The 72089-nt window shown below is 26.5% G+C and overlaps 3 protein-coding genes across 3 annotated transcripts; 2 read left to right on the top strand and 1 right to left on the bottom strand.

The window, feature by feature from the left end:
* Positions 1–1825: 1825 nt before the first annotated feature.
* Positions 1826–14241, top strand: LOC145841970 (replication protein A 70 kDa DNA-binding subunit-like). The gene is made up of 14 exons (XM_082949290.1): positions 1826–1888; positions 2518–2641; positions 7196–7304; positions 8033–8127; positions 8730–8946; positions 9241–9412; positions 10538–10733; positions 10995–11134; positions 11459–11607; positions 11786–11847; positions 11932–12056; positions 12350–12463; positions 13125–13319; positions 13764–14241. Exons 1-14 carry the CDS (start codon positions 1853–1855, stop codon positions 13860–13862), a joined length of 1833 nt encoding a protein of 610 aa, XP_082805416.1. The 5' UTR covers positions 1826–1852; the 3' UTR covers positions 13863–14241.
* Positions 14242–40041: 25800 nt separating this feature from the next.
* LOC145843043 (uncharacterized) lies at positions 40042–41251 on the bottom strand. The gene is made up of 6 exons (XM_082950510.1): positions 41055–41251; positions 40868–40987; positions 40588–40771; positions 40482–40526; positions 40144–40197; positions 40042–40065 (listed from the first exon to the last, which is right to left on the bottom strand). Exons 1-6 carry the CDS (start codon positions 41249–41251, stop codon positions 40042–40044), a joined length of 624 nt encoding a protein of 207 aa, XP_082806636.1.
* Positions 41252–47200: 5949 nt separating this feature from the next.
* On the top strand, positions 47201–65942 carry LOC145841899 (segment polarity protein dishevelled homolog DVL-3-like). Its single transcript, XM_082949196.1, has 17 exons — positions 47201–47311; positions 50040–50143; positions 51294–51363; positions 51507–51613; positions 51946–52007; positions 54898–55027; positions 55572–55677; positions 56479–56551; positions 58898–58985; positions 59324–59452; positions 59726–59853; positions 60091–60171; positions 60253–60387; positions 60645–60827; positions 63288–63485; positions 64022–64155; positions 64620–65942. Exons 1-17 carry the CDS (start codon positions 47246–47248, stop codon positions 64773–64775), a joined length of 1950 nt encoding a protein of 649 aa, XP_082805322.1. The 5' UTR covers positions 47201–47245; the 3' UTR covers positions 64776–65942.
* Positions 65943–72089: the final 6147 nt, after the last annotated feature.

Genomic DNA, 72089 nt, shown 5'->3' with positions numbered 1-72089 from the left:
AATTCATTGACAGCTGTAACAGTTGAATAGTCTAGGATTTAGACCCACTAGTTGACACTTGTACAAAGAAGTGATATATTTTTAAGTTTCTGTGTTGTTCAGAATTTGTGTAAGGTGACAATTCTAGTTGTAAGGAGCAAAGCTATGCTGTTTATTTTTTTATTTCAATGTTTTGTTAATTTACTGTAAAAACTTTTAATGAGGTATTTGTTAACTTTTTTTTTTGTCCATAAAAAGCTTAAAACTTACAGATGGTGAAACTTCAGTAGTTTGTATCAATCTTATACTGTATCTGAATGCCAGATCTATCCCGAACTTGCCAAAACTTGGCTCTATCCTGATTTTAATTTAAGAGTCGATTAAAATCTGGTACAGGTTGGATTTTGATCTGAAAAATTGATCTGATCTGGTTTGTTTGGACATGAATTTAGACTAAAGATCAAAACCTAGCCAAGCTTAATTTCAAATTTATCTTAGTCAAATTCAGATCTTTTATCTACCATTAGGTCCAATATAAGTAACAGTTAGAGCCATTTTTTATATTAAAGATCCAAAAAGAACCAGATTCAAATCTACTCTAAAAATCAGAATAGAAACTATTTAAAAAATAAAATTTGGTTTGTTTGGATCTCAGCAAGATCTGACTGGATCCAGCATTTAGATTTGGTAGAACACAAGCTTATATCCTTTCTTTACATTTCCAATTAGCCATTTCTTAAAATAAAAATAAATTGAATATTCAACTAGCTAAAAAAATAATAATTATGACATTATAGATTTGCCATAACATTTTTGTAATTTTTGTTAGCATGGTTGCCTTAAAACCTGGTAAAATCTGGAATTTGACAATTTAAACTAAAAAAACTTGAATTTAAGAAATTTTGTAAAATAAACCTGGAGTTTTGAACAAAAATCACTAAAAAATTCTGGAATTTTTAACAATTTTAACATGTGTAGTAGTAAAATTTTGATTAAACTTAAAATATCTATTATAAAAATAAAATTGTTTTGTCATCATCAAAATAATAATTTCATGATTATGAAAAAATCAAATTTTAGCATATTTAATGATTATTTTAAAAGTAAGCACTTAAAGATTAAACATAAAACTGAACATATTTTTAATTTTTTTTAAATGCTAAAAATTTCTACTATAAAGTACTTTATTGTTTGATAATAATTATTCTGAGAATATTAAAACGTATTTCTTTAAAAACTTTCATAAAAAAATACTTGATTTTACAATATTTTGTTTGCTTCTTTCATAAGGATGCTATCAAACTATCAAAATTTATCTGGTATATCTGAATATTTAATCAATATTTTTCAAATTGATAATTAGCAACTAGTAACTTTAAAAAATATGCTAACTAAAACCTAGTTGTAAAAAACTCTTTAAACCTCTATAAATCAGAGTATTTGATCTTCATAACTTTTTATATATTTTATGTACCAATCAATTGCTAATAACAAAACTTTTTTCATTTAAATGGTTTATTGAGCAATGCTTTAAAAATTTAACTAATTTCCTTGTCAAAACAAAATAAATACTCACAAAAACTAATTAATCAAACACAATACGAGTAAACTAAATAAGCAATCAATAGTTTACTCGTATTGTGTTTGATTAATTAGTTTTTGTGAGTATTTATTTTGTTTTGACAAGGAAATTAGTTAAATTTTGAAAGCATTGCTCAATAAACCGTTTAAATGAAAAAAAGTTTTGTTATTAGCAATTAATTGGTACATAAAATCATGTAAACACCTTTCGCTATACTCTGTTTTTATATATTGTTATTCAGATTAAATAAAGCTTTTAAAATACAGGTAAAGTAATAAATAAATTAGTATAATGTCATTTACGCCACTTTCTCATAGAGCTGTTCATGTAAGTTTTTATTTCTAGTCTGTTTTGTACAAACTAAGTGAACAATTTGCTTTATTAACAACAATAAAAATTATATCTTAAGAGTAACTATTAAGCATAAGTTCATTTACTTTCATTTAAACATTTTAAGTTTTGTTATATCTTTTAATTATTGAAAATACTTCTGCTTGATAAAATAATTACATAAATAAAATTAGTCTATTAAAGTTACTATATTTAAGAATAGATGTGGGAAATTTTTCTTGCTGGTGGTCTAGATTTACCTGGAAATGTTTAAAAAAGTTTTGGTTATCAAAAATTACTTACATAGTGTATTTAAACTCAAACAGTATAAATGTTATAAAATACTCCTTAAAACACAATTGTAGTGACGTAATTATCTCTTTAAGCACTTCTGTGTAGTAAAATAAATTTGGAGACAAATTTCAAAATGCTTTTGTTAATAAAGTGCAATTTTTGTTTTGAATAAGTTTTTCAAGCCAAGAGTTATGTTGCAAGTCATATGTTTTCCACTTCTATTCTAGACTGTGAAAAAAATGTAGTATGTTTAAAAAGAGTTTCTTGCAATCAACAATTAAGTGTTATTTAAAATTTAAAATTAATTAAATATTTCCAAATAAATTATTTAGGAGCTGACAAACGGCAAAAAGCCAAACAGCCCTGTTCTTCAAGTCATAGCTATAAAAAAGATAAAAAATGATGGAAAAGAGCGACACAGACTTCTTTTGTCAGACGGAGAACAAAGTTTTGGAAGTTAGTTTCTTTGGTTTTTAGTTATTTTTATTTAATGAAATAATCAAGTTACAAACATCAATCATACACAGATGGTTTAAGTGATGTACTGGAAGTTTGATGATAGAATTCAGCAAAAAGCTGTTGTTTTTAACCTTTATTAAAGTTAGATTGAAAGCTTTATATAGTTTCAGATGTTAGATTATGTATTTTAGAATAAGTCTAATTTAAGGGTTTAACTTAAAGTCAGGAAAATTTTGGTGAAAAGTCAGGAAATTTTTCTCAGCTTTATCAGTGGCAACCATGAATAATTGAGGAATAAGTGATCAAAGTTAAAGAATTTTTAGATTCCTAACGGAAGGTACAAACTAAAAATGCAATAAAATAAATAAACTTTAAATTTATAATCTTCTGCATTTATAAAGCAACCTTTATAAAACTTTTTCAGTCTAATATTTTTAAAGTTGAGTAATTGTTTTAGAAAATATTATTTTTTTTTCATGAAAGTTAACTTTAAAAAAGATAGTATTTTTTTTCTAGTCCTTGCATTTTTCTTAGAAAAAACTTTTTTAAATGTTGCATTGGTCACTTCCTTTTATTTGAATTAAATTTTTTAAGTTTCTGATAATAATAGTCATGAAAATATTGTGTTATTTGTTTTTAAAAGAAACTTGTAAAAAAATGACTATATCTTGTAAGATAACTTCGATTTTAACGTTTTATAATAAAATACCTTCAGTTCATAATTAAGCTTTAATTTAAGAGCCAATGTTAATATTCATACAAAAAAAAACTTGGACCCTTATATTCCCTTATTCAATAACAAAAAGTTAATGATATATTTTTCAAGTGCAACAAAATATTTTGTAGTTTGTAGTTTCCATCAAAAACTATAGGTTAAAAATGTTTTTTTTTTACATATAGCATAACTTTTTTTTTTCTAAAAAGTACTAATATAACATACAGTATGTTCAATGATATTCTAAATTTCAGTAAAATGTAGAATTTACACTATGCTTAGTATAAGCTTTCCAATAAGCTGGTAGGTGAACATATATAATGTTTAAAGTCTGTTAAGTTATTTATAAAAAATCTATAGTATGCTTGTATTTATTTTGCAGTAAAATGAATCAATAACTATTAAGAATATAAATTTAGGGCTAGTATTTAATGTTTGTTAATTTTTTGTTATAAATTGTTACAGAAAATTATTTTTTAACCTTAAAAAGCACTACTACTTAGCTTTTACTTATAGGATAAAATTTTATGATATAAGTTTTATGAAGGATTTTAACTACGAGTTAAAATTGAGTTAAAGAAATAAAACGATGTAAACTTAAAAAGAATATGTCTTGATTCAGAAATAATATTAAATTCCTATATTTAAGTGAGTATTTGAATATTTCAAGTATTGTTATATAAAAGTGACAAAAAATACATTACAAGCTTTCTAGTCACCAAACATTTTCAGATGTAAAAAAAAATTTTTTTAATAGTATGAAATATTGCACGTCAAAAAAGCCATGTCAAGTATTTAAACTATACAAACACACACTTACAGTACTACACAGTATTTGTTGTAGAATGTTTAGAATGTAGTAGAATTTTTACAGTAGAATGCAATGAAAATAGGGCCTAAAACAAAGGTGTGTAAAATGCGTCCTCCGGACCAAGTTAAATTTTTATTTGAATTAGTTCAGCCTTAACTTGGCACAGACAACAAAGATTGGAGAGAGTTTTAGTCTAAAATTTCAAAGTTTTAAGTATGAACCCTGAAAGTAAATTTAAATTTACACAGTTAAAATAATTTTATTAAAAAAAATCATTAATCAGATTGCATTTCTTTTGTTTTGGAAGCATAATAGTAATCTAAGGTTATCCTGAACAAAATTAAATATAAAAAATTAACTAGTTTGTTATTTGTTATTACTATTACAACTCTTTTTGTTATTGTTATTATCAATGTTATTATTTTTATTATTATTACATTTTTACTGTTAACCATGAATATTTTACATTACATAAAAAATCTGTTTAAAAAAAAACTTTTTTAAAGTTTGGTAAGTTATTCAGTTTTAAACATTGAACGACCTGTGAAGATTATAATGATAAAATACAATCAATGAGCTACATAACTTTACACTTTCTAAAAACACCTTTGATAATAAGCTTAATTTTACTTAAATAAAGCAATCTTTAATTGCATATTTTATGTTTAACTTCCTTTTATTAAAATATAAATTAGTATTCTTTAAAGCACCTTTAAATTTAGAAAGCTTATTCTGTAAAATATAATTTTTAAATAAGTTCAAGACATAGTAAAAGTGTTTTTTTAAATGTTATCAAATAAATAATCATTCAAAGGATGCATATTTAAGATCTAGAAGTTCTTTTACAAAGTAAAGTTTATAGTACTTTCATTAGTATTACTCTCATCCTCAATAAACTTCAAGTAAAAACCAACTTAATTTTTAAAACTAAAACATGATTTTGCAAAATACTACTAAACCAATTGTAATACTCAAATCAAGTTTCAATAAAGAAATAGACCCAGGCTTACTTCTAATTCAATGAAAAAAAAACTTCATTTGAGGGTTAAAATAAGAAAAAATAGTAATGTGAGATAAAAAATTAGTTTTCCAACTGATTGCAAAGATATCAAGACTAAAAAGTTTTTTTCAATATTATTAGCTTTTTATATAGTCTAGTAACACCATATGTAGATTTTTATGATATAAAGTCTCTTTTGAAATAATAGTTTTAAAAAGAGTAAATTTATATTACTTTAAAATTTATAATATCAGGGTTCGTGCGCGTCAGGCTAAATCAGGCTAAATCAGTTTTTTTGAAAAAAGTTGAAAAACGTCAGGCTAAATCAGTTTTTGTGTTTAAAAATTTGAGAATCTCAGTTTTTGTCAGTTCAAATGCATGAAATTTTTTTAATTATGATCAAATTGAGATGTGAATTTATTTCTAAATGAAGATTTAGTTATTAAAGACAAAATCAGTCAGTATTTGTAAAAATAAGTGCTTAAAACCTTTTGTTGAATCTCTAAAATAATTTTAAGAATCTTCATTATTTTGTTTTTAGTAGATTATATACGTCATAATTATAAAAATTCATAAAAAAGTACAGTTTAAACATTACAGTTTAGTTCAACAACTTGACTGTTTGTTTGAATTTGTTTACATGAGCTTTGTTTTTCAGAGCTTATTTGGTTAAACTGTTTTAATTTCTAATATAAAGGCTTTATACCAAATACTTTATAGATTAATACTCTTAGCAGTTTGTTCATATATTTTATTTTCTGTTTATTCAAAGTTATTAGAGATATTCACAAGAATAAAAAATTACTTGTGTAATATCATGGTTATTTTAATTAGTTATTTTAAAAATTAAGATGCTTTAATGATAACATAAAGTTTTTGAGAGATGTGTTTAATTACATTTTGTTTTTCTTTTACAGACTTATTCACATTTCTGTTTTAATTAATAAAAGCTCTTGGTCCAGTCATGTAACTTATAATTGACGAATTCAAGTACTAATTGACACGAACCTTGTATATGGGTGATAAGTGGTGGATGTAACTTAGCCCCAAAATTTAATAAAGGTATGAATTCATTGAAGCAGAAATTATAATGAACAGTTAAAAATATTCAAGTTGCTGGGTAAGGGATTGATAGATGTTGAAAAATAATTCATTTATATTTTTATTTTCTTTAAAAGTAGTTTTGTGAATACTTTTATTGTGTTAATTTGCTAATTAAGACCCCCCAATACCCAAAATGCCTTCTGAAAGTGATTTTTTCTACTTTGAAAAAATGTCAGGCTAAATAGGTCCCTGTCAGGCTAAATGAAAAGGAATTTCGCGCACGAACCCTGAATATATATTTATTTTAAAAGTGTGATTTTTATTATCAACTGAAAGTGTTTAAAATGTAAAAAATTAAAAAGATAATTTATTTTATTTTTGATTATTTAGATTAGTTGCCTTTCAAAGATTATAATTAAAATGTGACAAACAAGCAAAACATTATTATAATAGTTGTCTTTTAAAGATAAATACCAATTTAATAGTTTGTTTGTATTAATATATAGAGTACTTGAAATCTTATAGTATTATAAATCAATAAAACTACTTGTACAGGGTTGCCAAAAATTCTTGAAACCTGGAAAAACCTGGAATTTGACAATTTAGGCTAAAAAACCTAAAATTTGAGAAATTAAAAAAAAAAAACCTGAAAAAACCTGCAACTTTTAATAATTTTAACATGTGTAGTAAAATTTTGATTTGACTTAAGAAATCTATCATATATATATAAAATTGTTGTTGTCATCAAAGTTTTTTTAATAGAAAAGAAAATTTAAAATAGCTTTAGAGTATCTTTTCAATACTACTTAACACAATTTCTTACTTTAAGATTTACTTTAAACTAAAAATAGACCCAAAAATATTTTTAAAAATCTTGCGAAAAATTTGAAAACCTGGAGAAAATTCGCCAAAAACATTCAGCAACCCTGCTTGTGGTAATAAAATATGATTTACTGTTTTAAAAAAGTTTTATTACAACAGCTACTATGCTTGCCACTCAGCTCAATCCTCTTGTCACAAATGGAGAACTCACAGATTTTACAATAATCAAAATGGAAAAATACCAGTGCACTGTAGTACACGGAGACAAGTATGTTAAGAAATATTAATTGTCTTATTTTAGCTTGAGTTTAAGTGAAACAAATGCATTCATTTTTTACAATAAAATTTCTTTAAACTTACTTATAAAGATAAGGACAAAACAAAATTTCAACTTTTTATTAAAGCTAGTAGTAGCTTTATTTTAATTTAAAACACACAAAGAACTAAACAAATTAAACAGTAGCATAAATAAAGTACTGTATATATATTATAAATATAAGTCGTCACACTTCAGGCTATTATGAAGTTTTTGATAAATCTGACCTACTCGGGCTTGTTTGGATTTTTTAAATTAAATAAAAAACACAAATTAGTTTTTTAGTTAGAATTTAATGACTGAGCAGATCCATTTAAATAAATGTTGTAATACATAAGAGATAAGAAATAAGAATAACATAAGCAGTAAAAAAACTTGTTGTTTGAAAGTTCAATAAAGTTATTATTTTTTGCTCTAAGTGAAAAAAAAAATTATAATTATATAGAAGCCTAAGATATTAAAAGTGTGTGCCAGAAGTTTTATTTTAAACTCAAGCTAGTTTTAGACCTTGTAAACTTTACTTATAATGAATAAAAAATTATACAATAAGTTCAAAAAATAAAAATAAAAATTAATTAAATTTGAAAATAAAACCTTGTAAAAAAGTGTAACATTGTATTATCAAAATCAGTGCGTAGTTTTAAAAATTAAACAACAACCCTGAAAAATACTGAAAACAGGCTCGTAGTCATTTGTATTGGTTGTGAAATTCTGCATAAGGGTACTGAAGTGGGTGGAAAAATTGGAAATCCTATTCCACATAAACAGGCTGCAGGTATTCTTCTAAATAAATTTATTTTATATAAATAAAGTATATTTAGTTTTTGTATTTACATTGTAAGTTTTTATCTTATTTTAAAGATTACAATAAAAAAAGTAATAAATTTATATTTTCAAAATACGTAAGAGAAGTATATTGATGAACCAATTTTGTTATGATTGAATCATTAAAAAAATATTTTGCCTTCAAATATGAATTTTATTGTAAGTAGTGGAAAATTTATTCAATTGTTTTAATATCCTATCAAAAAATATTTTTTACCTAACTTTCCTTAACTTAAACAATACTTTTATAACTTGGTTCATAAAAAACTTTACTTAAACGATCAAACAAAGTATAAATATGAAATGAACCTATCCAAATTCAATTTAAAACCAAAATATGTTTTCTGAAAACTTGAGCTGCAATACTTGCTCAGAACAAAATTTTACATGTATTTAATGTACTTTCGTATTGCTAACTTTTATTTTAGTCTTAATATACAATAAAAATGATAATTGTTTATTATAATTTTTTGATAAATATAGCAAAACAGTTTGAGGAATACAAAGCATTCAAACAGTATCAAGATTAAACGTTTATACATAAACCTTTAGAAGCACAAAGAAACGGCCAGCAGAGCAATGGCCAACAAAACAATGGCCACCACAGCAGTCATCAGCAGCAAGTGAACCGCCAGCCAGCCGCGATGCAGTCCACCGACAGCCCGAAACCCACCGGCAAAATGCCGTTCAAGAACAACTTGCCAGACACCCCGAACGGCACTCCGCGGAAGATTGTCCCCATTGTCGGCTTGACGCCGTACCAGAACAGGTGAAAAAATTTTTGTTGGGAAGTTTAGAAACAAGTAAAGTTTTTAAGACTGAGTAACAAGTGAAAGTAATGGGTGACATTGAGCGCTCCAGAAAGTAGTTGATGAAAAATTAAAAAGTGTTTTGTATGAGTATTTTTTCACACTGTCTCAGCTTTATTTTTATCAATTAGTAAACGCTGCCTTTAAAAAAAGCTGTAAATGCACCACGCTTTAAAGTGATTGTATTATGAAGACTGTGTTGGGTATAGCGTCCGCACTTAAGATATTTTCTTTAAAAAAGCATATATTAAAAGATGGACGATTCGCGCTCGAGTGGTGAAGAGGACGGACGTTAAGGAGTGGACGAACGCGCGCGGAACGGGCAAGCTCTTCAGCTTCACGGTGACGGACGACAGCGGAGACATCAGGATCACTGCCTTCAACGAGGAAGTCGACAAGTTCTTCAACCTGGTCGAAAATAACAAGGTTTGAAGTGTTTTCATGAGAATTTTTAATTTTCACCTAAAGCAACACGTTTTCTATGTTTTAGAAATTATAAGTATAAAAACAAACTGACATGATTTTTAATACTTTTCGTGGTTAAAAAGTCAATCTTTTGGCTTATAATGTAAAAAAAGCATGCTAGTTTAAATCTATATAAAATTTTGTTATAAAACTTATAATACTGATAAAAGGATACACATAAATCATATCAAAATTTCTATATTTAAATTTGTTATTTTATAATTTTAGATTAGAACTTAAAAGAAAATACTTATGTAAAGCATATTAAAATTTCTCACATCTGCATTTTAGAAAATAGTTAAAATCTTTCAGTATATTATAAAAGTTCAGCTGCTTTAATAATTCTGTAAGACCAACCGGAATAGCATTCATATTTCAAGTTAGCATATTTGAAAATTGAACTATATTTTTGTATTATACTATGTTATAAATATTAAGTTTAAGGTAATTTTACTTAAATTATTATGTTCTTTATAAGTTTTAATTTTTTTTTGAGTTAACGTATTTTGGTCCTTTTATTTTATGTTCTATATATATTTATAATTTGAAAAATTATCTGTCGCTTTAGAATTATTTTTCTTTTTGTCTGTCATCAGTTTAACCGGCTCGGGTTTGAAAACCAAAGTCCAACAATGCAGAACAACAATAATAATATGTTTTGAACATTGTATTAAGTAGAAATGAATGTTTGCCATGAAAAAAAAGCTTATATATTTAGTAGTGATGTAGGGCATAAAGCTACTAAAGTAATGTAGGAAGTACATTGAAAAGTGTTTGTAAAATTTTACAATACAAAGCAGTTAAAGAGAATTATTTTTATATCAAATTGTATTGTACATAATAAGTTTATATCATTTTGTTTAATGTTCGCTTTTTTGGTTTTGACACACTGTACTTTCCTGTAAATGGGAATATTTTTTCTTTAACTTTTTTTTTAAATGTACATGGTTGTTAAATGTCTATTAGCTGTTTAATTTTAAAAGTTAATTTTAATTAAATGCTGCTTTTTTTCTAGAAACTTTTATTTTCAAAGGATAAAAACAAAATGCATACATATGCCATATTAATTATGACGACATACAACAGGTGGTTTACGTGTCGGGCGGAACGCTTAAGCAGGCGAACCCGGCGTACAACACCACCCAGCACGACTACGAGATGACCCTGAGAAGGGACTCGTTTGTGAGTTTGTGCGAGGACGCCGAAAGCCAAAAGGTTCCTGAAATCAAGTACAACTTCGTGCCCATCCGGGACCTTTCGCAGAAAGTTGGAGGTTATGCTGGTGAGTTCATAAATACTTTTTCTTTATGTGTATACCAGAATCAAAAGTTATTTAGTTTTGATATACTTTTTACAAACTAAGTTTCGGAATTTAACACAGTTTTTACCTTAAACTTGATTTTAAACTAAAAGTAGACCCTAAAATGTGTTATTTAAAAATACTGTAAGAGTTTTTGAAAACCTGGAGAAAATTTGCCAATAACATTTGAAAACCCTGTACATATGTTTCGAGATAGTAACAAAGTATTCACCGTGTTCTCAGATGTCATTGGAATAGTGAAGGATGTGGAAGAAGTGCAGACGATCATGATACAGAAGCAGAACAGGGAGTCTTCCATCAGGAGGTTCCAGCTGGTCGATCAGTCCAACACCCAAGTTCGCGTCACGTTGTGGGGAAAAGATGTTTGTATATTTTCTTTTAACACTTGTTGACGTTTTTGAAGATATGCTTGTTTTAATGTATTTGTTGATGTGTTTTGATCAACGTAGTTTTTTTGTTTTATTGATTTTTTTATTATTTACGGCTAATACTAGTACATACTTTGGTTAAAATAAATAAACATCTAAATAAAGACAAGTCCTTCTCAAGAAGTTAAGAAAAATAATTAGTCTAAAATAACTAAATTTTAAATTATTAATATGTGAACAAATTTAAAGACAAATATCAAAAAATAGTACAACTCTGTTCATAACTGGAAACCGTTCAAGATAAATTTCCAAAAACAGGCGGAAACTTTCGAGGGAGAAGGAAACCCTGTTCTGGCGATTCGCAGTGCAAAAGTGTCGGATTACGGCGGCTGCACTCTCGGCACCACCGGTCAGTCCACCATCACCTTGAACCCCGACATCCAGGAATGCTTCCAACTGAAGCAGTGGTCAGTTTGAAAAATAGCTTTTTTCTTGTTATAAACGAAAAAACGCTATAGTTTTATTATATAATGGATTTTTCATTCATTTTGTGTAGTTTTAAGACAAAAATATGTGCTGATGTGATTAAAAAACTTCAAAAGAAGTCAAAGTTTTTTCACAAAGTAAGTCGTTTTTTTCAAACAGGTTTGCATCTGGCGGAAGCTCACAAGCAGCTGAAAGTTTGAGCACTGAAAACAAGGGAAGCTGTAAGTATTCTATGATTTGAGTAAAAATAAAACTAATAACTGTTATTAAATGAGGCACTAATTTTTTGTTGTTGATAATTTCAGCCAGCCAGAATTGGAAGGTGTTGTCACAGATCAGCGAGGAACGATTGGGATTCGGCGAGAAACCGGATTACATCACCAGCAAGGTCACTGTGCTCTACGTGAAAAAAGAAAACTCGCTTTATCAGGTTGGTGCATGATTTAGTTTGTTTTTGGTATAACACTATGCTAATGTTGTTAAGTAAAAGTTGTATTGTTTAACAAAGAGTAGTTTAGAACTGAATATATATTAAATTACATTTAGTTATGAAAAAAACTGATTTAATCAAGTTTGACTTTTGTTTTAATTTATTATATAATTTATTATATTTAAGTTCAGCTTTTTCCATTCGCTTAATTACGTTTTAAGATTCTCTTCTTATGATTGGTAACGATTAAGATGGTCAAGTCAAATTGTTTTTAAATAAACAATTTTGTAAAGGCTTGCCCGACTGAACAGTGCAACAAGAAGGTTGTAGATTTGGCAAATGGCCAGTTCAGGTGTGAAAAGTGCAACACCGTCACCGACGACTTCAAATACCGCATGATACTCAACGTGAGTTCACTTTGTTGATTGAAATTAGAACATGGTGACTTTTAATATTTGTTGTCAAAAATTGCAAAGAAAGATGTTTATTTTTTAAAATATGTATAAAGTTGAGTTTTAAAAACTATCATTGAAATTATGTTCCCATTTTTAAAAGTTTTTCATCAAGTATAAGCATTTTAAATAAACATGACTTTAGAATCAATTTATTCCTCCATGAGTTCTTTATGCTTTTTAATAGTACTATATATATATATATATATATATAATTTTTATATCAATTAATTAACTGATAAAAGTATTATGAGAAATAAATATATTTAAAGTGAAGTGCTATAAATAATTTTATTGATGATGTTCAACAAAAAACATTCTTGATGTCAGACTTAGTTTAATAATTGATTTTCTGCACAACATTATATTAAAATAAGTTGCTTGCTTGTGTATTACTATCGTGTAACTAAATAGTGTTATTCTTACCGTAAGCATCTTTGACTGACCTCTGATGAACCGTACATCTCATTATTAATATAATAAAAAAATATTCAATTGACTAAATATAAAAACAATCGCGTTAAAGTCTAACACCAATACAAGTGCTTTACGTAAATACATCAAGTGGAACGAAGCATGCTGAATGTTTATTTTTCACACTGAACAAATGAAACAGATAAACATCGCGGACGAGTACGACAACCAGTGGGTGACGTGCTTCCAGGAGCAGGGCGAGCTGATGCTGGGGATCAGCTCGAACGAGCTGGGCAAGCTGAAGGAGAATGACGAGCAGGGGTACGAGGGAGCGCTGAGGAAGATCTACTTCAAGAGCTACTTCATGAAGATGCGGGTGAAGAACGACCGGTTCAACGTTGGTTTCAAGTTTTATTTGAAAATATATAGAATTTTTGAGCTTTAAATAGTTTTAATCTGCTTAAATAATATATTTTTACTGTGAAAGTGTTATTAATTTTTACTGGTAGAAAACAATTGTCTCAATACAACAGAATCTTGACTGTATTTAACTGATCATTTAATTTTAGGTGGTGAAAGATTTAATTGTTCGGGGTTTTATATGTGCTTGAGTTTTACTTACAAAAAAATAAGCACTCAATAAAGCATTAAAATCTTAAACCTATTATAGCTATCAATATTGTATGCCATTCAAAAATACGTTTGTGCCCCTGAAAGTTTTGTTTTTTTTAAACAAAGTTGCTCTGCAACAAATACACTGAGTTAATCTTAAAAAAGTGTATACTTTCTTAAGTTAGTTAAAAAGACAAAATAAAGTTCTCAGAAAATAAATATTTAAAAGGACGAAGACCGCACCAGGGTGAATGTGGTCAATTTGAGTCCGGTGAATTTCACTGAATACAACAAGAAACTTTTGAGTGATCTCAAGCAGCTACTGTAGATGTACATCGCTATTTCTGAAAATTTGGTTGCTTGTAACGGTCACTTTCTTTTTTAATCTCTATAGCTTTAGTTTTGTTATTTTCCACATACAAATTATTGAAAAAATCTGTTTAAGAAATTATGCCTGATAAGTATTTGACCAAAATTTTATATAAAAGTTATTTCAAAAAATCCTGTTTGCTACCTTTAAGCAGATTCGTTTTGTACTTTTTCATTTTGTATGATTTTAGAATTAGGATCTCTTTTGTTTTATAATAAATACTTTCGTTTTTGTTTGTTTTATTAGATTTAGTTTTACTATAATGGGTTGAAACTTTGTATTTTAAACTATTTCACAATTTTTATTACATTTGATTAATTATCAAAAATGACATAAAAAATTTCGGTGTAAATTGTTTAGATTAAAAAAAAATATATGGCGAAACTTTTAAAGGAAAGGTAGTAATATTTATTTTTAAAGTAAAATAACAACTGTTTCAAAACTTTCTTATAAGCATCTATGATTGTCTATTATAAAAAATATCCGAAGAACTTATAAATGTTGTATACAATAAACGTTACTTAAAATTTTTTACTAAACAGTTAAAATTATTTATATTCAGGTGGTTGCTGCTACCTTTTAATTTCAGATTAGTTAATTTACATAATTTTCATTATAAAGTTTTAAAGGGTTTTCCATTTAAATTATAAAATGTTTGTTCATACTTAATTAACTATACTTAATAATATTGTTATTAAATTTCAAACATGTTGGTGCTATAAATAGTAAATTACGGTATGTGGCCGGCCATTTTTGCTAAGATTCGGATCTTGATTTTTAAAAATAATCCTCATCTAATTAGTTTTAAATTAGCACGAACAAATTTCTTTTTGTAATAATAAATTTTTTGTATTTCAGAAAAATAATGACAGTAGTATCTTCAAAGTTTTTAAGCCGTCAATTCACAGTATTAGATATTTTATGAAATATTAATTGACCTTTGCTATACAGCAGATCTCGGCAAACTTGAGACCAAACGGGCCCCAAGCAAAATTTTCTGGTCTTATTAGCTAGAAAAGCTAATGCAGAATGATTATTTAGTTTTTTTTTATACAAGCTCACAAATAAGCAGTTTTTGCTGTTAGTAGATTGTTCTTCCTTTTTTATTAGATTATATGCCCTTTCATATAAACTTTTAAAGTAAAATCTTTCATATAAACTGATGATCTACCATACTCACTATCCGGTTATCTCTTTTTTCCACTACCATACTAATTAAGAATGGATCTGATTTCGGCAGGTTCTCAACTTTAAAAATAGAATCTGCAGGTTACTGATTTTGGCATATGTCATCCAAAAGAAGACCGGGATTCAACTATTTAAAACCGGCAAGTTTTTTATAAGACCTTCATTCTATAAAAAAGCAACCACAGTAATTTTAAGCCTAAATTTAACCCTAAAAATTTATCGAGGGTAAAACAAACTCACTTTGTTACTACTTATGAAAGTTGTAATTGGTGTATATATATACTTACATAAATTCGTTTATGTTTTCTTTTTGCTATGAAATGAAATAAACGATGAAAAATTAAGATATACTTTTTCTTTGCTCTTTATTGACATACCACAAATATTCCATAAAAATATATATAAATAATAAATAAATATAAATAAATGAATTTGATAATTTAAATACAACAAATCTAGAATTTTGAACAAAACTCGTTAAAAGACCTGAAATTTTACAACTTTAAAAATAATGTAACTTAATCATATACATAAAGTTTATTATATACAGTGTTTTGTTTTTCTTCTAACAAAGCTTATTTGTATAAGGCTTACTTATCCGGACAGTTAGAGTCGATAAAAATATTCTAAAAAAATTAAATATTTAACACAAAAATTTTTGTTTCGTATAAAGGTTTAAGCTTTCATGCTGTAAGATAATTTTAATGGCATTGCATAATATACAGCAGTTAGAAAATTTTATGGAAAAAATCACTTTTTGCACTTATCCGGATATGTTTACAGAAAACTATTGCCCAACATGTCCCAATAAGTGTACAAGCAGTGTATTAACATTATAGCATCTTTTCATTCCATCTAACACAGTTTTTTAATTTAACTTTATACTTAAAATTCAAAAAAGCTTGTACGTTCAAAAACCTAAACGAACTTCAAAAAAACTTTTGGCAACCGTGATACTAAACATAAGATGTATCCATAAAAGCCTGTTGATTTATTAATTTGTATTAACTTTTCTTTTTATAGGGTAGTCAAAAAAATCTAGAACTTGACAACTTAGGCAAAAAAAAAATAGAATATGAGAAATCAAAATAATCCGGAATTCTAAACAACTGTAACTACATTTAAATTAATGTAATTTGTATTCAAATGTAGTCAAGATAAACTACAAATTATACATAGATAATTAGTGTATACAACACATTTTTCTTGTTTAATACAAATCATCACAGTATCTTATAAAAATTACTATTAAAGGCCGTTATTAAGTTAAATTTTATACGAAAATGGACAAAACCTTATGCTTTAAAAAAACCTGTAAGAAGTTTAGAAATAATCCAAAGAACTTTTGGCAACCTGTATCTTTCCTTATATCACTAAATTCATTTTTTTTATTGGTAGGGACACCTTTGCACTAAGGGTCACTTTTACACGAAAGCACTTTTGCAGGGGTGAAAAAAAATTTTGTGTTCATTTTACTAATTTATTATTTTACTATCACTGTTACCCCTAACTTTTATCCTTACTCAGTAAGTTTTTATAACTTGTTACTTTATTTATTTTTATTTTGCTATCACTGTTATTACCTATTACTCTTATATTTTTTTATAGTTTATTTTTAGTATCAATGTTACCCCTAACCCTTAATCTTGGTCGGTAATTTTTTTTATTAATTAGTTTATTTATAAATTTTTGTTGTTATAACTTTTTTTACTGTCATACAAAAATTACCCTTCGTGCAAAAGTGTCTTGGTACAAAAGTTACCCTCGTGAAAAAGTGACCCTTCGTGTAAAGGTGTCTTCGTGCATATTTGACCGTCTTTTTTTATATGTAGTAATATAAGTAAGTGATTTAATTCTATTACTAAATAAAACAGTTTTAGTTCACTAACTTTATTAAGTAGCCCATATTTGTTGTTGTTTCTGAAAGTTATAAAAAATAAGTCAGTTAAAATAAAAAATACACAATCTTAAAACAATTCCAAACAACTATTTTTTAAATTATGTCTTCTAATAACTATTTTTTTTCTGAAACTGTGATAGAGTTTTCAAAAAAGGAGAATATGTAAGATGTGAAAAAAATTATTTACTAAATTTAAACAGATAACTTTATACTGCATCAACTAAAATTTAAAACTATTCGGAGTTTTTACGAACGTTGTACAATTTTATCTTTGTACTTGCTCTACAAACTATGTTTCAATACTACTGAAACAAAAAAAACTTTAAAAACTTATGTTTATAATTCAACAATAGCTCACTAAAAATAGTATATGTGTTTCAAAATAATTTGGATGTCTCAGATGATATTATAACATTTATTGTATTTACATTAGTTATACTTAAGTTATGGTGTTTTAGTTTGCTTCAAATTTAACAATAGAAAGTTATCAACTTAAATATCTTTGAGGAGACAAATTAAATTTCATTTGCACAAATTAAAATAAACAATACAATGTTAACTCTTATATCTAATAAAAGAGTAAAACATTGCATTGTTTTTGATAATCTATGAAAATTAATCTAATACTTAGATTACTATATAAAAACTAATTATAAGCTCATCTATATAACCAAAAAACTAAAATTAGGATGAAAAAAACTGTAAATAATTGTAAATTTTATTGCTACGCCACCACGTGTTAGTCCGATAAAAACTTGTGCCTACAGTTGGGACATGTGTCGTGGCCGGCGAACCATTTTTCGGTGCAGTCTTGACAGAAGGCGTGCCGACCCGGACAGTTGAGGCGAAACATTTTATTTCCCGCCTCAACGTCTTCTTGACACACTGAGCACTGTTCGCCGACCATAGACGCGTCCGCCGTGAACTTCTCGAACTTCTCCAAAATTGTGATGGCTCTCAACATTTTGCTGCAGATTCTGATGTGCTCCCTTAAGAACGCTCGTTCAAAGATCTCGTAGTCGACGCGCAGCTTTTTTCTCAGCTGCTCCAGCTTCGTCTTCAGCATCCCGATTTTCCTCGCGTCCTCTTCGCGCTTGTTCGGTTGTCGGAGCAAAATTGAACACTGCTTCTCGACCGCTTCGATGTCTTCCGCGAACTTCTTCTTCTTCGCCTGAGCGGTGCGGTAGATCTCCCTCACCAGCTCCGCGTCTTCGATCTTCCCGCTGTCCAGTCTGCCCTGCAATCGGTCGAGGTCGTTATGGAGGTTGCGCCTCAGTATGTTGGTGTAAATCTGGTTTTAAAAAAATATTTTTTAGCTGAACAATTTGAACGTGGTTTGAAGGATAAGGTATATATGTAAAAAACACTTTTTTTGTATTTCCAACATGCTTTTCTTACGCTGGTATCAGCTTTTCATTTAATTTAAGTTTTAATTAATTAAAGTTAAGATTTGAAATCTGTTTTAACTTAAAATGAAATATACAAGTTTAAATGAAGGTTTAAGCTTTGTCGATTAAATTCTAAAAAAAAATTAGTTAAACAGTTCAGTAAATAACAAATCGCTTATCAATATAAAACCATTTAGATACATTTTAACGTCTTGTCCAGGACTAAGGAAAGATAAGTTTAATTTAATTTTCAAAAAAAAAATTAACAAAAGAATATTAATAGTTTATTATAAAAACTAACCAGACAATTTTCAATTTTTTGTTGAAGTAATTTTTTAGGAATTTGTTTTGTATTATTATCCATTTTTATTACTAATAATAACTTCTAGTTTTAAGAATGGTAACAATTAATAAACTCTTATACTACTCAACAAAAGTTTTTTTATATAACTTTCAAAACATTTGATTAGCACTTTCTAAAATTAATTTAATAAATAAATTAATAAGTTAAATTATTCAATTCTTAACTAGTAAGTCTTGTTAGATTTCTATTTTAAATAAAAAAGCATAACTCTTTAGACTGTCCTCATTAAAGTTTTTTAACAAACTGTGATGAGAGTATGAGACAAACTTGAAAAATGTTTACATACAAAATGCAGATGCTATTTATACCAATAAATGCGTTTTTAGCATTTTACACAGTAAGTTACTGTCAATTATTTTAAAAAAACTTTAATGTTTTTAATAAAATAATATTTTTTAATATTATTTATTTATAAACAATATAAGTTTTTAAGCTTTTATTTGATGTATATAAAAGCTTAGTGGTTTAAAGTTCGTAAGTAATTTAGAATATTTAGATCAAAAACTTTTTAGAAATAGGTTTTTACTACCAAAAAACAACTAGTTTAATGATCTTAGACTAAATTTATTTTAACAATCAAGCTATGTAACAGTACTTAGAAATTCTTTAAATTAAAAGTCTTTAGAATAGGGTTCTGCAGGCATTTAGTAGTCGGGGGCCAAATTTACAAAGTAAACTAATACTAATATTTGCGCCCTGCAGCTTTACTTTAAGTTTTTACTCTTCATAACAGATACAAAATATATAGCATGAGTTTAGAATTTTCCGTGAAATATACTTATAATTTTTTTTGTTTGCTATTTAGTTTGATTCACAAAATATCTAGTGTAGATTGAAAATTTTTTTTTCCATGGCAAAATTTTATATTCGCAGGCCATGAACTTGATACATTAAACGCTTATCATAAAAGGTTTAGAATAAAAAAGCCAAGCGTTTTACATAAATGATTTAACTTGTACATAAATTTTCATGGATTAAATAAAAAAATATATTACTAATGTAAAAATAAAATTAACTACTAGTGCAAAAATGTCTCCGTTCAATTTTATTTCGTGCAAAAGTGTCTACGTGCAAAAGTATATTCGTGCAATTTTGTGCACTCGTGCAGTTTAGACAGCTACCCATCAAATGCAACTTGATATCCTGTTGCATTTCCGCTTTTGAATGAGGATCTTCACTCTACTTCTCCTCTGCCTTTTTGTTGGAAGATAAACACAACCCTTCATAAACAATAAAATAATACTTATATCAAAAAGTAACTTTTCAAAAAATATTTAATGTTCGTTAGATGATAAAATAATAAAACAAGTTTTCTATTCTTAATATTCAGAACAACAATTACAGTTTTTACCAAAACTTCAACTATTCACTTTAATTTCAAAAATAATAATAAACATGTATTTCAACCTACAAAAAAGATTGCAGCATTCGAAAAACGGATAAATAATAAAAACACAAAAAATAACTCATGCCTTATCCCCTATGATACAAATTCCTAAAAATTTTAGCTTTAACTGGCCTTTGATGTCTTAGTTGATGACAAATACTGTCTTTTTTATTATGCTATCAAGATTTAAGAGTTTTTCATAAATTTAATATGACTCCCTTTGACTTAAATTAGGCACCACTTTTTGTGACTTATTCGTACTCATACATTGTTAATACTGTTGTGGGTTATTTAGACTTATATTTTTTCAGTTCTGTAGTGATTTTGTAAACTTAAAATTTTTCAGTTTTATTTGATTTGCAGGGTTGCCACATATCAAGCTGAGAAAAATTTCTTGACTTTTCCTGACTGTTTACTAAAATCTTCCTGATTTTTCTAAATCAAACTCTTAATTAAAACTCATTCTAAAATACATGATCTAACACTTGAAACTATATAAAGCTTTCAATCTGATTTTAATATACATTAGAATAGTATTTTTTTTTGCTGAATTCAATCATCAAACTTACATTACATCGCTTGAACTATCTTTGTATGATTGATGTATTTGCAATAAATAGCTCTATCAGCAAAATACTTGTATTATTACCTTATAAACACAGCTTGTCTGAAAAAAGACACAATTTTTAACATTTCCCAACATAAATGTATCTAAATAAACGAAATGACATATCTGAAACTTTTACAATTAAGACCTTAAATAATTAACGAACTTTCACAACCAAAACCTTAAAACAATAAAGAAATTTTACAATAAAAAAAACTTTAAAACGATAAAGAACTTAATCGAACATTTTTTTATATATGTACTAAAATTTATTTTCTCCGTCTCTTTATTAGCACTTCAACCTCTTCATCTAATGAATATGTATTTTCCTTCATCTGGTGTGCATACCTCTTCATTTTCTTGGCAGTAAAACAATTTGTCTCATTTAATTTAAAATGTTTTCATCTCCTGCCCCTACACTTGTTGAAGAGAATATTTTCTCTAAATCTAGCCACTAGCTTCATTTCTTTTCAGGATTGCCACTCTTTTTTTTTTAAGTTTTTCAGGTTATCTAAATTTATTCCAGGTTTTTAAAAGTACAACTTTTTGGGTCTATTTTTAGTTTAAAGCTAAGTTTAAGGTAATTAACTGTGTTTAACAGTATAAAAACAATAAAAAGATGGTATACTATTAAAATCCACCCGCGTTCAAAATCCCCCCATTTTTTTTATTAATTTATTATATATATTTGCATTTTTTTTTTCTTTTTTTAATTTTTTACTATCACTGTTACCCCTAACCTTTACCCTCGATCGGTGGTTCTTGAATTTGACTGGGTTAATTTTGAACGCGGGTGGATTTTGATTGTGGGTAGATTCTGATTGTGGGTTAATTTTGAAAGTGTCCCGAAAAGATACTGCAAAGCTACTTTGAAAATGTTTTATTAAAAAAATAATTTGATAATGACAAATTTTTTTTATTTATATGATAGATTTTTTGAATCAAATTGAAATTTTACTACTGAACATGTGAAAATTGTTAAAATTCTAGTTTTTTTTAATAATTTTTGTTCAAAATTCCAGGTTTCTCAAGTTTTTTTTTTATTTTCTCAAATTTCAGGTTTTTCTAGATCTTAAATTGTCTAATTCAAGGTTTCCAGGTAAAGTAGCAACACTGTTTTTACCAGATGAAGGCATTGGACATTAAATAATTTTGTAAATTTCTAGGAAAATTTTGTAATTTTAGTCTGACTTTTAAGAATTTTTTATTAATTATTTACCATTTGAAGCTTTGGAAAAAAGGAACTTTGTAAATTTAAAGTGACAAAATTTGACAATATTTATACGTTGTCAAATTTCCTGACTTATTTTCAAAAACCCCAATTTTTTCCTGACTTTTATATTTTTTAGTTTTTCCTGTCTTTTCCTGACTTTTCTTGACCTTTTGGAAACCCTGGACTTGTTGTCTAGAATTTGGTAGTTATACTTTGATTTCATGGACTTAAAATTTGTCAGTTCTATTTTGATTTTGTGGGCTTAAAGTATTTCAATTCTATTTTGAATTTGTAGACTTAAAATTTGTCACCAACTTTCAGTGACTTATTTTGACTTAATTCTGTTAACACCCGTTTGATCTATTATTTTATCTTCCTATAATACTTTATTCAACATGACCCTCTATCGTCTGACAATTTTAATAACTCCCTATTTATCTGGTTATGGTTAAACTTTAAAGGCTTTAAAATGGAGCAAAAGACAATATTAAGTATTGCTTCTTAAAAATTAAATGCAAGATTGTTTGTTAAGTTTATCTAAATCTGCTGTTAATAAATAAGCACAATGAAATGAAAAAACAAACATTTAAGAATGTGAGATAAAAATGTGACAAATACTACCTTAAGAATAAAATGTACTACATTGTTTAAATTTAATTGAGTAAAATACTTGCTTGTTTTTAATTGTTACCTAAAATACTGGTGATTCTTTAAGTGGATGACGCTATACAACCTAGAAGGAATTGTTGCATGGTTATAATGGACTTCAAACCTATACTATAAACAATAATAAATAATAATATTATTAACTTAACTAATACTGATACTAAATAATACTCAAGACTACTCTGTATAAAAATATGCATGACATAAATTAACATATTGTAAAAAAAAAATTGCAAACACTAACAAACATATAAGAATCATCTTTAAAAATTACATTTAATGGACTAAAAATCTTATTAAAATAACTCAAATCTAAAAGGAATATACTTTAAAATGTATTAATTAAATTGAGAATTATCTACTTGGAATTTAAATCAAAAAACTGCTCACTGTAATAACATTGTTTAAAAAATAACTTTACATTAAAAAAAACACAAATGTCTATTTGAACAACATGTTAGCAGCAACAAGGTGGTCTAGAATGATCCCTTATCCAACTGATGAGTGTTTATGTATACATATGTATATTTGGCTGTAGTATGTAAATGAAAATTTGCATCAGTAAAACACGTGACCTTGCGAGCTTTCTCTTAAACGCTTGGATGAACATTAACTTTAACTCAAAACTTTCCATTATATTCAAACAGTAATCAAATGCAATTTGATATCCTATAACAAAATGCTATATAAACTTTTTAAAGTATATCTTAGATTATGTCTAAACAGCTTCAATTTAAAACACATCAGTGTTTAAAGAAATGGGCAGAAAAGATCTCTTGCTCGCATGTGTTTTAAGAAAAAGATATAAACCAGTCATCTTGTAAAGTTTACATTATTTAAAAAAAATTTTATAGAGTCGTACTAAAATAAATTTTTTAAGTTAAAATAATGTTTTAAACTTTAAATGTTAAAATTTTTTAATAAACCATTTTAAAATACCTTATTAAGTAATAAAATTAAAACGCTATTTTTGAATTTTTTTTATCACTATAACTTTTACCTCATCCTTTTGCATAAAAGTTAACATTATAAGTTCTTTCTTGTATTAAAGTAAATTTTTATCAACAAAGAATACTAATGAAAATTCTAAAAGAAGTTATTTAATAGTTAAGTTTGGTCTATAACTAAACTAATAATTTGCCGCATAACTGTCTTAAAAAAGTACTGTAAATACAGACCAAAACTTAAACTAAATAAAATTGAAAACAATTTTTGAATAAATAAAACAAATATTTTCTTAAAATTTTCCTTAAGTTTACATATTGCATTAATGAATTTCCTGATTTAACCTTTAAACTAATTAAAAATTCCACTTAATTGTTTTTTAAATATCAGAACAACAAAAGAAACAGAACAACTTAGACATATAAAATTAAAAAAAAAACTTCAATTTCAGTTGTTAAAAACTTAATGGAAAAAAGAAAGAAAGTTAACAGATAAAATATTTCGAATAACATAATGACTCTTATGAATTAGCATAAGATGAAGTTTTCACTTTTTGAAAAATAAATCTACTTAGATATAACTCAAAAACAAAAAGTTAATAAAGAAAAGTTAGAATGTGAAACTTTTCAATATTATCTTTTTAGAGCGTTTTGTTTTATCAGAGTATCAGATTCCTAAAAACAAAAACGGTATACTATCAAAATCCACCCAATTTTTTAAATAATTTTCTTTATATATTAATTTATTTAATATATTTTTTGCTTTTTTCTACTTATTTTATTTTTATTTTTTACTATCACTGTTAACCCTAACCTTAACCATCGATCGGTTAGCAGTTCTCGAATTTGACTGGATGGATTTTGAACGTGTCCCGACAAAAACATGAACTTAATTACGATTGTTACAGTTTACAATATGGCTTTTTAACAATAAATACATTTAAAGATTTATTGTATTGTTTTTAAGCAAAGTAATATTTTTGAAAACAGTTAATCAAGAGTTTAAATATGCTTTACAATCTTTACACTATTTTAATTGAAATAATGTTTACAAAAAAATTTTTATGCATTTTAACATTTTTTTTTTGACTTGATAGTTATCGTAATAATTAGACAACTATAAAACTTTATTTTAAGCATTGTATATTTGAAATGAGAAAACTAAGACTTACAAAGTTAACTTTATAGTTTCAAATAGTTATACCTTTTGTAAACTCAATAGGTGTGTCTAGACTTTTTTGAAAAGAGCACCAAAATTTCTATAAACAGTTACAGAGTGTTTTCCGTAGAAATCATTAATAAAACTTTTTAGAAATAAAGTTAATATCTATTATAGCACATATACCTTATACATAAAGTTAAAATTGAATAACCCCTTCAAAAAATTCAGTAATATAAAATTATAAACGATAATTTATCACTTTTTCGTTAACACACAATCGAAGTATAGGTTTGTAAAAAAATAATCTAACGAAAAAACTTTGTATAATGCTTATATATTTCCAAACTTTATTATAAAAGTTTTCTTTGATCTATAAATTTTAAGGAACATTTCTATTTATAAAAAATAATTATACTAAATAACTCAAATAAGTAAGAACTATTTTTTACCTAAGCTTCTATTAGCTATAATACTATTTATTGACCAAAAGAATTGCTCCAAAAAATTGTTCATAGAACCTGGTGTACGAAAAAGCCTTATAGTTATCTAGCCATAATACACCATTTGGATACAGTTTAAAGTGAGTTCTTTTGTTGATGTGACGGAAATCTCCCAATATTTGCTGAGTCAGCATACAAAATTATAAAAAAATTATGTTTTAATTAGTTTTCAATATGTTTGGGTAAGGTGGGATAGGGTTAAGGGTATAAATATTTAAAAAAAAAAAAAAAAAAAAAAATTAATTGATAATTTAGCAAATATTATGGGAAACACCTTTGTTTTAAAATCTGACACGTTTAATGTCTTGTTTAGAGCTGTTAAACTATATAAAAGTTTATTAACGAGTTATACTTTCCAAAAGTGTCTTTTAGCATCTTCTTATTTTTGTTCTAGTTTTCTGCTTTATTAGTTTATGAAACTAATTTAGCTTCATTTATGTAAAAACATATACTCTAATCTTCTCTATTTAATCAAACAACTACAAGTCTTTTAATTATAACAGGTTTATCTATCAACGAAACTATTTTTTATCGTTTTTAAACTTTAAAACACAAAATTAAAGGTTTTAATGTCAATTTATTAGTTTTGATGTTGGGTTAAACAAATTTATTATATAATAGTACTAGTAAAGGATTTTAAGAAGTTGTTAAATTTAGATTACGTAAAAAAGTTAGATATTAAATTATAGTGCTAGACTATTATCTAATAGTATCAAACTCTTACATAGTAACAAAGTACTTACTGTGTTCTAAGATGTTATTGGAATTGCGAAATATGTGATAGAACTGACAAAGTATAAGTCTAAGTAGTTCATAAGAGTGTTGACAATGTATAAGTACGAATAAGTCACAAAAAGTAGTGACCAGTTTTAAGTCAAAGGGAGTCATATTAAGTTTTTTTAAGAATCTTAAATCCAAATAGCATAATATAAAAAGACAATATTTATTGTTAACTAAGACAACTAATAGTCTAGCGTAGGACAACAAACTTCCAATAGAAATAAACAACAAAAATTAAATTCTAATTAAAGCTTTCTGAATATTTAATCTTATTTTAAACAAAATAAACTTAATTTCAATAAAAAACAAATTTCTTGAGATTAGTTTGTTTTTAAAACAAATCCTTATTTTGAAATAATAATAAACAAATGTACCAATACATGTTGGGTTAGAAATGAACGGGTTAGATATGATCGGGTTAGAAATGATCTTGTTAGAAATGGTCGGGTTGGAAGTGGTTGGGTTAGAAATGATTGGTTTTGAAGTGATCGGGTTAGAAGTGATCGGGTTAAAAGTGGTCGGGTTAAAACAATCGAGTTAAAAGTAATCGGGTTAAGAGTGATGGGGTTAGAAATTATCGGGTTAGAAGTGAACGGGTTAAAAGTGATCGGGTTAGAAATGATAGTAAACCAAATTTTTAGATATGCATGATAGTTTTAAAATATCTTGCTAAAGATAGTTACGCTATAAAGATGTAAATGTAAAAATCAGTTTAAAGGTTTAAATTAGAATTAAATTATACTTAACTGATTTTAAGTTATTTTCAAGATATTTTTTTAATTTGAAGACTTTTAAGACTGTAGAAATTTTAACTGAAACTAAATGGAAAGCACTTTACAAAAAACCACAATATGAATACTACAAACACGCTATTTACACAGTTTTAAAATGTATAAATATCGTTGTTTACAAATTTTTGGCTCGCGAGTTCTAATGAACAATGATTCTAGAACTGAGATATGATAAGAGTTATCGCTCTAGATAGACTTTCGAATCTACTATCCAGGTAATTCAAAGCACAACTAAGATTATTGAGGAGGTGTTCATAGATAATTGATTGTTCACCTTTTGGGTTACAGTCGCCATTAAAATAAAAGTTTTTAGTTTTTTTTTAACATGCTGCTCTCGCCTGACGAGGAAACGGTGAGATTTTCGACCTACACAGTCATTTCCGCAATGACATTTGAATTTGTAAACTACATAACTTAAATAGTAGGTAGGTGTTGCATCTTTCACAATTCCGTTAAGCGGGCGGTCAGTATTGTACACAACATGTAGCGAAACGCTATCAAACGATTATATAGCTAATGAAGCTTGATTAGCCAACTTAATTGAGTTCTCATCCATATAAGGAAGGCGGAGGTAGACTTGTAAAGGATGTGGGCCGAAGGATGTGGAACTCAGATCAAAATGAAACGCTTACCCTCCGATTGTTTTTAAACTGTTATGTTACGAGTAGAAAAGACAAATAGATTCTAAAAAAGTAAATCTAAAAGTATTTTAGAAATGTAAAGAGCTTTTTATCAATATTTACCTTACTGTTTTTATTGTTTAGAAATTCAAAGTACTTTTAGGGTGTTTTATTCCTTCCATTTGAATAAATTAAGTCTTGAATAAATATTGTTTAATAGAAAATAAAACTAAACAAAAATTTTGCATAATCATTGATGTTTTATATCTTTTTAGTTTTTAAATACTGAAGTGATAAAGAATTGTTATAATTCGTTAACAATTTTTTAAATATGTTGTATCATATTAAAGTTTAACCTTACATTTTAATGTACTTCAAAGAAAGGTTCATTTTTACTTGTTCTTGTGTGAGGAATATAAAAATAATTCTATCTCTCAAAGCTAAAAATTAAAAACTAACAACTAATTATTAAGAATCAGTACTTCTTTAATTAAAATAAACAAAATAATACTGTTTCGAAGTGAACACACAGTAAGTCTTTATAAATGTTTTAATTTTTTTTTATACAGTACAGTAACCTCTCGCATATTTACGCACTCGTGACGTTACGTACTTTGGTTTAGTAACGCATTTTAGAATTCTACAAAAACTCAAAATATAAAAATTTAATCTTTTTTAAACATTGCACAAATTAGGTTTATTGTATATTTTTTATTTAAAATATGTTTTTGAATGCTAACTCACCTATATATAACTGACCACTAACCTCACATATATCTTTAAGGTCAAATAAAAAAAGTTGTAGTAACATTTATTAGACATTTTTTTATTTTTTATATATTTTTTGTTCAAAAGAAGAAATTTATTACAGCATCAAATGCATATTTTTGTAAAAGGCTACATAAACAAATTTTGTTATAGACACTACACCATTTCTTAATTGTAAACAAATGCTTAATTATAAATAGAATTTGCGAAGTAGAATAGAATATAAATGTTTAATATCAAACAAGTCACATATAAATAAAGATAAAGATAAAATATACTTAACATTAAAAGCTGTAAAATTTTTCTACAATTAACATTATTTTATATAAATTTAAATCCTTTTTTAGTACATGTATAGTTTTATCTTTTGTTTTCATATTTATAAACAAAGTAAACAAATTGTTAAAAGTATTAATCCTCAGTCTGCTTTTAACTATACGCAATACCAAAAAACAGCCATTAAAATAAATATATATATTTGGTACCCCGCGTATCTTTACGATCTCTCGTATCTTTACGCATTTTTTTGTGGACACAATTTGCATAAATAAGCGAGAAGTTACTGTACTCAAGACTAGTTAGAAATTTTTAATATGGCTAAACTACAACGGTACTTGGTTTCAGAAACTTGATAATTTTTAACGACAAAAAACAAAATGTTATAACGTTCCAGTTTATGTTAAAGTAACATTAGTCAAACATTATTCGACTAAATTGATTTAATATAGTTAATAAATTATACATTACAATACTATCATTTCAATTGAAAATTTTATTTCTGACATATCATACAAAACTAAGATAAATTTTAGATTTTAAATTAGTTGTTTTAATTAGAATGTTTGAGCATTTTTATTATATAACTTTAATGATGCTAAAAAGTTCTTCAAACTATAATGGTTGGTTTTAAAACTAAAGAAGTATAATGATTTAGTGATTAAATAGAATACAATAATATATATATATATAAAATTGGCTGAAATAAAATATATAATGATTGAGTGTTATCACAATTAAAATGAAATAGAAACCAAGTAAAAATCAAACATAAAATATATTATGAATAAAACTTATAGATGAATCAAACATATTATTAGTTCAATAGATTTAACAGTTACATAAGATAATGAAAATAGTTAGTTACTGATCTTAAAAAATATATTAAATTCCAAACAAAACCTATAGAATGTAAACTAAATATTTCATTTGTTGTAAAAAAAGATATAAAGTTTCAATACATAACAGTATGGTACACCAAGCTTAAATTAAAATTGGTCTACTGAAACTAAATTGGTACATTTTTTCATAATAAAGAAAGTTAAATTTTTGAATAAATTTTTAAGTTAAAAAAACGTATCAATTTAACTTAGTAAATATATCAGCAGTTAAAACAAGTGTATCGAAAATGGACGGGGATAGAAAATTCAAAAGCTTGGAAGGAAAGAAACCGAAGTATCCAGCAGGGACGCCGAAAAATGGTGAGCAGTTATATATGACGGAGAGCACCGCTGTAGATTCATTAAAAAAAGAAATGTGGCTGCGATTGTCACCTTCAGAGAAGGCTAAATATAATGAACGGGCCGAAGCTCTTAACTCTGGTGGAAACAGCGAAAATGCTACTAACAACTCGAACGCTGTTAAAAAGAAGCAAACTGGAAAGCAACCAGAATCTTCTAGTAAAAATAAAGCTAATGAAATATCAGAAACTCCTAAAAACAAGAAAATTAATCAAGAAGAGGGCCAAAGTGTTGAGGCTGACAAAAACAATGAGGCTTATCAGAATGATAAGAAAAATCAAAGTTATGGGAATACTCCAAATGATACTGAGGAAATTTGTGATACATGTTCACTAGAAACTACTACCGAATCGCAAGGTAGTCAGAACACACCTTCTAAAAGCAAGCAAGCTAACAAAGTCTCTAAAACTCCTGATAGCAAGAGTCCTGATCAAAATACTTTTGATTTAAATGATGGACGAAAAAATGAGGAATTTAAAGAAGTTAAAGGGGTACAAAGCATTAGGGGTGATAAAAATAATGAGCACAAACTAAATACTAACGTTCTACGAACTACTGAAGGTAATCCCAGTAATAAGGCTCAAATTAATGAGGATGAACGAAATACCGATGTAACACTAACTACTAATGTAAATATAAAGCCTGCACTTGTAAAACGTAGAAAGCTTTTAGTGGGTCAAAATACTGTAGTAGACCAAAATCTTGTAGATAAACAAATTCCTCGGGTTATAATTTCTCCAGCTGATCAAAATGCTGTTGTCCAATTTCTTGCTCTTGATCAAAATCCTGTTGTTGACCAAAATCCTGTGGATGATCAAAATCCTGTTGTTGACCAAAATCCTGCGGATGATCAAAATTCTGTTGTTAACCAAAATCCTGTGGAAGAACGAAATCTTATTGTTGACCAAAATCCTGTGGATGATTTTATTGAAGAATATGTTCTTGATTCTACTGACGAAGATTCAGAAGATGGTGCTTCTATACCATCTAAGTAATATACACTTGTCAACTAAAAGTCAAACAGAAAACTTCGGTTACTGAGTTCTGATTTCTTTTTTACTGTTTAGGTTTATTGAAAACTTTATTAAGTTTGATTTTGTTGTTTATCGATTTATCAATTTTATTCATTGAATATTGTTTTGTAGTTGATTATGTATTAACACTTATATAAGTTTATTGAGTTCGCTTTCCGAATTAAACGATCAAAGTTAAGACTGGTTTTAGTATAATAATGGTACAAAAGTTTTAGAATAAATACTATTTACTAAAAATAATAAGATGTAGCGTTTTTATATGTTAAATATTTATTAGCCAAATAGTTAAAAACTAACTGATGTAAGTAAATTTTTCAAACTCAAATTATTTTAAAACAAGGTAATTATAGAAAAACATTTTTTCTTAAGTAAATATATTGATTGAAACAATCCAATCGGAAATATAAAAGTAAACGGATATTTGAAACTAACATATAATTTGAAAATATTCGGAACCAGCCCGATCTTAGTTTGAAAAATAGGGCTGATTTGGATCCAACAATGTTCTTGACTCAACGAAAATATTCGGATTTGCATTCGCCCAAATCTAAAATTTCTGGACTAGGTAAATCATTGGACGATTTTACTTAAGTTAGTATTTTATAAGTATATATATAGCTCTTAAGCGTCTTACTAGTAGAAAAAAAAATTTAAGTTATTATATTACAGATTATTGTTGCAATGTGACGGTGTTTCGCCTATCATTTGCTAAGTCCGCAAAATAGAAATTTATAATTATTTTATGTTTAGTTAATAAAAGTTTATGTTTTTATAAATTTATAGTAAGTTTTGGTTAGGTGGGCAAAGAATATATAAAGCCTTTTAAAATTTTGCTGACTTGGTAAATAATAGGGGAAACACCGTCACATTACAATCGGATCGTATTAATATTATATAATATATTATAAAGTTTCACTATTAATAATTTTTTCAATAATCTCTCAAATAGATAAGTGAAAATATAATACTCGTTTCAGCTTCTAGATCTTAAAGTAGTGGTCTGCACAGGGTGCTTGAAGAAATTCTCAGGCGTATTTCAGAAGAGCTTTAAAAATGACAGTAGTTATTACGGAAAACTTCTGAAAATTACATAAGATTTAGTAGGATCCTAACTTTGTAGTTCTTGTAAATAAATAATTAAAATACGTTTTTTTATTGCTGATTTTTTTTCTTCGCTTTAGGGTTTAAACGAAATATTTTATAACAGTTAAAAGAATATAAGGTTTTTCTTCGCCCTTTGTATTATGAGCGTTTGAAGATCCTGGGCAAGACGTTTAAAGGTATACAAGTGATGTACGACTCGATAACCGAAATGTTTTTTCTTGCACCAGGTCTTAGGACCAAGTATTTTGAGAGCTCTTTTTTTTTGTCGTTTAATAACCAACATGTAAATTTAAATTACATGACTTAATGATATGATTAGGTGTAAAACTTATGTATTTTATAACACTGGTCTTCACAGTGTGCTATTTTAAAGTTAGTTTACTATGTACAGGAAATTTAGTAAGGACAAGAAAATACTTTTTAAATGGCGTTGTTTTTTTTTTCTAATAAAAAAGCTAATTATATCATTAACTAAAAGTTCTTTTCACGGGTTTTTCTATCATCACTCATAAAACATGAAACATTTAGTGTATTTTTACACTTTCCTCACTAATTTACCATGCACAAGTAATATAAACGTCGAAGACTACTATTTTAATTTATTTTTTTCAAACCAAAAAATTAAATTCTTACAATTACAAAGATAAGTGTAGGTGTATCAAAAACTGTATAATAGTTTTATATGTAATACAAAAATGCTTTTATTAAGGTCGAAAGCTATGTATGTAAATAACTTTTGCGGCAATAGTTTAAATAAAGTAATTTAAGTATATATTTGAACACTTATTTTATTTTTTTTTATAATTTCTGGTACAAAGTAAAACGAAAACCTATTCAAGCTCTTATTATCACATAAACTGATAAAAGAAAACAATCTTTGTTAAAAAAATCTCAAGCTCAACAATACGCTACAACGTAATAAAGCGTTAAATCCTAAAAATCCAAAAAAGCATAGCCCATTAAAAACTATTTACTACGCAAAAACTGCATTAACTTAACTTACGGCGTTTCACTACTCCTCTATATGATAAGCATCTTAACGGAGTCAGTAAAAAACTAATAAACATGAAAAAAACATGTAAAATTGTTTTTTTAAGTATTAAATATGTATACTAAAAATAACTATTCAAAAATATAAATTTAAGCGTTTGTTAATTTCTAAAAAACATATATTTGTAAGTAAAAAAAAACTTTGTTATTTACTTCTTGTTGTCTATTTTAATTAATTATAAACATTGTTTTAGTAATTTAAACTATGTTGCTGTTAATAGTGATGTTCATATAAACTCAATTGAGTTTAATAAAATAAGTTTATGTTTGCCTTAACCGATTTTTAGATAAAACTTTTTATAAATTTACCAATATATAACTATAAATTTCCTATTTAATGTATGAACAACTAATTTTGCATGCTATTTTTGATGTACGTTAATCTTTTTACAGGTATTTTTATATTTTATAAGCTTCAAACGTTGTAAATCAAAAAAATATTTGCGTACAAAAGCTGTTGTTAAGTTTAACAGATAAAAAGTTTTATTTATTAGTATACTACAAAACAAAATATACGTAACCGCCAAGTCCTTTTAATGTTTATATATTTAACTTCGAAAACCTTTGCTCTGAATCAATATTACAAATGTTACAATATAAATAATGACGTTTTTTAGGTTTAAAGCAAAATAAACAAACTTATTTGAGAAGGTTGACGGGTTAAATATGCACGAACAAACTTTTGCACGAGAGTGAAAAAAAAATTAAGTAAAACTAAAAAAACACTAAAAAAAAACTACTGACCAAGCGTTGTGATAGTAAAAAAAAGTTACAATAGAATATTGATAAAAAATACCGACCAAGGAGACAGTTAGAGTAGAGTAACAATGGTAGTAAAAAAGGAAGATATTTTATGATAATAAGAAAAATAAAGTTACTGACTAAGGGTTAGGGGTGATATTAATAGTAAAAATTGAAATAAAACAAATTGAAAAAATATTTTAGTTATTAAAAAAATAAATACAAAAAAGTATTTCAATCCCTGTAAATTTTTTTTTTGTCTAAAAGTTTCCCTCCGTGCATAATTGATGCTTACCATTTAAGAAGACATCTTAATCTAGACATTATATGTTTTTACTAATTACCTTATTTAAAAATACAAAACAGTAAAAAAAAGCCTTAATGAGTAACTTATTGATAAAGTGTATTTTTAATTTAAATTTATCGTCATTTAAAGTTTCTTGAATGTAAAACTACTTTTATATTAATAAAAAAACTTTAACTTAGTTTGATATACGACTCGATAACCGTAAGCGCTTTTTTATGGTTCAATAAACAGTACTAAATATGATAATATTTTTATAAAATTATAGTTATACATTTTTACGAATAAATAGGATGATATACATTATACAGTATTAGCGCACATAGGTTTTGATTAAGTATTTGATTATTTATATCTGAAAACTGAGCTATAACGTAGTTATGTTGGTAGAATAAATTGAAGACGCGGATCAACAAATTTTTAATATTTATTTTTTCATTATTCTGCCCTTATGGTTGCCAAATAAAAAAGCTAAGAAGTTTTTTGACTACAACTAGTTCGAAAATTCATTCTTCTGAAAATAGAAAACTTTTTTAGTTTTGCATGCCAGTAAGTTTAACTTAAAAAAATATATCTGTTTTTGATTTTTAGTTATAAAAGTTAAACTTTCATGAATAAATTCTTAACAATATTTCCACCACAAACAATAGAAACAAAATCAAACAGTTCATTAGGCTAGAAGAAACTTAGTTGTATAAATTTTAAATTAGTTTGCATTTATTTTAATTGTATTTACAAATTTCAGTATATTTTACGTCTGTAAAAAATAATTTTAAGTCCTGGTAAGCTTTAATGTCAAAATTCGTTTTGAATTTGCATTTACAAATTAAAAGAATTTAACAATAATAAACAATTGTAACAATCATTTAAGCATCATGTTAAAATTTCCATATTATCCCAACTATATATTTATCAATGGAAGCTGTTTAATTAGAAAATAAAAACATATATTATCAATGTGTCAAACATTTCTCATATAACTTTCATTATTATTTTATGTCTATATGTGTGGACTACTGGGTTTTGATCTTGCAATGTTCATTTCATAGAGTATATTATATTTTATTTCAAACTTAAATATTTTTTTAAATGTTTATATAATTACTTTTTTTTTATTGTTTTAAAATTAGCTTAAAGCATTATTTACAAGTAAATGGTGCGCAGCTCAATGACCAAAAGGTTTTTCTTCACACCAATCCATTGACCAGAGTTGTGCTTGTACATTTTTCTTTCTATACATTATATTTTTGTTTGTTTTACCACATAAATTTAATAAGTGCGTTTGTTTGTTTTATAGTATAAAAGTAAAATTTTGTTTAGAAATTTCATTTTGAGGTATGGGTTTCAATTATCATCTATTGAGGAAAGTACTATATAATTTTCAAACTTAAAAATAGATACGAGGCTGAAGTTTGATAGACATTTAAATAAAGGATTTTTAACACATTCAAATTTTTTACTTACAGTCATTACGGCACTTTAAAACCTTCGTACTTACATTAGAACAATGAAACTCTAGAACCTTGTTCCATGTGCGTAGAACTACGTCATCAAAAAAAATTAACTTTCTACTACAAAAAATAAAAAAGTTATGTGATGCCGAAAAATATCGAATTTATTAACAAAAAAATAGAAGAAGCTTAGTAAACATCGTTTAAAACCGCTCATACTTACATTAGAACAATGAAACTCTAGAACCTTGTTCCATGTGCGTAGAACTACGTCATCAAAAAAAAATTAACTTTCTACTACAAAAAATAAAATAGTTATGTGATGCCGAAAAATATCGAATTTATTAACAAAAAAATAGAAGAAGCTTAGTAAACATCGTTTAAAACCGCTCATACTTACATTAGAACAATGAAACTCTAGAACCTTGTTCCATGTGCGTAGAACTACGTCATCAAAAAAAAATTAACTTTCTACTATAAAAAATAAAAAAGTTATGTGATGCCGAAAAATATCGAATTTATTAACAAAAAAATAGAAGAAGCTTAGTAAACATCGTTTAAAACCGCTCATACTTACATTAGAACAATGAAACTCTAGAACCTTGTTCCATGTGCGTAGAACTACGTCATCAAAAAAAAATTAACTTTCTACTACAAAAAATAAAATAGTTATGGTACGCCGGAAAATATCGAATTTATTAACAAAAAAATAGAAGAAGCTTAGTAAACATCGTTTAAAACCGCTCATACTTACATTAGAACAATGAAACTCTAGAACCTTGTTCCATGTGCGTAGAACTACGTCATCAAAAAAAAATTAACTTTCTACTATAAAAAATAAAAAAGTTATGTGATGCCGAAAAATATCGAATTTATTAACAAAAAAATAGAAGAAGCTTAGTAAACATCGTTTAAAACCGCTCATACTTACATTAGAACAATGAAACTCTAGAACCTTGTTCCATGTGCGTAGAACTACGTCATCAAAAAAAAATTAACTTTCTACTATAAAAAATAAAATAGTTATGGTACGCCGAAAAATATCGAATTTATTAACAAAAAAATAGAAAAATAGAAGAAGCTTAGTAAACATCGTTTAAAACCGCTCATACTTACATTAGAACAATGAAACTCTAGAACCTTGTTCCATGTGCGTAGAACTACGTCATCAAAAAAAAATTAACTTTCTACTATAAAAAATAAAATAGTTATGGTACGCCGAAAAATATCGAATTTATTAACAAAAAAATAGAAGAAGCTTAGTAAACATCGTTTAAAACCGCTCATACTTACATTAGAACAATGAAACTCTAGAACCTTGTTCCATGTGCGTAGAACTACGTCATCAAAAAAAAAATTAACTTTCTACTACAAAAAATAAAATAGTTATGGTACGCCGAAAAATATCGAATTTATTAACAAAAAAATAGAAGAAGCTTAGTAAACATCGTTTAAAACCGCTCATACTTACATTAGAACAATGAAACTCTAGAACCTTGTTCCATGTGCGTAGAACTACGTCATCAAAAAAAAATTCAATCTATTTATTTTAATACACATACAACAAAGTAAATAAATATTATTTTATTAACGTACACGAATAAAGAACTGTATGATTACGCTAAAGAAGCATTGGTACAAAACCAACTTTGAAGATTTGGTCAATAACGTTTTTAACAACTTTTAGTTTTAATTTAACTTTGGAAAAAAAGAAAATATATATATGTGATAAATATTAACGCATAATGAACTTAAAAAATACTAATATTAATGCACACGAACAAAGAACTGTATGATTACGCTGAAGCAGCATTAGTACAAAATTATATATTTGAATATTTTGCATCAAGTTGTTTAACAACATCTCTTTAAAATTAACTTTGAAAAAAGTAAGAAAATGTATATATTTATGCAATAAATATTAACGCATAATGAACTTAAAAAATACTAAAATTAATGCACACGAACAAAGAACTGTATGTTTACGCTGAAGCAGCATTAGTACAAAATTATATGTTTGAAGAGTTTTTTAATAATTTTTTTAACAACTTTTAGTATCAAATTAACTTTGAAAAAAAGTTAGAACATATATGTATGCAATAAATATTAAAGCATAATGAACTTAAAAAACACTAAAATTAATGCACACGAACAAAGAACTGTATGATTACGCTGAAGCAGCATTAGTACAAAATTATATGTTTGAAGAGTTTTTTAATAACTTTTTTAACAACTTTTAGTATCAAATTAACTTTGAAAAAAAGTTAGAACATATATGTATGCAATAAATATTAAAGCATAATGAACTTAAAAAACACTAAAATTAATGCACACGAACAAAGAACTGTATGATTACGCTGAAGAAGCATTAGTACAAAATTATATATTTGAATATTTTGCATCAAGTTGTTTAACAACATCTCTTTAAAATTAACTTTGAAAAAAAGTAAGAAGATGTTTGTATGTATGCAACAAATATTAAGGCATAATGAACTTAAAAAATACTAAAATTAATGCACACGAACAAAGAACTGTAAGGTTACGCTGAAGAAGCATTAGTATAAAAATATATGTTTTAAATAATGTTTTTAACAACTTTCTGTATAAAATTAACTTTAAAATGAAATAAGAAAATATATATTTGCATTATGTTTTAATGCAAAATAAACCAAAACAAAAACAATAGGTTTTGCAACAAGATTTGAAATAACCATGTGCAACGGTGCATAAAATTAAACTTGTAAAAAAAAAACAATTAATCTATCTGTTAACAACATGAAGAATCGTCATGAAGACTTTGAACTTATTCGCACAAATCGCAGTAGTAGGTTTTATTCTTTAAAATATCAAATTCTGCTCTTGTTTTTTGTAGACAACATTCATGAAACCAAATGCTGCAAATGTCACATCGAATCTTTAAAAAATAAATATTATAAGTACAAGTGTTGTCACTGAGATTGATATAGAAGTATAAATTCAGTTTATTTCTTTTAAAAAAAATGTTATCTTTTCTTACCCATCGCACTGGACCAGGATAACCAATTAATTGTCTTGAACTCACATAATGGCGAAAGCAAACGTTACAAAAATTGACATCAACAACTGAAATAATATTTATTATTATTTAGAAAACAAACTTTATACAAATACAATATTGTCTGTTAAGTCATTTTTTTAACTTACATCCTTCATGGAGAAGTCGCACACCTATTTCTGTTCGCTTTTGTACTATATTTTTCTTACTTTTAGTTGTTAGAGTAATCGTATCTGGTAAATTTGGGTAATGCTGTATGATTTGTTCTCCAGCCTACATGTTTAAACTCTTACTTATTTTTTGGGTATAACTTAAACTAAGCGAATTTAATAAAAATAAAACAGTTTATTTATACCTCAATGAAATGTACCCCACAGTTTACACCATCAATTTGTGGATTATGCCTAATGCTTACAACCTTAAAATTCATAACATTTTTGGTTGACATGTTTAATCTAGCTCTCTCTTGTCTGAAAAAATTAAATAAAATTAATCTTTATAAGTTCAAAATAAAAATTAATTGTCACGATGAAATACTTACATAATGTGTTCTTTAAATGTTTCTCCATCAAGCATCTCTCCAGCTTCGTCTTTCTGAGGGTCGAACACATATATGTTTCGTTGTATTATAAACTGTTAACATAAACACTAAATTTATTATGTTATAATCAAAAAATATCTTTTGTACTTTTTTTCATAACGTAAATCCTATAATGTAATTAAATTATTCATGTTTTGTTTTCTATATCGTTCACAAAAACTAAAAAAATAAATTAGATTTGTTTAGATAACAGCTCAAAATTACTCAAACCTATTAATGAGTTAAATTAATTGCTAACATATTCAAATTTACTATACTTGACAACACTTAAATATTAAATATGTATAACAACTATTGTATAAATCAAAATACAAAACGACAATAGAATTAATATTAATAATAAAGACAACTACTGCTTAAAAACACTGTTTCATGATATAAATCTTAATATCTTCATGAATGTTTAACTAATTTAAAAATGAAAATGTCAAAAACTAACTATTCCGATCCAATGATTTCCATATACATGTGCGAAACTGATGATGTCTTTGTTTGAAATCTAAAATTTTTCGAGATTAATATTTGTTTCAATTGAGTTAAATAAATACAAGGCGTAAGAACTTACAGCTTGTAGAAAACATTTTTCAACTTTCTTTCCCTCAAATAAAGCGGAAGTTTTTAAATTACAGACAAACTTTAATTTCTTTGCCTTGATTGTATTTAATAACAATAAGAAGTATCCACGAATTATCTGTTAAAAAGTTAAATTTGTTTATTTCATTTTAATTTTTTGAGATTTAAACGAAACTGAATATTAAAGTTTTATGGTAAATAGTTTTTAATAATATTCACTAACATTAACATTGAGCCACGAACTCCTTCCTCCGTTTTCTAGGTTGAGAGATTTCATGTTTGAGATAGTAATACTTTGAATATCTCCGGTATAAGCTCTGACCGTAGTTACCGCTCTTCGTAAATCATAATTCTTATCAGACTTCCAAATTTTTTTCAACTGTCGTTTTGTTTATATTATGTTATAAGTTTTAGATAGACAACTTAAAATACTAATAATATTTAGTAACCCTACCTGTTTATCTTTGTCTGTTGCTGTGTTCAGTACCCACTAAAAAAAAAGTGTGTTAATGTTGAATTAATTGGTACTTCAATAGAATAATTTAAACTTACTTTTGGCTTTACATTACGATTCCTCCTTCTAGTTTTTGCTTCATTATCATCGACCTAAAGGTATTGTTTTCTATTTAGAAACCATGGTATATAATTTATTATTATTACTATTTTATGTTAATCAAAGCATATTTCCAAAAAAAAAAAGGTACCGGCTAACCTTATTTTTAACGTTTTCTTTTCTGTTGTCCATATTCTAAAAACAATACAACACAATAGTTAAAAAACTACTTTAAATTTAAACTTAAGTTTGATTATTTACCACAAAATAATTATGTCATCAAAAATTTTTTAACAAAAAACTGTTTAACTACATATATAAAAATGTTCAAATTAACCTGACATTCGTTATTTACGTTTGGTATTGAACGAGGTTGTGGCACCTAAAAAAATGAATGTTGTCAGTATAAAAATTTTTAAGTTTTCTTTTATTTTTTATCTTACTTTAGGAGTTATTTTCTCTAGGTCTGCCGCTGCAAAATATTTAGAAGTTGATTTTGATCCTAAATTAAAATTCTTCTGCTTCCTGTCTTTCCACACCTCTTCCACCGATAGAGTTCCGTCATACTCTGGACTTATTTTCAGCGAAGACTCTTGAAACTTGTGATTTACTTCATGATTTCTGTACCTATATCATATGATTGGTAAAAAACATTAATTCCATATATATCCTTATATTTGTTAATTATTTATAAAATCTGTTAGCAGTTTTACGTTTAACTACCTGCCACGCAAGGATTTATATACTCTAATTACAAAGTCATCAATTAAGAGGTGTGTATTCCTTTTGAGAATTTGATGCTTTAGAATACGGAACCAGTTCTCCGCATGTGCATTAGTGTCCCTAAATACAATTTATTTTAATTTTTGTAAAAGTTATAAATATGTACTAAATATGTAACAGTATTAACCGTGTGGTTTGACTACTCCCACCATCACTGATCGCTAGACCACTCCACAAAGGAGCAAGTGGCATGCAAAATTTTAGCAACGACTTTGTAAACAAAGGCAAATGATAAGGGTTCTTAGCACCATCCGTGCATCTTTCATTATACATAACTTCGTACAGTTGTGTGAACTCTATACCGAATGGTGATCGTTTAGCCATAGTGTTACAGACATTTTTATCTTTATCTCCTAATATTAATGAAAAACAACTGTCGTCTTCACCATCCAAATATTTTTCATTCGTGATTTTACTATTTAGTAAATGATAAGCCTCCTTAAAAAAAATAAAGGATGAAATTGATAATAACTGATTGAACTAATAAAAAATTATAACGTTTAATACCAAGTTTATGAAGTAAATAAAAACTTACTTCTTCTTCTATTCCAAAACATGGCGATAAAGTTAACTTGCACAAAAATTTGAAAAGTTCCGTTAACTCCTTTAATGTTACAGAATTGATCATTCGGGCAAAAACGAACGCGTAAAAATTCTTAATTTTTTTCTCTGTGGTCAAAGTCCCTAGTTTAGTTGTAATAGTTTTCATTAAATGGGAAGCACATATATGAATTAGGACTTTGTCCTTCGGTTGGAATCAAAATCAAATTCGGAATCAAAATTCCAGGTTTTTCCATTTTTTTTTCAAAATTTCGCAAATTCCAGGTTTATCCAGGTTATTTTAGCCTAAATTGTCGAATTCCGAGTTATTCCAGGTTTTTCCAGGTTTCCAGGTAAAGTGACAACCCTGATAAGATAAGAATTTCTGTCCTCAAATAAATATAAACAAATTTAATCTATTAAAAGTAAAATTTTTTATTTATGAACATTATTCTGGTACTTTTGAACTTACAGAATATCCACTCTTTAAGTCAAATAAATGCCCTATTGACCTAAAGCTGCCCTGAATGACCTTAAAATGCCCTGAGATTTTTCATATTGATAGAAGAAATAAAAAAACTTTTCATCACCGGCAATTGTTAAATTTTTAAATTAAACTGATTCTAAAATTAATATTAAACTATGCCAAAAGCTAATACAAAATCTATAAAAAACTAAACTTAGATCTTTTAAAATTCCAAAAAATAGCTTGGAACTGTATTAAAATATAATAATTGCCCTGAGTTTGCAAAAAAAATATACAATATACACTAAGTTTCCTGAGACTTCCTTACTTTTCATAATATTTTCTGACATATAAAAAATTCTTGAGTTTCCGAGTACTCTGAGTGTGCAACAGTACTTCAAAATTAATCAATTAAAAAAAATTAAATTTAAAATTAATTAATAGTTATCATAAGATCTTTATCAATTCAATGTTTGAAAATCAATATTTTCTGTAACAGGGTATCAAGTTGAACTTGATTACTGGTTAGATTTGACGAAATATTTGAGTTACAATCCATGTTCATCCAAGCGTTAACGAGAAAGCTCGCAAGGTCAAGTTTTTTACTGATGCAAGTTAACATAAGGAGAAAATAAAGTGAAGGCAAGAAATTATTGGTGTAATGTTGCAAAATTTAAGACGCTGCTGTATAAACGCTGCGGTTTTAAAGAGTGTTTACTAAGCTTCTTCTATTTTTTTGTTAATAAATTCGATATTTTTCGGCATCACATAACTTTTTTATTTTTTATAGTAGAAAGTTAATTTTTTTTTGATGACGTAGTTCTACGCACATGGAACAAGGTTCTGAGTTTCATTGTTCTAATGTAAGTATGAGCGGTTTTAAACGATGTTTACTAAGCTTCTTCTATTTTTTTGTTAATAAATTCGATATTTTTCGGCATCACATAACTTTTTTATTTTTTATAGTAGAAAGTTAATTTTTTTTTGATGACGTAGTTCTACGCACATGGAACAAGGTTCTAGAGTTTCATTGTTCTAATGTAAGTATGAGCGGTTTTAAACGATGTTTACTAAGCTTCTTCTATTTTTTGTTAATAAATTCGATATTTTTCGGCGTACCATAACTATTTTATTTTTTATAGTAGAAAGTTAATTTATTTTTGATGACGTAGTTCTACGCACATGGAACAAGGTTCTAGAGTTTCATTGTTCTAATGTAAGTATGAGCGGTTTTAAACGATGTTTACTAAGCTTCTTCTATTTTTTTGTTAATAAATTCGATATTTTCCGGCGTACCATAACTATTTTATTTTTTGTAGTAGAAAGTTAATTTTTTTTTGATGACGTAGTTCTACGCACATGGAACAAGGTTCTAGAGTTTCATTGTTCTAATGTAAGTATGAGCGGTTTTAAACGATGTTTACTAAGCTTCTTCTATTTTTTTGTTAATAAATTCGATATTTTTCGGCGTACCATAACTATTTTATTTTTTATAGTAGAAAGTTAATTTTTTTTTGATGACGTAGTTCTACGCACATGGAACAAGGTTCTACAGTTTCATTGTTCTAATGTAAGTATGAGCGGTTTTAAACGATGTTTACTAAGCTTCTTCTATTTTTTTGTTAATAAATTCGATATTTTTCGGCGTACCATAACTATTTTATTTTTTATAGTAGAAAGTTAATTTTTTTTTGATGACGTAGTTCTACGCACATGGAACAAGGTTCTAGAGTTTCATTGTTCTAATGTAAGTATGAGCGGTTTTAAACGATGTTTACTAAGCTTCTTCTATTTTTTTGTTAATAAATTGGATATTTTTCGGCGTACCATAACTATTTTATTTTTTATAGTAAAAAGTTAATTTTTTTTTGATGACGTAGTTCTACGCACATGGAACAAGGTTCTAGAGTTTCATTGTTCTAATGTAAGTATGAGCGGTTTTAAACGATGTTTACTAAGCTTCTTCTATTTTTTTGTTAATAAATTCGATATTTTTCGGCGTACCATAACTATTTTATTTTTTATAGTAGAAAGTTAATTTTTTTTTGATGACGTAGTTCTACGCACATGGAACAAGGTTCTAGAGTTTCATTGTTCTAATGTAAGTATGAGCGGTTTTAAACGATGTTTACTAAGCTTCTTCTATTTTTTTGTTAATAAATTCGATATTTTTCGGCGTACCATAACTATTTTATTTTTTATAGTAGAAAGTTAATTTTTTTTTGATGACGTAGTTCTACGCACATGGAACAAGGTTCTAGAGTTTCATTGTTCTAATGTAAGTATGAGCGGTTTTAAACGATGTTTACTAAGCTTCTTCTATTTTTTTGTTAATAAATTCGATATTTTTCGGCGTACCATAACTATTTTATTTTTTGTAGTAGAAAGTTAATTTTTTTTTTGATGACGTAGTTCTACGCACATGGAACAAGGTTCTAGAGTTTCATTGTTCTAATGTAAGTATGAGCGGTTTTAAACGATGTTTACTAAGCTTGGTCAATTTTTTTAAGAATAAAATCGATATTTTTCGGCGTACCATAACTATTTTATTTTTTGTAGTAGAAAGTTAATTTTTTTTTTGATGACGTAGTTCTACGCACATGGAACAAGGTTCTAGAGTTTCATTGTTCTAATGTAAGTATGAGCGGTTTTAAACGATGTTTACTAAGCTTCTTCTATTTTTTTGTTAATAAATTGGATATTTTTCGGCGTACCATAACTATTTTATTTTTTATAGTAGAAAGTTAATTTTTTTTTGATGACGTAGTTCTACGCACATGGAACAAGGTTCTAGAGTTTCATTGTTCTAATGTAAGTATGAGCGGTTTTAAACGATGTTTACTAAGCTTCTTCTATTTTTTTGTTAATAAATTCGATATTTTTCGGCATCACATAACTTTTTTATTTTTTATAGTAGAAAGTTAATTTTTTTTTGATGACGTAGTTCTACGCACATGGAACAAGGTTCTAGAGTTTCATTGTTCTAATGTAAGTATGAGCGGTTTTAAACGATGTTTACTAAGCTTCTTCTATTTTTTTGTTAATAAATTCGATATTTTTCGGCATCACATAACTTTTTTGTTTTTTATAGTAAAAAGTTAATTTTTATTTGATGACGTAGTTCTACGCACATGGAACAAGGTTCTAGAGTTTCATTGTTCTAATGTAAGTATGAGCGGTTTTAAACGATGTTTACTAAGCTTCTTCTATTTTTTTGTTAATAAATTCGATATTTTTCGGCATCACATAACTTTTTTATTTTTTATAGTAGAAAGTTAATTTTTTTTTGATGACGTAGTTCTACGCACATGGAACAAGGTTCTAGAGTTTCATTGTTCTAATGTAAGTATGAGCGGTTTTAAACGATGTTTACTAAGCTTCTTCTATTTTTTTGTTAATAAATTCGATATTTTTCGGCGTACCATAACTATTTTATTTTTTATAGTAGAAAGTTAATTTTTTTTTGATGACGTAGTTCTACGCACATGGAACAAGGTTCTAGAGTTTCATTGTTCTAATGTAAGTATGAGCGGTTTTAAACGATGTTTACTAAGCTTCTTCTATTTTTTTGTTAATAAATTGGATATTTTTCGGCGTACCATAACTATTTTATTTTTTATAGTAGAAAGTTAATTTTTTTTTGATGACGTAGTTCTACGCACATGGAACAAGGTTCTAGAGTTTCATTGTTCTAATGTAAGTATGAGCGGTTTTAAACGATGTTTACTAAGCTTCTTCTATTTTTTTGTTAATAAATTGGATATTTTTCGGCATCACATAACTTTTTTATTTTTTATAGTAGAAAGTTAATTTTTTTTTGATGACGTAGTTCTACGCACATGGAACAAGGTTCTAGAGTTTCATTGTTCTAATGTAAGTATGAGCGGTTTTAAACGATGTTTACTAAGCTTCTTCTATTTTTTTGTTAATAAATTCGATATTTTTCGGCATCACATAACTTTTTTATTTTTTATAGTAGAAAGTTAATTTTTTTTTGATGACGTAGTTCTACGCACATGGAACAAGGTTCTAGAGTTTCATTGTTCTAATGTAAGTATGAGCGGTTTTAAACGATGTTTACTAAGCTTCTTCTATTTTTTTGTTAATAAATTCGATATTTTTCGGCATCACATAACTTTTTTATTTTTTATAGTAGAAAGTTAATTTTTTTTTGATGACGTAGTTCTACGCACATGGAACAAGGTTCTAGAGTTTCATTGTTCTAATGTAAGTACGAAGGTTTTAAAGTGCCGTAATGACTGTAAGTAAAAAATTTGAATGTGTTAAAAATCCTTTATTTAAATGTCTATCAAACTTCAGCCTCGTAAAATAGATATATGTACAAATGTAGTTTCTACAATTAATACAAATGAGTTTTTATACAAATATGTTTTAAGCATGTAATAGATAGTTTTATGTACTAAGCTGCGATATAAGACATTTAAAACTTTTAGACAAATAATTCTAAACTGATGGAATTTTAGTTTTTGTTTTCTATAGTATATTACAAAGAAGTGTGGACTATGAATTTATATTTTATACAGGTGTAATATTTAATATCATGAAGTATGCTATTAATCACTTATTTGCTGCTAAGTTGTTGGAAGTTTCTGTGACAACAGCTTGTATTGGTTCTGTATTTTATTTTTTCGGTTTTTCTATTTTTTCAACTTTGTTTGCTATGGCTTCAATAACTAGATTTTTTTGGCTTTCAACTAGTGGTTTTTAAACCTAGTTTTAATAATTTTATAATTATCAATTTTAAAGAACGTATTAGTTTTTTTAGAATCAATGTTTCATGTATTTAAGAAAAACTGTTTTGAGTTAAAGAATATTTTTTAATTTCTTTTTACTGAGGTTTAAAAACTTCAAACAGTTTTTAATAATAAAAAACAAGCAACTCAAACTTTAAAAATAAATGGATAGTTACTTAAGTTGTGTTTGTATATGGTGTTGATTTTCTCATTATAGTTTACATCACACCTTATATGCATTTATAAGTTACTTGATATAGTATAAATGCTAAATAATAAAAATAAGCTTTATTTAAAAATATTGTACCAGTAAATTTCTTAGTAATTGAATGTAGATAATGATATTAAAATGGTATATTTTAACATGCTATTTATTTATTTTCAGTTATTTTTGTACTTTATATGTGTACTAATGTTATAGTTTAAAAACCTTAAATTGTATGTATTATTAATATCAAAATATATATAATTAAAGAAAAATCTTCACACAATTTTCTATTGTTATCTAGAATTGTTTGTATAGAATCAAATTATATTGAACTCAATAAGAGGATTATTATGACTGAACAAAGTACAAAAATAGCATACTACATTGGTGATGAAAACACTCCATATGTTATAAAAGTGAGATTTTGATTCTATTATAATAAATAATAATATGCGTTTTGGTTTTTTGTGTTAAAGTACAGTTTTATAAAAATAATACTAAATATTTCTATAATTTGTACTAAACGCTTATATTAATAATATTTTCAATGATAATTATTATTTTTCATTATTTAAACTAATCTACTTTAGTATATAAGTTTAAAAGATTTCAGTAAGTGTTTGTATTATTATAAGATCAGTTAAATTTATAATGGCTTGTTCTGTTGATAAAAGTATTCCAAAAATGTTTTCTCTTAACCTATATATATTTTTTGATTTATGGTCATATTTAAAAATTTTAAACTATTTGTTCTATAATTTATGTATTTTTTTCTATACATTATTTTGTACAGTTTAAATTTATAAAAACCAAGTTTGTATTGCAATGAAAAGCTGTATTTATTAGTGTAAAATAGAGTACAATATTGTAAAAATTCATAAAAGATTTTAGTTTAAAGCTGTGTTTCTTGAAGTGTTCACACTAAAAGCTTTTATGTTCAAGTTAGTTTATTCATAAATAAGTACTAGCTTTTTAACAATTAAGATATATTTACTAGATACAAATTTGTTTTTTTTTAAGTTTATAAACTTTGACTAATAAAACATAATGTTTGATGTTTAGTGTGCAAACCTTTTCAGTAGTTTTAAAACCATTATTTAAGTTATGCATTTTGACAGCTTATTGTATTTTAAAAGGGGAATGGGTCAAAATTGCACAAAGACAAAATTGCACAAAAAGACAAGTTTGCACGAGGGGACAAAATTTCACAAAGAAAATTTTTCACAAGTAAAAATTTGCACGGAAGGTTATTTTTGCACAAGAGTAAAAAAAAACATAAAAAAATATTGATAAAAATTCAGAAAAAAAAAAACTAAAATATAGATTAATAAAAAATCAAAAAGAAAAAAAAAATAATGACCGAGGGTTAGGGGTAACAGTGATAGTTAAAATAAAATAACTAACAAAAATTATAAAAAACAAACAATTAATTAAAAAGAAAAAAAAGCTAGCAATTTAGGGTAAGGATTAGGGGTAACAGTAATAGTAAAAAAATTAAAAAATAATTCACAAAAAAAAAAAGTTACCAACCAAGGGTTAGGGGTAACAATGATGTTAAAAAGAAAAGTTATTTAATTAAAAAAAAATTCACCAAGGGTAAGGATTAGGGGTAACAGTGATAGTAAAAAAAAAAAAAAAAGTTATAAAAAAAAGAAAATTAATTAAAACATATTAAAAATAAATAAAAAAATCAACCAGTGCGTCTGCTCTGCAAAATTATCTTTGTGCAATCTTGTGCAATTTTGTACGCTTATGCAAATTTAATAGCTACTCTTTTTGACAGCCTAATGTATTTTAAAAGAGTTTAATCTTATATATTTATTCCCTTTTTTTACTATTAGAACTCAAAGTTACTTTTGATGTATATTGAATTAAAATTGGTGAAATGTAGGATAGGTTTCATTTGTTTTAAAGGTGCATTTTGAATATGCAAAAATTTTTGCTATTTGATAACAATCTATATTTTTTTAAATATTGACCTATCTATTTTGAAACTTATAGTATTAAGTTAGTTATTAGTTTTTAAAATTGTTTAACTAAAGTAGTTTTATCAGCAAAAAAGTATTTGAAAAACAACCTATATTTTTCTGAATTTAATCAAAAATTTTAATCTTTGATTTAAAAAAAGTTTTAGCACAAAAAATCTTTAAAAATATTTAAAGAATATTATTGAAAAGTTAAGCTTAAAATTTAAAATATTTTTAGTAAGTTTTATAAAATTCTAAAAATTTTAGATCCATACATTTCATATCTTGCAAGCGTTTACATATCTTAAATATTAAAGGCAAAGGGGAGTCCACCTTGTATTTTACAAGTGTATTTTGTTAAATTTATCTAAACTATCAGACATTTTTATTGCAAAATTAGTTAGATATTTTTTTCATTTAAAAAAATCATTTAGTAACTTTTGAGTTATAATATAAGCAATCAGAGTTGGTGGGCTCAATAGGTTCCTATTGACTACTTCACTAAAAATATATCTTCATCTTTTTCTTTTATTGAGTCTTCTTCATTTTTCACAGTAAGTCCATCATTAATATCTAAATGTTTTCAATGCAATTTAAAAAAAGAAGCGTTTTATCTTAATTTTTTATCGATATTTTAAAGAAATTCAAGACTGAAACTTTTTTTCTAGTTATTAATAATTTTTTCTAAAAAACTCTAGGACTCTAGCTCAATGATGAAGAAGAAAGTAGGTTTATAGTAAGTTTTTAAACTTCCTAGAAAATTGACAATTTAAAGTTTGCAACGCTTAAATAGAAAACTTTTCATAAATAACAATATCTTGTTAAATAACAATATTAAGTTGTATAAAAAACTGCATTTAGTTTATATTTTAAGCTTTCATGTAAGAGCCAATGTTGATTTTTGTAAAAAATGTTAGACCCTTAAATTAAATTTACATTTTTAATGAAATCTTGTTTATAGTTTAAACTTTAAGCTGCTGTAAAACAGCTGAGATTATTTTTTTTATCAAAGTACCTTTGTCCCCTATGACCTTTACATATTTTATAAAAAAAATCAATTTTATGTAACTGAACTGATTTTTAAAAAGTTAATTTTAATAATAAAAAATGAGAGTATTAAGTGTCATAAAAAACAAAGAAAAACTTTGCTTATTATTTGTTTGTAACCTATTTATAGGTACCAATAACTCCGGGGAATGTTACTTTGAAAGATTTCAAGCTTGCAATCAATAAACCAAATTACAATAAGTTTTTCTTTCGCTCTGAGGATGATGATTTTGGGTGAGTTATTTTTCTACTAAGTTTTCCTTGTAATGTATGCTTAATCTACTACTAAATTTGTTAGTTCTTATACTGCTAATATCTAAATACAATTGTTGTTTTTTTTCATGTATTGCACAATATAGAATTTAGTGAAAGTTATAGCTATAAATAAACTAAATCATAAAAAAAGTCTTAGTATTCTTTAAATAAACACTAAATTTTAAAAAAACTTAAATTCAAATAATCTTTGTGGAAGTTGTTTTTACATAGTATTTTTAAAAGTATAAAGAAGAATAGTATCTAACAATAAATTTTTAATTCATAGGTTACACAATTAAGCATTTTACAAACATAAAACTCGTTTATTTAATTGTTTCTCAATATGCACACTGAAAGTGTGCATATATTTTTTAAATCTTAAAATGAATTTATGCAAAGTTTTTATGTTTAAGGTTTTTTGCAATTTACTATTACAATAAAAGGCTCAATTTTTAATAAGTAAAGAGCTGAATACAAAGAGTGTTTTTAATAAAATATTAATGTCTTTAGTACTCTAGTTATAAATCTTACTTTGTTTACTTCCAAATAAGTAAGTTTTTTAATTAATAAAACTACATTACAACCATAAACAATTATTCGTAATAAAGTAATCATATTGATTAAGACAGGATTTCCAAAAAACTTGGAATCTTGGAAAAACTTGTAAATTAACGAGTTATGCAAAAAATAAAAGGAAAAATCTGGAATTTTAAATAATAAATAAAAAAAGTAGATAAGATATAAAAAATCTATCATATACAAAAAAGTTTTTTGTGTCACTTAAATTTTTATATATTATAAAACAAGTTAAAGGTAACTTTACAGTATATTTTCAATTTTTCTATTCTATTTTAGGCAGTTTTATACCTTAAGTTAAGTTTTGAACTAAATATTTTGAAAAACTTGTAATTTTAAAAACCTGGAAAAAACTTTGTATATTTTTAAATATTTATCAACTACTGGATATTTACGAGTCAAACAATAAAATATTATTAATTGTTTTAAGAGTTTTTTTTAACTTGATCGGTTTTTTGGTTCATACTCTTATATCTTTTTGGTAATTAGAATAATTTAATATTTTTTTTGTTTACTTAACTAACTTTTTCATAATATTTGAACTTAATTACAGAGTTGTAAAAGAGGAAATTAAAGATGATTCAGCTATTTTACCTGTTTCAGAAAACAAAATTATGGCTTGGGTAAGTCAAAAAATATTTTATACTCATGTAGATATGTTCTTTAAACATATCTATTAGGTTACCATAACTAATTAGATGAATCCTCCATAAATAGCAAGTTTAAAAGTTTATATGGGTTTCTCATGGTATTTAATTTTAAACAGCTTGTAGCTTCAGAAGACTCTTCAGCACCACCAAGCGGTAAAAATTCAGTTGAAAATATCCCAAAAGCTAGTAATGACATAGATCACAAATTGAGTTCTGACATGGTGTAAGTTTTACTTAAAAGAATACTCAGTTCTTAATTTTTTAACTTAGATTAAATTAGTAGTTTTTAGTTTTGACTTTTAACTTTTTCTAATAATACTCATGAAACTTATTAAGTTACTTAAGGTTACGTTTGATTTATTTTAGGCTACCTAAAGTTTGGTTTTGATGATCAGCTTAAAAAAATATTTGAATTGTTTTTATTCAGGCCTTTTTGTAGTTTGTAATCTTAAATTAAACAAAATAAACAATGTGCTATATAGTACAAATATCAGACAAGTTATTTTAACTAACTTTAGGTGGTATAATACCATAATTATTAAAAAAAAATTTTAGAAGAAACCAATCAAGCAAGAAAATAGTTGATGACACATCATCTCTATGCTCAAGTCGACGAGGTTGTTTTTTCAAGCATAATTAAAATTTTATACATTGAGTTATAAAGTTTTTTTTTGCAAAAATCCAGCTAGTTACATTTTACTATCTATATATAAATGAATATTAAGCATTTCTTTTTAATAACAGCATGCTTTGTAATTAGTTATTGTTTTTTTTTCGTTCGATTTTGCTTTTTTTGAGACTTCAACTTTAGGTTAAGGTTTTCCAATAAGCTAGCAATTTTTACTTTATTAACTTTTGAGGGCACATGGGAAGGAGGTAAAGGCCTTTTTGTTAAACATTTAACATTTCTTTTGTATTAAAGTTTAAATCATAAACTATAAGTAAGTTTTCATGGAACAGAAACATTTTAATTTACTTTTAAGATAAAGTGATTTTCGTACAGAGATTCTTACACAAACTTATGTACTGTATATTTTTTTCTGTAAATTTGCTCCTTAATTTTAGATTTCATTAAAATATATTTTCTCCATCATTTTTTAAACTATTGACCTCAAGTTTTCAGGGATTGTTCTTCGTATTTTAAGAAAAATCTTGTTGTAATGTTTTAAAAAGTATAACTAGAAGAAGAAAAAAATATGTTTTTTAAATTACAATTTTACTTAAGATTAAAAAAAAATATTTCATACAACTGTTTATTTTTGTTTTGAGGTTGTGCTTATAAAGTTTTTAAAAACTGTAGGAGAAGATAGACTTTTTTAATTAAATAGCCTTTTTTTGCACTTTTAACTTAGCCCTTTCATAAGGATCCTATTTAATTCTTTAACTTTGATTGCTCATATCTCAAAAAACTAATATTTTTCTTACAAAACAGTAAAAAGCAACTACTGTAAGCTAAATTATAGGTCTGTAAAATAAATCAAAAAGCAAAAAAAAAAAATCCTCAACCCTCCTATGCCGTTAAATTTTTTTGTATATGTTAAGTTTTATGACTATCTAAGAAAAAATAGTACGACATAGGTTTATTTTTTTAGTAACAAGTCAATTAGTTTAAATTTCTACTTTCATTTCTGAATTAAATATTAATACTTTTTAAATATTAATACTTCTAAAATTAGCAGTAGAAGATATTTGATCCCATTTATATTAGTATACTTTTTAGCTTTTGTAACTTATTATACTTAAATTTATAATCGTTCAATTTATTGTTATTTATTACTATTTCTTTCAATGATGTTTTTAATCGCTTGGAGATGTCAAATTTAGCTTACAAAGTGCTTAAAGTAAAATATATAATCTGCAATCACTTGTAATTAATTTTTTTTTTAGTTGGGGAAGTTTGATTTTTATTTTAAAGTTATGATATCAAGTTGTTTTAAACTATAAGTAATAGTATGCTGCTAAAGTTATGCAAATAAATTATAATACAGTTGAATTTAAATATAGGCTATAAATTGATTATTTTTTAACGTAAACTTTTTCAGTTGTATCATAAACCCAGGATAAATCACTCATAAAAATTAAACTAGCATTAATTTACTTAAGCAATCATGTTTTTCAATTTCAATTTAACTACCAAACACGGTGACTTGTAAAAATAAATTAGGATAAATAAATACAATTTTGAATGTCAATTGAATTATTTCAAGGAGATCAAATAAAAATAAACATTTACTAGAATTTGGAAAGTATTTATTGTTTTCAATTTTTATTTACTTTGCTAATGGTTGATTACTTAAATACGCGTTTCAGAACTTAATACCTTCAAACGTCATTTACTGCTGTTTGCTAAACAAAATTATATTTTTTTTTGTAAGCTTAGCATTACAACGTTTGTTAAAGTATTACATTATTCTTTAATATTTAGCTTTGTTTCTCATGTTTTTATTTTTATAAATTATTTTTAAATTTCTTAAAATGCTCTATGTTAAAAAATAGATTTTTTTAAAGCAGTAAAAGTAAGTGTGTTGTTTAAAATTGTACCCTTTGAAAAAAAGTAGCTAAACTTACAAAAGTTTATAATATTGATATAATATGTAAGGTTATGGAAAGTTTTGTAAGTGTTAGTTTTATATTAAGTTTATGCTTTGTTTTAAATTATTTAAGAGTTTGTTAAAAAAAGTAATAATTAATTACCAAATGATATATTAATAATAAAAGTTTTTGTTAAACCTAACTTTATTTGTAGTAATTTTTAAAGTAGTTTAAAATTATAGTTGTTATACTTTTTATGATAAATAAGTTTTGTTTGTTTCATAGTAAACTACTAGTGGCCTTGAGTTTGTTTAAAAGTGTTCTCTGATTTTAAGGAAAACACATATTTTTTATTATTTAACGTAGTAAAAATAATTAAACAATTAATTTCATATCCTTGTTTTTTTTTAAACTTGTTGTTCATAGTTTGAAAGGCCTTTGTTAGAAAAGTTATTTTTGTTTCTATGAAAAGTTTAACAATGTTTAATATTTCCATAATAGTTTTTTTTATTGAACTAGAAAAAAAAGTTTTTACAGTTTGCCAAAAGTATAGAGCTAAAGTACTAAGCAGGGTTTACAAAGTGGGCCATTTTTAAAAGTTAGGGGCCATAAGCTGCAAAAACGGGAGGGGCGTGAGGCCATAACTTGTAACTTGCACTAGATATTCTGGAATTCATGATAAAGAGCAGAAAAAAAAAGTTCTGATGTGTTTTTAAGGGTATTTAAGGGGGCTTTTACTTTTCAAATCATTCAAAGAGGGTGTTATGAAAAAAGTTTTGGAAACTCTTGTATAAAGTGTGCTATATACAAATACATAGTCATAACAAAAAAAAATAACATTAAAAAATATATAACAAAATACTTCCGGTTTTCAGTTTTTGAATTAAAAGATGCTTCCAAATGTTATAGCAATATTATACATGTACAAGTATTATAGCTTTGTATTCAACGCACGACAGTAAATATTGAACAAAGGTCACAAAGTGAACAAGCAGCTACCGCCGTTGCAGCACCACCAGCTGGACAGGTACCCGTACAACGACATGTATGCCAGCCAATCCACGCTCAGCATGAGCTCCTATGACTCCAGATGCGACGAATCAGAGTTTGTTATTTTCGATTTTCATTGTTTTAATCTTAAGTTTTATAATTTTTAGAAAATGCTTAAAATAACAACTGTATTATTGACATCTAAACGTTTTTTTTTATCGGTTTTGAAGTGCTTTAGAAAGTATTACAGCTACTTTTTCAACAAGGTTATATAAAATTTTTGATAAAAAAAATATATAGAATTGTTAATTGATGATTTGTTCTCTTAAACATCATTTTATTAGATAAACTAGTTTTAAGTTTTTTAGTTTTTTATGGTAAACTTTTAATAAAATAAATAGTTACTTTATCCTCGGAACTATTTTTTTATAATTTGTAATGTACTTTGTTTGCATGTTAAGTAAATACAGCCAATTTCAGACAAATTGAGTTTTTTTTTTAATTATAGATTTATATTCACGCCGTAAAGTTTTAAACTTGAAAGTTAGTTATAGCTCAAAACTTTATTTGATATTTTTATAGTACAGTTTCATGACCTTATGTTTGCAAATACATGTTTTTATTTACTTACTGTTTTATTCATAAATAATTGAATTTAGCTTCATGAGCACTTTGTCGGAAACAACTGCTTCCTCGCGGTTCAACCTGAGAGACAGAAAGAAAACTGACCGGAAGAAAAAAAGACCCAAAAGAGGATCTGATACAGTTGGTTTTAAGATATACGGTTATGAATTAAAAAAAGTTCAATTGGTGTAAAAGTTATTTTTATTGTTAACTTTTTTTTGAATAAAGTAATTTTTTTTTGAAGTTTTGATTTGTAGTATATTTTTCTATATATATTTACTTCAAAATTTTGATTCAGTTTGTTTTCTTAAAGTTTTTTGTACTAACTTTTATACAATTTGGGTTATCTTTTGAAAAATTCAAAACATAGTTTTGTTTTAATTATAGGTACAATAACATTTTATACTTTATAATTTACAAACTAGTTGTGCGAATTTTTTTTATTTTCATTACAATAATGAAAATATTTGTTTGTATGAAGTATAAATTAAAAAAAAACTTACCCATATGTGCAATTTTTTTGTTTTTTTTATGATATTGTGACTAGACGTTTCTAATGTATTCAAGCGGTTTCCTGCTAAAGTTTTAAATTTATATGTACGGAGTTTTTAAAAATTGTAGTAATTAATGATATAATGAAATACAGCTAATGGTATATAACTTTCTGAAGTTTTTTACTTTGTTTTTATAAACTTTTGAAAATTTTGTACTTTTTTAAGTACATATAAAATAGGTTTTAAAAAAAATTGATTTTCAATAACATTTTTAGTGTCTTAAGATTGCAATTAAATTTAAAAAAAATATTTTGTAAACCTATAAAAGCAAAAATCAGAGTCAAAAATAACGTGGTAGCTAAAAATATCATCCAAATATTAAAAGTTTTGTTTCTTAATGCTTTTTAAGTTGTGTAAATATTTACTAACATAGCTAAACTTTCTACAGACTTCTACATACAGCTCTAGCATCACCGATTCATCACTGTCTTTAAACATCCTCACTGTGAATTTAAATATGGGTAAGTTCAAATTATGTTATTTATTTTCTATCTGAAAATTTATACTTGAATTAAATTTAAAACTTGCTTACAAATTTTTTAAATGTTACTATAGAAAAATACTTCCAATATAAGGTAATACAGCTAATTTTAGTATGTAGTTATGTAGAAAAAATCATGTACTACACTGAGTTTTAATCAAAAGTAATAAAGTTTTACGCCGTACTTTCTCGTATAAAAGCTTACTGTTACGTGTTAGATAATAAAAATAACTGTTTATGTTAGATTTAATAACTGTTTGTTGTGGAAATTTTTATGGGCGAGTTTTTTAACTTTTGAAACTTCTTCATACATATGTACTAAAAGACGTAATATAAAGTAAAATCTAATTTTAAGTATAACTATGGCTGAGTATTAATATCTGCATATATTATTTTTATTTTTTCAAGTACACTGTTTATTGGCGTAAGTGTAAATGAAAGAATAAGTAATTTATAAGCTAACTTATTAAAATATTAGTAAGAGTAAAGTCAATACTTATGAGAACAACTATTTTTATCGAATTACTATAAAGTTACGTGTTAGTAAGTTTTTAGCGTTTATAAACATATTTTTTAAAATAAAAATGTTGTTTTATCATAAAAACAAACAGTTTATTTTCAATATACCGTAATAAATGCTTAATTGATAACCTTAATTTATTAAATGTTTATTAGTTAATGCAAAAAACTGTTTTCCAAAAAAAAAACTTGGCATATTTATAATTTTTTTATGTAAGTTTTTATTTATCTAAGTAATAAGTATATTCCAAAAATTTATTATAAATTATTGGTGTGTTGAAAATAACTTGACTAGCGCCTAACAATCAAAATATATATACTGTCTTTATATTAAGTTAGTTTTATGTAACAGAGGTCAGAGTTTTAATTAAACTGTCAAAAATAATAACTTATTTTTAAATATAGTGCTTTAAATTTGTTAGTTTTGTTTAAGATAATAGCTAATTTTGCAGAAAAAACATTTAAATAATACGTTTTTAGTCTGAAACAATCCTATAGTTTCGTGATTGTTTAAAATTCATTTTATTATCATAGAAGAAATTTCACAACCAGACATGTGCTAAATTAAAGTTTATATTAATTTTATGCTTGAATCTTTGAAATGTTCTAAGTTGCGTTTAAAGTTCAGTTAAAAAATTTTTTTTTTTGTTTTTTACTTCCTGATTAGTCTTGTTTAGTAGATTAAAATCAATTTTAGTTCTTGCTTAAATACATTTTTGCAAATCCTTTATTTTTTAACTAGCACTCACAAAAAAAAAGTCATCCTACAACTACGGCATGTCGGTGTAGTTAATAGTGTCATGTGAATTTTATTGATTTTTAGACTCCTGCGTTAGCTGTATTTTTCGTGCACTCGTTCTTTAGTATTCTCTGTGTTTAAAGTCCATAAATTTCCTTTTACCACAAACAATTTAAAATTTCACAAAAGCGTTGTTTACAAAACTGGATTAAGCAATACCTTGTGTAAACGCGCAGTTCTTATAAAACGCTCGGGTGAACCAATTAAACCTGTCGCACCGCAATTAGTTTCAAAGTTTTGTTTGCGTTGGGCTCTCGAGTGTCTTGGTGAATGATTTATGCTTTCGCTGATCAAATACCAAATGTCAAGCTGGTCGTGTTTGAGATGAGCAGCCGTACAAACTTTCTTTTTCTCAAATCAAACACTGATGCGTGACTTGGTTTGTGTGAACTGATGAGCAATGTTTGAATGTTTCCCAGCGAAAAATTTGTACAATAAATTTATACAGTTGTTTTCACTGTGAATTTTCTTTTTTTTGTGGTTTAAATGTATGCTTAAAAGTTATGAAAGCTTTAGTAGTTTTTTATGAAAGATTATTAAATTACATCGATTAAATTAAAATTGATTTTAAGTTTATACCAGCCTTGACTTATTAAAGCTTGACTGGTTTTCTTTCAAAAGGTTTCTAGCTTTTTATTAAAATTTGTAATATTTTTTTGACAACACTAAAATGATAAGTATGTTTAAAAGCTAGATACATAAGATACGAGTATGAATAAATGATTGATTTATATCTTGAAAACCTCTAAAGTTTATTACTCTTTGCGGTTTTAAATTTATATTAATAATGTATTATGCTTAAAACTCTAGAAAGTTAAACTGACGTTGATTATTATATAATAACATATTGCTAGGTATTTAAAGTAAAACATGATCTTTATATTGGAAAAACGTTTATTGTTTATAAAAAATGTGTGTTTAGCTGAAACTCAGCTGTATCTACAGTATCTATGTATCTACAGTATCTATGTATTATTCTACAGTTTATATTGTTTGTTTGTTTAACAGAAAAGTACAATTTTTTGGGAATATCAATAGTTGGTCAGACTAACGACAACGGTGATGGGGGAATTTATATTGGTTCCATCATGAAAGGGTTCGTTAAATTGTTTATGTTTAAGATTGTTAAAATTTAAAATATATGTTTATCTCATGATTGCCTTTTAGTTTCCTAAAAAAATAACCTCATATTATTGCTATGTTTTATAATAATAATATAATGTTTTAATATTCTTAAATTTATTTCTTCATTGTTAAAGTTTAAACTATTTGTTTATATCATGATTGACTTTAAAAAAAACCTCATATTATTGTTATGTTTTGATTGTTTCAATACTACTCACACATAATTTTAAGATAAAGTCACTCAAAAGATATTGAGTGGCTACAGCCGTTTGAAACAAATAAGACATGAATTATTTTATTTTGGTACAGCGGGGCGGTGGCGGCGGACGGGCGCATCGAGCCGGGAGACATGCTGCTGCAGGTGAACGAGGTCAACTTCGAGAACATGACCAACCAGCAGGCCGTCAAAGTTCTCAGGGACATCGTGCACAACCCCGGGTTTGTACAAGGATTGTTTGCATAATGCTTTTTTAGTTTAAGTACAAGTTAAAAGTAAAAGGTCTCGATAAAAATTAAAAGCTTTGCAAGTTTGTAATTTTTTGTATTTGTCAATACCGTTATCCGCCGTTTAAACCTGAAGCCTTGCTCAATCTGTATTATTTTTTCACAAGTGTGATAAGTAATAACAACTGCTCTCATGCAGTTTAAATATTGTAAATAGTCTAAAAACCAAGAAGGAGGCAGAAATAGTAAATAAAAATTATAAATCAGAGCAATATCGCTTGTGGTGGCAAAGTGTTGGGACCCGGTGCCGGAAAGAAACTACTTCGCTCCCAAAAACGAGCCGGTTCGACCGATCGATCCCGCCGTGTGGGCCAGTCAGACAATCAACAACCAAGGTTAGTTTAAAACATAATTGATTTAAGTTGTGTGTGTTATTTTAGTTCAAACAGCATGTTAATAGTTTTATTTTTTATAGCTTTTCTAAGGTTTCACGATATTATTTTAATAACAGCAATTATTTAAAATTGAAAAATTAAAAGTCAAAAAAGTCTACAAAACTTATAGCTCATTAATTTTACTTGAAGTATTTTCAAACTGGTTGCAGCAAGCAATAAATAACAAACTCTTAACAGCCAGAATGTTTCCCGGAATATCGCCACCTTACAGCACCAACCTCGAAAGCAGCTCGGCCAGCTCCCTTCCCGAATCTGAAAGTTATTTCTGCTTGATAATATTTTGATAATTTCCTTTGTCAAATATTTTTTTGCTAACTTTTGCTAACCTATTAAACGCAGGATACATGAACGACTTGCCGCTGACGACCAAGACCGAAATGTCGCGGGTGGTGAAGACGATGAGAAAGTCGGACAGCGGATTGGACGTGAAGACCAGGATGTGGCTCAAAATCACCATCCCCGACGCTTTCATTGGTTCGTTTTTTTTTTTACAGAAAGATATCATGACATTTATGCAACGAAAAAAAAAAAAGAATTATTAGTATAAATAAAAACTTTATAAACTTTAGGACAGCAAATATAGTTTATATGTATTTTATATTTATTTTCCCCACGCTTTTATCGGTTTGATTTTTGAAGTGAAGACATCTTAAAAGCTATAATGGACAACGAAAGCGAACGCACTTCAATTAAATAACTCGTCAACCGCCTTAACAAGTATTTATGTTCAGGATCCGACCTGATAGACTGGCTGATGCGGCGCATAGACGGCCTGCAGGAGCGGAGAGCGGCGCGCAAGTACGCCTCATCCCTGCTGAAAGCCGGCTACATCAGGCACACCGTCAACAAGTCGACCTTCAGCGAGCAGTGTTACTACGTGTTCGGCACCTACACCGGTGGAAACGCGAACAAAGGTGAATGTTTTGTTTGGTAAAGCTTTTCATTTGTCTTTTTCAGAGTTACTCTCAGAGGTCGGTTACCAGAAACCAACGTTTTTTTTCTCCCTAGATAAAAGTGATCATGTTTATAAGTGGACAATAAACTTTAATCTCCGAAAGAAACTTTGTTGTTGAGGACAAAAATGAGAAAAAATTGAATCAGCTATTACCAAAGAAGGAAACGTATTTTATGAATCTACCAATTAGTCAGGTGTATGCAAACTTATAAGCATTTTTGAATTCACGTTCCTGCATGTTTAAGTCTCGGAAATAATTATTTTTCAATAATCCTTTAAGTGATATGGTTTTCAATTTAAATTTTTTTTCAGTATAAATTATGATAAAAAATGTTAAAAAAGTTTTTTGCAAAAAAATAAAAAAGAAACAAGTATATCATTGAAATATTAAATAAGTTCAAAACTATTATTCGACTTTAAAAGTGCAGTATAAATACTCAGCTTTACTAAAAAACTGTTTGCAGAAAATTCTAATTTTTTTTAACGATGGTAAAGTAAAAAAGATCATTTACTTCAGTTTATTTTTAGCAGAAACAAAGAAAGTTCAAACATCAGATCTTTTTTGTTAATATCTGTTTTAATAGATTTTTTTAAATAAATAAATTTTACTTTTTGGTAATTATGTTTTTGTTAATTGCCTATTGGTTGTATAGATTGCAATAAATTTGTTATAGATAATTTTGTTCTTACCTTAAAAAGTACTAAAAAACTTCAACAAAAACTAAAATTTTGTTTTAACCTGCCAAAATATCTTATATTAATTTTTTCAGAAATTTGAGCATTATTTTTGTCAGTTTATCATTATTTTTGTTCAATATTTATTTAGGTGTTGCAATAATATCTGAGTGTCATGTTAATTTATTATCACTAGTATTTTTTGCTCACTTGCTTGCTAAAAAATTGAGCTTTAATAAAATATATATTATTTTCTGCAAACTTATTCAAGGTAAAATTAGTGCTTAAATTTGAGTTTAATTGTTTAATAAAAGAACTAGTAAAAACAAATATAAGATGAATCCTTTTAATTAAATAGATTTTCGGACACAACTTGCAAATGTAAGTTCAGTAACTTTTTGGTGTAATTTTTTAAGTTCTATTTTACAAAAAAAAAATTGATAAAAACTTCGTGCTTTTGAAACTAGCTATATATTATACAGGTTTCCCACTTTCCTGGATTTACCTTTACAATTGCAATACTACAAAAAAAACATTGTTTTTTCCTTAATTAAAACTATTAAAAAAGTATTACTTATTTCCAACATCTTGACCAGTTTTTAATTTTGTTTAAAATTCTTAGTGATTATATTCTATCAAATTTTTAAATGGCTAAAAGTAAAATTTAGCTCTTTTATAGCATGTTAATAGCTTGTTTTATTATATTATATTAGTTTACTTCAATGCTGCTCCTGCTTTTATTTTAACTGTGTTTAAAGAATTTTGTTTCCTTTATGTTATTGTAGGTACTCTAAGTTGTACTATATTTTCATAAATATTTTTAAAAAGCAAATTTTATTTAATGAAACTAAGCTTTAAATCTATTATAAATAAAGTACAATCTTATCAACTAAATCAGCTGTTATTATAAGTAAGTGAAAGGTTAAGAAGAATTGCATCTTAAGTCTTTCTCTAAGTCCTAAAATCTCAGTACAGTAAATATTTTTTTTTAAATCCTGTGCACACGAAATTGTTAAGTAAATACATTTCTTATAAAAACATCAATTCTAGTGGTTACTTCCATGCTTGACCTTCGCCTAAGGTTTACCATTAAAGAAGAAAAAGTAAAAATTAATGCTTTTTCTTTAAAACGTTTTATAAAATTTAAAAATCAGCAAAAAAATTAACGAATTGAGATAAAGGTATGATCATAAAAAAACCGAGTTTTCTAGAGGATAATTTTATGGAAAAACTTACTTGTTTTTTTCCTGTTTACAATTTAAATTTTAGTTGGATCCCTGATTATGGCGGTTATATAAATACTAACTTTATTAAAAAACTAACAAAAATTGAAATATATTGATAATATTTTACTATACTGTTTAAAAAAGTATAAGATAAGTTTACCACCAAATTAGTGTCAAATTTAAAAGTTCTTTTGAATTACATGAATGAGTATAACATTGTAAAGCTAGAAAAAGTAATTTAGTTATTTTATTATTGTCTTTATTTAAAAATATTAGACTTTTAAAAGCTGTACATTTGTCACAAAATATACTAGTGTGCTTTCCATGTAGTTGAAAGAAGCTTTTTTGTATCTTTGAATAGGTATTCAGTTTTTAGAGAACCAAAGTACAATTTATAAGTACAATTATTTCAATGTGATTTTTTTCTACTTATATATTCAAAGATCAAATTTAACTTGAAGTGAATAACTAAACACTTAGTTGACAATTATCCATAAAACTTTACACATTTCAAACAGACATGTACCTGGCCGGCGGTGAGACCTCCAACAACTCCAACTCCGACCGCGACTCTGAAATAATGGGACCGTTGCCCACCACCGGCAGCGCTGTTGCGCCCGCTTCCTGGGCCGCCCTCCAGCCGCAAAACGGCCAGTTTGGCGCCAACATCAACAACGGGGATTTCCCACCTCAGTCTCTCATCGATGGCATAGACGGTTTGTTGTTTTTAATTGTTTGTGCTTAAAATTTGAGCAGTGTGACTTTAAATTCGTATGTTTGTCTTAAAGTTTGAAATTTAATGTTTATTTAAGCGGATCCAGTTAAGAATAAAAATTGCTGAAATTATTTAAAAAAAAAGTACTTCTAGCGTAAAAATACTTAAAAAAATTCTTAAACTATACACGCTTAAGTTTACGTATATTTACATAAGATGATAATTGAATTTCAATTTTATATGATTAGTTAGGATAATTTTTATTCTTTTTCATAAACAGTTTGTTTTTTATATCATGAATACCCTTTCTTGAAATTTTCTGTGTTAAAATATTTTTTGTTTCTATTTACTCTGAAACTATTAACCTTGTTTTCTTTTTTCATATTCCATTTACACGCTGTAGAATATTTGTTGTACATTAGTGAGTTTATTTATCTTCAAAACATTTGATAAGTTTATCAACATGTTTTTCTTGAAAATGGTACCAAATCACTAAAACTGCAAAAAGTTTATCATCAGTACCAACTTGCGTTTCAGGTATGAGCATACACAGCGGTTCCCAGATGGGATACCATCCGGGATACCAGCATCAGGGCAGCAACTCGTCTGGAGACAACAGGAGCGTGAGAAGCACGAGCACGATAAGAAGCGAAAAGTACCAGCACTTGCAAGTTTGTTGAGCTTGTTTAAATTTATTTAGTATATAAAAAAATTAAATAATAATTTTTTACCTAAAAAAAACAGTTGCAATGTTTCACCGCGAAATAAAACATTGTAATTGTTTCTCTTTAAAGTAATAAATTATTAATTTTCAATTTCCCTGTGTGGATCGATTACTGTGTCTTGTTTGTTTTAAACTCAATACTTAAATAAAATTTAGAATATACTTATATATTTAATAAATGATAAGTAAAAACCACCACAAAGAACGGTTTATACCAGGGCGATTTAAGTTAAATAGCATAAAAATTTTAACTGCACCCAAAAAAGACCTCAGTGGGTTATTGAGTTTGTATTTTGGCTCTCGCAACGTATCTTTGGTAAAAATGTTACGTAACAGATTAAAGCTTTTAGTTTGCTTGGTAAAAATTACTTGGTATAAATGTGTTGCAGTTACTGAAAAACTTTTCAATAGTTGCAGCACACCGGAAGCAACATGATGGGTCAGCCGATGAACGGCGGCCATTTTTCAAACCAGAGCTCCCTTCAGCGCAGGGCAAACGAACAGGGCAAGCAAATTTTGAATCAGAACGACAACAATTTCGGTGCCAAACAAGAAAACGTCATTTGAAACTGCTGTTGTCATGATTGTACTTGTGAGTTATGTGATGTTCAATACTCAAAGCAGTTTTTTTTTTTTGATGGATTTGAATAACTGAAGACTCTTCGAACTTATACCAGCAGTTGTTTTGTGAGTGTTGTATTTTTTTCTTGTTTTCTCGTGCTTTATACATACAATCATGCTACTATCGGGCATTTAAAATGATGACTTTTGAATTTTTTAAATCAACTATTGTAAAAGATCAATTGTTTTACGGTACTCTTTTGTAATTTTTACTGTTTACCACCACCTGTACCTTGCCATTTAAAATCAGTATAAAACAAATTATTAATCTCTGTTGGATTATCAAACTTATTTTGGCAAGTTTGCTTATTAATATACATACTTGATGTTAAGATTAATCTGAATTCGATTTCTTTAAAAGAATGTCTTTTTTTGCTGAATAGAAGCATTTTAGTTTTGCATGTGTGTTTGGTTGAGTATTGCTTTACGTTTTTGAATAATTTGTTTTTTATTTGTTTGTACAATTTTTAGTCTGTTGGCTTTTTGTGACTTACGTTTGTTTGAAATTAAGTTTAAATGGAATATATTGAAAATAATTTGGGATCGTTTTTTACCTATTGAATACTTATCAAATAAATTTCGACCTTTTTAACATAATTTAAAACTAATTTTTATTTCTGAGCATTTATTATTGTACACTTAACAAGCTATCTGTAAATGTTAGTTTGACTAAAAAAGAAACAATAAGATTTTACAATTACGAAAAAGCAGTCACCTTAAAAAATATTAAGTTGGGTCTCATCTTACAAATTCTATCGTATAGGTTGATATACCTAACTTAAAGTTATACAAAGAAGTGTATTAGCAGTATGATAAAGTGTCAGAAAACTATTGCTGTTTCAGTTTCATTGTACCACTTAGCTTATATGAAAATGACCAAAATATGCTTATAGTCGTTTCATGTACATATTTATACATTTGTTAGCTTTTAAATGTGTGAGAACAAAATATACTAGTTGTGTCTGAGTTACGTTTGTACAGAAAGTGATTGTAGTTGAAAACGTCTTATGTACTTGTTATATCGATATGTTGTTAACTCATGTACTCATTTGGTTCTAAAAAACGTTCGTCAACTTTATGAAATGTTTCCTTTACATTTAGACTATATGAATTACCTCTTTCATTATATTTATGTATAGAACTAGTGTTTGTTTTGCAACTTTTTGTACAGTTTAGTTCGTTTTACATTGATTGTTATGTTTAACTATTTTCATTTTTGTTAAAAGTTTGTACATATGTGTTAAGTGTTTAAAAGTTGAGTTGTCTTTTTGAAATGGCTAAAGTAGTAATAAGTTTAAGCTATAATTTTAAATAAATACTTGTTATATCGTATTTTAGTTTGATAGATGTTTTCTTAGTTTTAAAACTATTACTTATAAAAACAACTTGTATGTTTTCTGTCAAATAAACTGTTTTTAAAACAATTTTAGTTTTATGTACTAGCTTTCTTCGGAAATAGATAGAAATACAGTCGAAAAAGTAAACTATATATAATATTCGTAATTTTTTTTTCGGTATGTTAAATTTTTTATTAACTAGAAGAAAAAAAGAAATGATGTACTTTATAGCTAAAAACAATTAAAAATCAATTTGGTGATAAAACTTACAAGTTAGGCTGTTAATTTAATAATTATTTATAAATATTGATCTAAAATTGCATGTATTCCTAAACTTTCGATTTAAAATAGTATTTTTCTATTGATTACTACAATTGTTTTAATTAAACACGGCCCGTGGAAAGCTTTTATTTTTATTAGATATGGTCCTCGAAAAAATCATAAGAATTTGAGTTTTCTGAGCTTAAATCTTCATGAAATCGCTAGAGTGCTAGCTCACTTATTGATTGGCGACAAAAATCAATTGGTTATTTAGAAAGAAACTAAAAGTTTCATAACTTATTCAAAAGAAAATAAACTTATTGTCAATTTTTTACAAACTAAGAATGTTCTATCAATTGTGCTGACTTATCCTGACATTTTATCGGTAATGCCTTAGCTTTAGAAAATAACCAAACTCTTATTTGAAGAAACAATTTAATTTTAAAAAGATTGTAGCCCAAGTCAGGGTTGCCACAAAACCTGGAATATAAGAAAATTTAAAAAAAAACAGGAATTTTGAATAAAAATCACTAAAATCCTGGAATTTATACAATTTTGCATGTTAAGTAGTAAAATTTGAACTAGACACAAAAAATCTTTCATAAAGATATTTTTTTTATCATCAAAATTTTTTTATTAAAAAACACATAAAAACAAGCTTTACAGTATCTTTTCAATGTTGTTATACTATTTAACACAGTTTTTTAATTTCAAATTAATGATACTAAAAATATTATCGACATAATGAGCTTCTACATCATGTACATTAGGATGCTTATAAAAACGGAGACCTTCAGTTTTTAGCTTAAGATATTTTTACATTTGACAAATGTCCCAAAACACCTTGTGCAAAATTTTAGTTGAATTAAGAAACTTAACTTTCATGTTAGAATTTTTCGATTTTCTTAAGCCAACCCAATGCAAAAAATATGGGACCATGTTTTTAGAGTTTCTACCTGGATATTGTCTTACAAGTGGCAATTATCACAAAAACACATTGTGCGCAATTTAAGACGAACTTGAAAAAAGTTAAATGGAGGCATTTTTTGATTAAAAAAAACTGGAAATTTGATAAAACTTACAAGATGAGATTAAAATTACATAAAATTAAGAATTAATTAAGAAGTACCTCCATAAAACAATCTTTAAATTGTTTTAAACTCTGTACAATGTGCTTTTGTGATAATTGCCACATGTATAATAATTTGCAGCTGAAAAGATGCCAAATAAGGTACAACCACATGCTTTCAAAAATTCACTCTGGGTGCCAAGCTGTACCCACCCAGGTGTTCAGCTGCTTCGAACGCTTCCTCGCACCATTATAACAACGTCGTAGCAAACAATGGAACGACATTCGCAATTAATGCGGTCGCAAAGCACGAAAAATTTGCTTCCAACCGATAACGCGTGAATGAAATGCAATCCCCAGTTCATTGGGTTTTCTTTGGCTCTCAAAGCAACGAATCTGTTGTATGTAAAATCAAAAACTTCCCATAAATCTTTCACATCTCCAGGACAATAACCTTTTCCAAAAACAAACAGATTTTTCCTCACAGCAAACGAACTATGTCCGTATCTGCTTGAAATCATACTTGGCATTAGCTACCATGCATCATACACATGATCATATACCTCGGCAGTTTTTGAGTCACCACTGTCAATATCAGTTCCACCAGAAACAGCAACTCTCCCTTCATGTACTGCGCTAGCTGACGCTGCTCTTCTCTTGCTCATTTTTGCAATCTCGTTCCATGTCTTAGACTTTGTATAAAACCTCATACACGAGTTAAGATCCTTAATACAATGAGGAGGACTACCACAACAAGATCTCTTACCTCCAATTATGTAAATTTGATCAACTAAAGCACACGCAGAAAACATGGTACGAGAGTCACACATATTAGCTACACTTTCCCAAGCATCACTTGTTAAGTAATATCGCTCAACAGCTTTTACAGGTGGATGAATGTTTAGCATCTAAGTCTTCAAATATTCCCATTTCAGAATCAGTGAACAGTCCTGAACTAGAAATAATCTTCAAAGGGCAAAATCCAACTCTAAAAAGTTTTTATTTTCACAAACTATTGTGAACCATGACATAGCTTGATATCGCAAAAAGCTAGTTTAGAAATCTCAGTTAAGTTTATAGCAATAATATTTATTCGTTTGGCTTCATAACGTCAAAAAAAGATTTTTACATAACTAATTATAAATTCAATAAATAAATAAAGTTATTTTTCAAAAACTCAGTAAACACAGTTTTAATAAATTTTGTTTTTTTTAACTGATTTTCAATTTAAAAAATCAAATAGCTCTTAAACTTATTTTCTTTGAACCAGGGTTTCCCAAACATTTTTCAAAAGGCCCTCTTTAAGTAAATTAGTAAAGCTATGCCCCCTTCAACTAGATTTCTTGAAAAATCACCATTTAAAGCGCCCAAGACCTTTTTTATTTGCTTTTTATCACCAACTCCAAAATATCTAGAGTAAGTTAAAAGTTACGACTTATTGGCCCCCTAAATTTCTGTAATGGCCCACTTCGGGAAAACCTACTTTAAACTGATTTACAAGTCGATAAAAAAGGCAATTTAAAGTATGTTGTTGATAGGTTAAATAAGTTTTGACAGTTATTTAACATAAAACTTTATTATTAATTTTTTAACTGTTGAATTTCTAAACAATATAATATATGTTTTACATTCGAACTTTAAAGATTTGTAAATATATAATTGTATCAGTAAATAAATACTCAAAGACATATTATTAACTAAGTTGCGTAAATTAAAGTATGAATAAAACAAGGTTAAAAATATAACGTTGAAACTTTTTATCGCATTAAAAGTATAAAAAATTAACTTTTCTATCGTGCTCAAAATATATCTTAGATTGTAAAATCTTCAACAGTAATTTCTAACCTAGTAGAATATTATCTTTAAATAGTTACATATATTTATCACCATTTATAATTATCTGTTTATAAACGTTGACTTCATTACATCTGTGATTGTTGTTTAAAAACGTACTTCGTTTTTCCTTTGAAATATTTCTCACACTTGTTTAGTTAAAACATTGTAAAATCTAATTTAAACAGTTTGTACTTAACAAAAGTTTGCATGAAAAATAATCTAATCTCCTTTTAATTTTTAAAACGTGATTGATACACGAAACCATGAAAAGTTTACAACTTTTTTTAGATAGTTTTATCCTAAAAGGATGAACAGAATTTTAGTCAGTTAAAAGTTATGCAAGCTTTCATAAATCTAGTAGATCAAAACTTTTTCTATACTTGAACTAAAACAAAAAAGAATTCTCTTTGTATATAACTTTCGTGCTAAACACTTTTGTTTCTCTGACTTCTGCCTGAAAAATAACTTTTTTATGTTAAAACCGTATTAAAATATTCTGAGTTTTAATGTCTACCTATACATTAGAACGTAATAAACTATACCAACGACAACTTAAGTTCAGTTCTACACCTAATATGAGACGTAATAACAATTTTTTTAAATGTTACTTTACTTGTTCTTCAACAATCAAAAGGGTTTACTAAAACTTTCATTAAGACATAGTTAATTTTTTTATTACTTAAAATTGTTTAGTTTTTAAATTAGTAGTCTACTGAATCTATTAAGTTAGGATCCGTTTTTTTTAAACCATAACAATTTCAAACCGAATATTATTTTCAAATAAGTATCAGGCCGGATCCTAAAGCTTTAGTTAGATTGTAGTCTAAATAGAATCTAAGTTTACTAATAATAATTACAAGTTATATTGTTATTAGTTTAGTAGATAAAGATTGAACAATATTTTTATGTTTTTACGAAAAAATTCATTTGTTTCTTAGAAATACTTTAGTTCAAAAACTTTTAAAAATAATTGTCTCGTTAAAAATAAAGAAAATTCAAGCTACAATTAAAATATCTCAGTTTAATTTTTTGAATGATTACAAGCTCCACTTACAATAAACTTGTCTTTTTTGTTATTAGTATAATTGAAAAAAAATTAAGGAAATAGGTTCAAGAGCAAAGACACAAAACTATAGTCATAAAGTAAATGTGAGATAAATAAATAAGTAAGGTAATACAAAAAGCTCAGATTAAATGCTTTGATTAAGTACTTAATTATGTTTGAGTGTCTAACAATACTAGTTTATAACCTTTTTTTATATTGCGTGCAAAGCTCTCAACCAAAGGTCGATAAGCTTTTATAAGTCGCTGGCATAGGAATGTTCCTTGAAAAAAGTTTCCGTGGGCAGATATCTAAAAGAGTTGTATATATCAATACAAAAATAATATATATATACAAGAAGTGATAAACAAGCAATGATACAGAACTAGTATTATTAAAATAAAATCCTTATTGTTAGTTTTTACGACAAAAACTTTACTTTATTTAAAATATAGTATGTTTATATAACTACTATATTTAGTTACTACAAACTTTTGAACGTTAATACTACCATTAGAAAATTGAATGTTAAAATACACTGAAAACTTGAAAATATTGATAAAATATAACTTAATAAGACTATACTAAAATAGAATATTTAAACAAAACTGAACGATTTTTTGTAACGCATTCATAAAATAAGCATTTATCAGAATCTACAAAAATTGAAAAATGTGATGAGTAAAGTAGACGTTCTTCTATAATCTATGTGGATTTTTATTTACTTGTTGTGTTTGGTATAAACGGTTATTTTTAAGTTGATAATAAAGTTAAGTAAAATTGTATAAAGGTAAAATTTTTAATGATTGATGTGAGATAGAGATAATTTTCTTTCGAGTAATTTTCTTAATGTTTAAGTATTTAATAATACATGAAACGTGTTTATTACTTACATTTATTTCAACATTATTGTATTTTAAACCTTAGAATATATTTAGGTTAACAGGTTTTAAGGTAAATTAAATTTGCTTTTATATCGACATCATATAATAAAAACAGTTCTTTTAGGTCAAGAGTATAAAGGCTTTAATACTAAATACGGCCTGAATTTGGATACGTTGTTTTTTTGATTCTTTTTTGTAAACTTATGTGAAAATAGAAAATGTTAAGCTACCAAAGTATAATAATTTTATCAAAAAGTTAGTGTATCATACCTCAGCCAATCTTTTTTATACACAGTGATTTTTTAACCTTTAAGAGATATCTTTTTGTTATGATTATTTGAAATATTTTGTAAACCTCGGAAGTCGTGATCTACTTATCCCTGACTTAAACGACAAACTAAGATAAATTGCCAAACATGTCGATTTTGTCGATTTTGGTACATTCAATATTCATAGTCGCTGAAAAAGGTGTGTAGATTATTATTAGTATTCATATAAAGTAACTAAATATGTTAAAAATAAAATAGAACAATAATTAAAACAGAAAGGTAAATTAAATTTTAGCTTAACCTTGTCTTTTTTTTCTGCCTATAGTGACTATTTTATTTTATTGGGTTTCAACAGACTTTTCATCAGTTCATAATTGAAAACTAATTATAATCAAAACACATTATAGTATTAAACTAACATTTCTTTTTAAGTTCTAATACTTTATGTAATATTATTTCAGACAATATATATATATATATTTAATTATATAAAAACTATAATTTAAACAGCTATATATATATATATTATACCAACATGAAGAAGCAACTTCAAACATTCATT

The sequence above is a fragment of the Thalia democratica genome, chromosome 8, assembly GCF_965202585.1.
Source record: "Thalia democratica chromosome 8, ktThaDemo2.hap1.1, whole genome shotgun sequence".
Classification (NCBI taxonomy): Eukaryota; Metazoa; Chordata; class Thaliacea; order Salpida; family Salpidae; genus Thalia; species Thalia democratica.
The sequence above is the reverse complement of the archived record's forward strand: the minus strand, read 5'-3'. Positions and strand labels throughout refer to the sequence as shown.

Bases quoted from the DNA above. Each gene is read 5' to 3' on its own strand.
- LOC145841970 (XM_082949290.1), top strand. From the start codon at position 1,853: ATGTCATTTACGCCACTTTCTCATAGAGCTGTTCAT. The intron at 8,947-9,240 runs GTGAAAAAATTT...ATATATTAAAAG, and splicing joins TTGACGCCGTACCAGAACAG to ATGGACGATTCGCGCTCGAG. The intron at 10,734-10,994 runs GTGAGTTCATAA...CCGTGTTCTCAG, and splicing joins GAAAGTTGGAGGTTATGCTG to ATGTCATTGGAATAGTGAAG.
- LOC145843043 (XM_082950510.1), bottom strand. From the start codon at position 41,251: ATGGCTAAACGATCACCATTCGGTATAGAGTTCACACAACTGTACGAA. The intron at 40,988-41,054 runs GTTAATACTGTT...AATTGTATTTAG, and splicing joins GGGAGTAGTCAAACCACACG to GGACACTAATGCACATGCGG. The intron at 40,772-40,867 runs GTAGTTAAACGT...CATATGATATAG, and splicing joins TATAAATCCTTGCGTGGCAG to GTACAGAAATCATGAAGTAA.
- LOC145841899 (XM_082949196.1), top strand. From the start codon at position 47,246: ATGACTGAACAAAGTACAAAAATAGCATACTACATTGGTGATGAAAAC. The intron at 55,028-55,571 runs GTTTGTTATTTT...AATTGAATTTAG, and splicing joins TCCAGATGCGACGAATCAGA to CTTCATGAGCACTTTGTCGG. The intron at 58,986-59,323 runs GTTCGTTAAATT...ATTTTGGTACAG, and splicing joins ATTGGTTCCATCATGAAAGG to CGGGGCGGTGGCGGCGGACG.